We start from the raw sequence: 72,089 nt of genomic DNA on the forward strand, positions 1-72,089 counted from the left end.
GATTTCAATTACATTTCTGGAGCTATTTTTTTAATTAAATAAGTAACCAAAACTAACAAAGGAACAAATATGAATGTACAACCTCCCAAGACTGGTAGTACTGAGTCACGAACTCTAACTGAATGCATAGAATGATCACGAGGACCGAATATATAATACTGTTTGATTAAAATTAACAGTACAATGAAATGAAAAGACTCCAAGGGACTGCGACGACCAAGCAGCTCTATCTTGAATCCTTACGATCCCGCTTTAACTCTTCTCAAGTCCGATGTCTCCAATACCTGGCTCTGCACAAAAATGTGCAGAAGTGTAGTATGAGTACACCACGGTCGGTACCTAGTAAGTATCAAGACTAACCTCAATGGAGTAGAGACGAGGTACAGTCAAGACACTCACTAGTCTAATAATATGTGCAATATAATATACAAAATAATAGGAGACAAATAATAATAAGGGCAGGATAAAACAACCAGTGATATGCACAACAGACAACAAGAACATCATTAATATTACTCAACAATTAATAAACACAATTACACCCAATTAAATCAAGTCCTTCAAATAAATGTCTTTTACATATAATTCTTCCAGATAAATCTCTTTCAAATATAATTTTCTCAAATAATTATTTTTTCAAATATAATTCTTTCAATAAATCTTTTCAAATATAATTTCCTCAAATAAATATCTTTCAAATACAATTCTCACTTTCTAAGTAAAAATCCTTCCAAATAAATATTTTGAATATAATTCTTTCAATTAAAAAGTCACCATGTGACACCTCATTTCATAATCATAAAAATACGGGTCTCGCCCCTTTTTCATATTTCCACGGCACCTCGTGCCCATAATTAAATTATCATATTTCCCCGGCACCTCATGCCCTCATTTCATATCTCAACTGCACGGATAATTCACATGCCAATTATCATTATCATTTCATCACAGCACCTCGTGCCCACATTTCATATCACAACTGCACGGACAATTCACGTGCCAAATATCCTCATTATTTACTCACGGCATCTCGTGCCCACATTTCATTTTATAAACCGCCTGGCAATAGCCTGGGGGTCTCAATTTCAACATAAATCAGATTGTTATCAATTTACTAACAAGAAGACAAATTGCACAAGGTATAAAAGTAAACACAAGAAAATCACAACATCACATGAAGATTATCAACATCACAACCCCACATCATCACATATCGTCCCTGACAATAGCCACCCTTATCGCTCCTATTGACACCCTTATCACTCCTATAGCCACCCTTATCGCTCCGCCCAGACAATATTCCAACAAACACAACAGTGAAATGTCACCCTTATAACCACATAATATCAACGGTGAAATGCCACCCTTATCTCCCCAAAATAACAACTCACACAACACAATAATTTACATGGGAAATTATCACAGTAACATAACAAAATCAATTCATATCACAATTTGCCCAATGACCACAACCAAATTCCAAAGCTACAACCAAGTCAATTAATTTCACAACAAATAGCGAAAAGCTCCACACAATGTGCACAACACCCAAAAACAATCAATAGAGATAGAAATTACTCAACATAAAGCAAAGTCTTTATTAAATTCAAATTTTCAATAGTTATATAAACACCTCTTCTTAAGCTCATTTAATTAATTATTTGCAGAGGGAAAATCCATAATGAAATTAAATTCCAATAATTATCAAACCAACAAATTCACGAAATTACATAAATAATCAAGTAACAATCGCATCAAATTGTCATATAACAACAGATTCAACAACAACAAGAATTTAGGCACGACAATTAGATGATTAAATATATACCAACAATTATCCAATTTACCATACAATATGCTCAAGATGTTAACTCAATAAAATTTACACATATAAGCCGAGTACGTACTCGTCACCTCGCGTACACGGCTTTTCACATTTCACAAATAGCACATAAGACTCGATGCCTAAGGGGTAATTCCCCCACTCGAGGTTAAGCAAGACACTTACCTTTTTTAAGTTAGGCCGATATTCCAAAATAGCCTTCTTGCTTGAATTGACCTTCGGACAGCTCAAATCTATCCAAATTAATTGTATAACTTCATTAAAATTCATCGAAAATAATTCCGGATAATAATACGTCGACTTAAAAATTTATTCCAAAAAGTCAACGCGGGGCCCGCCCTTCGGAACCCGACATAATTTTCATGAAATCCGAATACCCATTCCGATACGAGTTCAACCATACCAATTTTATCGAATTTTTATAACAAATCGACCTCCAAATCTTAAATTTAAACCAAGAGGATTTTCTAAAATTTTCAACCCAATTCACTAATATAGTGATAAAAACAACAATAGATTCATGTAATTTAACCAAAATGAAGTTAGGAATTCTTACCTCAATGTTTTCCTTGAAAAACTCTCGAAACATCGCCTCACCCGAGCTTCCTTGGTCCAAAAATGGAAGAATGACACGAATTTGGACTTTATTCTACTGCCCAGGGGTTTGTTCTTCGCATTCGCGAGACTCCCCTTGCATTCGCGATGAATAAATTCTTCAAAAGTCATTTTCAAACTCTTCTTAGATAGCCTCTAGTATAATGGTCATAACATTTTTTACAGAACTCCAAATAATGAATGGTTTGACTTTTTAAAAACTAGACTCCAAGGACTATAACTTTCATTTGTTATTCATCTCCTAATTCCTTATAGATTACGAGATATAAGCTTTCAAAATCAACTATGTGCAATAGAGATTTCCAAACTCTTCCCGGATAGACAATAGTGTATCCACCATAACCTTTTGTACATAACTCCAAATAACAAATGGTTTACCTTTCTGAAAACTAAACACAAAGGGCTACAATTTTTATTTTTGGATCATCTTCAAATTCCTTATAAATTGCGAGATATGAGCCTCTAAAGTGAGACGACGAACAATAAATTTTCCTTATTCGCGAACGCGAGAACCTCTTCGCGAACGCGAAGAACAAAGTCCTAACAACAAAATCCTTCTTCGCGAACGCGAGAGGCTCCTCGCGAACGCGAAGAACAACACCAGAACCAGCAACCAGCAACATCAAAACACCCAAGCTTGGTCTGGAACCACCCCAAATCAAACCCGAGGCCCCCGGGACCCAGTCCAATCGTACCAACCAGTCTCAATACATAACACGAACCTGCTCGAGGCCTCAAATCACATCAAACAACATCAAAACCACGAATCATACCCCAATTCACGCTTAATGAACTTTGAATTTTCAAATTCTATATCTTGTGCAGAAACACATCAAACCAATCTAGAATGACTTCAAATTTTGCAAACAAGTCATAATTGACATAACAAAGCTATTCTAATTTCCATAATCGGATTCCGGCCCCGATATCAAAAAGTCAACCCCCGGTCAAACTCTCCAAAAATTTATCTTTCGCCATTTCAAGCCAAAATACTTTACGGACCTCCAAATAATTTTTCGGACACGCTCCTAAGTCCATAATCACCATACAGAACTATTGACATCATCAAAATTCTATTCCTGAGTCGTCTTCACACAGTTTCGACTACGGTAAAAATCCTAAGACTTAAGCTTCCGTTTTAGGGACCAAGTATCCCAAATCACTCTAAATAATCCGGTAACTGAATTCAACCATGCACGCAAATCAATACACATAATAAGAAGCTGCTTAGGGCCTTATGCCGCCAGGCGAGGTTTAAATTCTTAAAACGACAAGTCGGGTCGTTACACTAAGTCCCCAACCCTGAAGTGGCGAAGGTTGGTTCTTCTATTATAATACCTTTCGATTCGTTGCTTTTGTGCAGCCATTCGTATGAGTGCCGCTTCTCATTTTTCATCTAATAATTCGAGGCTAGTATTCATAGCCTCATGGTTCGATTCCTCCGTTGCATGTCGAAACCTAGCGCTGGGTTCTCCGACTTCGACTGGAATTAAAGTTTTGGAGCCATATACTAAGGAAAATGTAATTGCCCCTGTATTGGACTTCGATGTTATTCGATATGCCCAAAGGACCTCGGGTAGAATTTCTCTCCACTTCCCTTTAGCTTCGTTCAACCTTTTCTTCAAGTTTTGGATGATAGTCTTTGTCGTCGATTCGGCCTGTCCGTTCCCACTAGGGTGATATGGAGTTGACAATATCCTTTTTATTTTATGGTCTTCGAGAAATTTCGTCACTTTACTGCCGATAAATTGTTTACCATTGTCGCATACTATTTCTGCGGGTATCCCAAATCGACACACGATGTGATCCAGATGAAGTCTATAACCTCTTTTTCTCTCACTTTGTCGAACGCCTGTGCTTCAACCTATTTAGAGAAATAGTCAGTCATAAATAAAATGAACTTAGCTTTACCTGGGGCCGATGGAAGAGGGCCGACGATATCCATCCCCCATTTCATGAATGGCCATGAGGATAGGACTGAATGAAGTTGTTCTCCGGGCTGATGGATCATTGGTGCAAACCTTTGGCATTTATCACATTTCCGAACAAACTCCTTACTATCTTTTTCCATGTTGTCCCAGTAGTATTCTGCTCTAATGATTTTGTGAATCAGTGATTCGGCGCCGGAGTGGTTCCCACAAGTGCCTTCATGGACCTCTCGTAAAACATAATCGGTGCCTCCGGCTCCTAAGCACACTGCCAATGGTCCATCAAATGTTCTTCTGTATAATGTTCCATCTTCAGCCAATGTGAATCGAGCAGCTTTGGTTCGTAGGGTTCTCGACTCTTTAGGGTCCGATGGGAGCTTTCCATACTTCAAGTATTCAATATATTTATTCATCCAATCCCAGGTTAAGCTTGTAGAGTTTATCTCGGCACGACCTTCCTGGATCACAGATTTTGAGAGTTGAACGACAATCCCTGAGCTGATCTCATCTTCCTCTACCGATGACCCCAAGTTTGCATGTTCATCGGCCTTACCGTTTTGTTCTCGAGGTACATGTTGTAAAGTCCATTCCTTGAAATGGTGCAAAGTTACATGCAGCTTGTCCAAATAACTTTGCATTCTATCCTCTCGAACTTCGAAGGTTTTGTTTACTTGGTTCACCACCACTAAAGAGTCACACTTGGCTTCAATGACTTCTGCCCCCAAGCTTTTAGCTAGCTCGAGACCTGCAATAATGGCCTCGTACTCGGCCTCATTGTTAGTCAACCTAGAAGTTTTTATATATTGCCTAACAGTGCTACCCATGGGCGGCTTCAAAACGATACCTAGCCCGGACCCCTTCACATTTGAAGCACCGTCTGTGAAAAGGGTCCATACCCCGATGACGTACTCGATTTTAACAAGAGTTCCTTTTCAACTTCGGGTTCGAAGGTTCGCGTGAAATCGGTCACAAAGTCTGCTAAAATTTGAGACTTGATGGTCGTCCAAGGTTGATATTCGATGTCGTACCCACTGAGTTCTACGGCCCATTTAGCCAATCGACCCGACAGTTCGGGCTTGTGCAAAATATTACGAAGTGGATAAGTGGTTAATACGCATATAGGGTGACATTGAAAGTATGGTCTTAACTTTCTAGAGGCGCTTATTAGTGCAAGTGCTAATTTTTCTAAGTGTGGATATCTAGTTTTTGCTTCTCCTAAGGTCCGACTTACATAATAAACGGAAAATTGTGTACCTCGCTCTTCTCGAACTAGGACACCACTTACCGCAATTTCCGACACTGCCAAGTACAAGTAAAGCTTCTCATCTACCTTTGGAGTGTGAAGAAGTAGTGGGCTTGATAAGTATCGCTTCAACTCTTCCAATGCTTGTTGGCATTCCGGGGTCCAGGCGAAATCGTTCTTCTTTTTGAGTAAAGAGAAAAATATGTGGCTTCGATTTGATGACCTCGAAATGAATCGGCCTAAGGCAACTATCCGCCCAGTTAGCCTCTGTATGGCTTTTACACTATCCATGATGGCGATGTCTTCGATGGCCTTGATTTTATCAGGGTTGATCTCGATTCCCCGATTCGATACCATGAATCCAAAGAACTTTCCTGAACCAACCCCGAAAGCACATTTCTTGGGGTTGAACTTCATGTTGTATTTACTTAAAATCTCGAACGTTTCCTGCAAATGAGCCAAATGGTCCTCTACGCGTAGGGACTTAACTAGCATGTCATCAATATAAACCTCCATTGATTTACCTATTTGTTCTTCGAACATTTTATTCACTAGGCGTTGGTAAGTAGCTCCTGCATTTTTTAGCCCGAAGGGCATTATATTATAACAATATATTCCATACTTGGTGATAAATGAAGTCTTTTCTTGGTCTTCCGGGTTTATTTGAATTTGATTGTACCCGAAATAGGCATCGAGAAAAGTAAGGATCTCGTGGTCGGCCGTGGCATCGATCATGCGATCGATGTTAGGTAGTGGAAAAGAATCTTTGGGGCACGCCTTGTTTAAATCCTTATAATCTACACACATTCTAAGTTTATCCCTTTTTTTAGGGACTACAACTACATTGGTTAACCATTCGGGATATTTCATCTCCCGAATGGATCCTATTTTGAGAAGTTTAGTTACCTCGTCCTTTATGAATGCGTGCTTTACATCGGACTGGGATCTTCTCTTTTGCTTCACCGGTTTGAATCTAGGGTCCAGGCTCAGCCGATGTGTCACTATCTCCGGTGGAATCCCTATCATGTCTAAATGAGACCATGTAAAATAATCTATGTTATCAACAAGAAATTGAATAAGTTTTTTTCCTGAGTTCGGGGGTTAATCCCGTTCCCAGGTATACTTTTCGCTTGGGCAGGTACTCGATCAATACAACCTGTTCCAGCTCTTCGACCGATGATTTGGTGGCCTCACTATCTTTGGGAACAACAAAAGTTCGAAGGGTTAGAAAATCCTCCTCTTCTTCTTATATCTCCCGCTTCCCTTATTCGGTCGAGGCTGGTGGCTGTGATTGCTATTTGACTTCCTGTTTATCTTTGATGTTCGACTTTTTCGAGGCTGATAGTGTCGATATCGGTGTTACCTCATCGACCGCAAACATTTCCTTTGCAGCATGCTGCTCCTCATATACTGTTTTTATACCGTCTGATGTCGGAAATTTTATCATTTGGTGGAGTGTCGAAGGGATTGCTCTCACATTGTGAATCCAAGGCCTTCCGAGTAGGGCATTGTACCTCGTGTCATCCTCGATCACGTGGAACTTAGTATCTTGAATGGTTCCATCCATGTTTACTGGTAGAATAATCTCCTCTTTAGTTGTTTCACTGGCCATATTAAAGCCGTTTAGGACCCGAACTGCGGGCACGATTTGATTTTGTAGGCCGAGATGCTCCACGACCCTTGATCGGATGATATTCGCCGAGCTACCTGGATCTACTAAAATACACTTAACTTGAACTTTATTTAATAAGATAGAAATTACCAGAGCGTCATTGTGGGGCTGAAAAACGCCTTCTGCTTCTTCGTCGTTGAATGATAAAGTGCTTTCGGGCACATAATCCCGGTTTCATTTTTCCCTAGTGATTGATACCTTAGTGCGTTTGAATATCGGTCCATGTGGAATGTCGACCCCATAGACCATCATATGAATGACATGTTGGGGTTCCTCCTGTTTATTTTTCTTGTTGGCATCACTTTCTCTTAAATAATTCTTGGCTCGATCGCTGAGGAACTCTCAAAGGTAGCCCTCATTGAATAGACGGTCTACCTCCTCCCTTAATTGCCTGCAATCCTCATTTTTGTGACCATGCATGCCATGATACTTGCATATCAAATTTGGGTTTCTTTGAGAAAGATCAGTTTGTATGGGTCTGGGCCACCCAGTATCTTTGATCTTTCCGATTGTCGATACAATGCCTGATGCATCAATGCTAAAGTTATATTCTGATAACCGAGGTGCTTATGTAGGATCATCATACTTGTCAAAACCACTCTTGCTTATAAGTCCCCGAGAATTCTGTCTTCGATCACTTCTCTGATCGTTCTGGGAGGAATTGCGTCCTGAACCATTATCCTTATTGTTCCTTCGATTTGCGGTATATGGTTGATATCGATATCTGTTCGACATTGGCTCCCTGTAGATGTCCCTTTGATTTTTAATTGCTGACTTATTTGGATGTGCTAAACCGGAAGGAGCTCCCAATTGATCGTCCTCGACCCTGTTCTTAGATTGGTATCGATTGTACACATCTGACCAAGTTACAACTGGATATTCGATCAAATTTTGTTTCAACTGACGTGATGCTACCGAACTCCGCTCGTTCAACCCTTAGGTGAAAGCTTGAACGGCCCAATCATTTGTGACCGGTGGCAACTCCATGTGCTCAATTTGAAATCGGGACACGAACTCCCTCAGCATTTCATTATCCTTTTGTCTTACCTTGAAAAGGTCTGATTTCCTCGTTACGACCTTTATGGCCCCGACATGTGCCTTTACAAAAGAATCTGCTAACATGGCAAATGAGTCGATGGAATTTGGTGGTAGGATGTGATACCAAATCATTGCTCCCTTCAAAAGGGTCTCTTCGAATTTTTTCAGCAGCACAGATTCAATTTCATCATCCTCTAAATCGTTACCCTTGATGGCGCATGTATATGAAGTAACATGCTCGTTGGGATCGGTAGTACCATTATATTTGGGTATGTATGGCATATGGAACTTCTTTGGAATAGGCTTCGGAGCCGCACTTGGAGGAAAGGGTTTTTGTACAAACTTCTTTGAATCCATCCTTTCAAGATTGGCGGTGCCCCCGGTATCTGATCAACTCGAGAGTTGTATGTCTCCACTTTTTTATCGTTGGCTTCGATTCTCTTCTCCCCTGATTCAATTCTTTTGGTGAGCTCCTCCAGCATTTTAATTATCGCAGGATCAGTCCCCGATTCGTTACCACTCGACCTCTCCGGTAATGGCTCGGTACGACAAGTAATTTTCGACTCGATCCTATTCAAAGCTCTATGTTGATTTTTTAATTGAGCAATAACGACTTTTGAGCCTGAAGCATCTCGAATATTACTTGGAGACTGACTCCCTCGTCTCCTCTGCCCTGTGTTCCTTGGCCATTAGACCGACCTTCTCTGTGTACACTCCCATCGAGATCTGTGCCTAGATCCGCATTTAGAGCAACATGCAAACTGACATCGGTGGGGTTGGCGACCGGTGCTCCCCCGTGAGTAGCCTGTGGCACTTCGATTCCTGGAGCAATCATATTTTTATTTTTCCCATAGAATCCGACGCCATTGTCACCGTGTGTGGATGCGTTTTGTGAGTTTGACATGTTTTAACCTGAAAGCAAAGATACTTGACAAGAACAAGCGTAAAATAGTGCGTTTCACCAGAATCAGTACTGAAAAATCACTATTATCCTTAGCCCCACGGTGGGCGCCAAACCGTTTACCCTAAAATTCGAGTAACAATTAAACTTATTTAGTGATTTTAAGGATACATGATTTAATTCAATACCAATTGATAAACAAGGAATTGAAAAGATAATTTGAATAATAAAATAAATCAAACTAGTGTTCTAGCAGAGCTTTCGATCTCGATTCGAGATGGTCTCGAGGTTGGATAAGGAGAACAATAAAGAACAGAAAAATAAACAATGATGAATAATAATAGATAGTAAGTGAAATAGAGAGCAACGTTTTTTCTATATGTTTCTCAGTGAATCTTCTCCTACAAATGAATGGGGTCCCTCTTTATATAATAGAGAAATCTTAAATAAGGTACAATTCTTATAACGGAAACAAATCCCATGATTGGCATCAATAACCGCTTGATTCGATCTGTTCCGAAATTTCTGCCGAGATCTTAGGTCGGTTGCTAATTTTTTGCCATTCCGTTATTACGCCTTACTCGAAGTCGGTCACGCCCGGTCTCGATTTTCAGCGAGCACTTCGATCTTCATGCTTCATACTCTGCCATTGAGCTCGAGCCTGGTCTATAACGAGCTTACTCTCGAGGCAGCTTCTCGTGCCTATGAAATCGGACATGCCCGATTTCGACCGTATACAAGTATATATAAGACAAAAACTCAATTTTTTAAAGTATAAACCTGAAATTTTATGTAACTACAAAAAAAGTGAAAAGGCAATTACGATCGGGAATGTTTCTTCACCAAATCACTTTTTTCACGTTGATTCAAATTGTTGCTTTGGGGCGGTTTATCAGTTTTCGATGTACACCCTAGATTTAATACTCAAACTCAAAAGGAGATGTTAGGATCGGGAACTCGGGTAGTGCGTAATATAGCCAAACAACGGTATAATGGCAATAACAAAGACAATGAAAGTTGATAACAACGACAATTAAAGTAGATAAAGAAGACACAAATTTAACGTGGTTTGGTCAAAGTGACCTACGCCCACAAGCGGAGAGGGGCAGTTTACTATAACAATAAGAGTACAAAAGAGAGTATAAAATTAGAGTAAATACACTAATTAATCCTAAATACCCTAAGGGAATAACCTCACAAGATCACTCCAAAGAAAGGGTTCACACAAGTGCTTCCCAACACTAACTCTCATACAAAACACTCTTAATAAAGGAAGAAATAAGAAATGAAGACTCAAGTCTTGTTGGTGTGTTTTCAAATGAGTAGAGAGTCCTCATTATATAGGAAGAGAAGAAAGAAATGCTTGACCAACAATTGGCCACATTCTCTCAAAATACAAGGCCATTTATTTGGCCAACAAGGCCTTAAATAAAAGACTCCAAATATGCCAACAAGGCTCACAAATAAAAAAGCCTAAAAATAAGGCAATCTTTTACGGGAGAGACGACGATGAATTTAACAAAGATTTGACTATAGATTAGCTGAAGAAAAAATAAAAGTTCCAGCCTAGCGAAGTTGAAGTTCAAATTTATGCTCCTATAACAATTAAACCAAAACGTTACAGCCTACATATAGGAGTAAATCGACTTTAATTCCTAGTGAAGGAATATAAATGAGACCATAATGTTGTATTGTTTTTTTCCAAATAATGTTGTGATTACGCACAAAAGAAAAAGTAAACGCATGCTTGATTGGTGAAAGAAAAAATAACGCATGCTTGATTACATAATCACTGCCACGACACCTCCTCAATCATTTAAAGATTGATCATAATTCATAAGTACCATTAGCTAGTAATTTCTCTTCCGATTTTATGTGATACTGACATTTTGTTTTGTTGTTATTAACATGATTTGTTGGTAATTGTACCAATTTAATATAGTTAACTTATATGTTAAAATATTTTTAAAGTTTTTTAAATTACATATTCAATCAAACTATATTAATGGAATTTTGGTTAGTATGCAAATAACTATTTGGTACTTTGTATATAGTTAACTTATTAGTTAACATATTTTAAAAGTTTTTAAAATTACATATTCAATCAAACTGTTCAAATGGAATTTTGGTTAGTATGCAAATAGCTATTCCAATATTCCATGAATCTTAATTAGTGCAATACCAGATGATTAATAATTTTTTTTAAAAATATATATAGTAGTTGTTGAGAATATGAGCATATGATAGCCTCTCCTAGGAAATGGAGAAGGTGCCACCGGTTTGCCTGCTAATGTTTTGATTCGGTGAATTAATTCAGTAAATTAAAGGAATAGTTTAACTTAAACATTCCCATTCCAGCCTGCCACTGTCAGTGCCAACCCAGTTCCTTTCGTCAAATGTTAGCTTCCCTAAAACGACACCGCTTCAAACATTTGTTTACTTTTATTTATAAATATGTAATTATTATTATTATTATTATTAATAATAATAATAATAACAATAGCAATAATAATGGAGTAATAGAATCGTTCTTTTTTGGGCGGAGTATTTATTGGGAAAAAATGAACGGAGCAAAGGGTAGTAGTGCGCACATTGGCCGTTTCAAAACGCCAAATACTTCCCCGTTGTTATCTCTGCTCATTCATCCATTTTCTTCCTCAATCGCCTCCGGTTTCTTCTCAGAACGACGCCGTTCCGATCACTCCTTTTCGGTAAGTTTTTCATTTGCATACTTATAAACATTTGAAGATTAGCATATGCTTATAAATATTTGAAAATAGCCTCTGTTTATGTCTTATATTGCAGTTAGGGTTTACATCGGATCCGATTAGATCGGGAGTGTTGTTGCCGATCTGAAAAAAATTGTTCGTTTTGTCTAGGTTTTGGGAGAGAAGATATCATAAATCATAAGTGATGGCGAATAGAGTGGATCACGAGTACGATTATTTGTTTAAGATCGTGTTGATTGGGGATTCTGGAGTAGGAAAATCAAATATTTTATCCAGGTTCACGAGAAATGAATTCTGTTTGGAGTCGAAGTCCACTATCGGAGTTGAGTTCGCTACCAGAACACTTCAGGTATGTATCAATCTCATGAGTCATGATGTATTTTTATTTTACTCATTCCTTTTGAGCTTTACGTACAGTAATTTTCTAGTTTCTATTGGTCAACCTTTAAGTTTTGGATTTAAGTTATATACACTGACAATGTAATGAATCTTTTACAACATCTGTGTGATTTAACCTGTTATGTTATTTACAATTTATTGTAGATTACCAAGCAATACTATTAAATAGAGTTGTTTGCAGTTAATCTTTTTTAAGTGACTTGATTGGGTAAATATTTTTTACACAAAATCGTAAGTTTTGGGTTTTGTAATTGCTCTTGTGAAACATGAACGCTAAAATAAACTGCTGAATGATTGACTGTATGCCTGTTGGAATTGTGTGTTTTATGATGTGGATGCCATAGAGATTATTGAATCATGGGAGCTGTTGATTTTGAGCATTTATTCATCTCAAGCTGAGCATTTAATGCGACTGTCCTTCACATGTATGTGCTGATGATTGCTTTCTGTTTCATATGTTGAATTCCGCTTCCATGGTCATAGTTATTTTTACTAAATGACTCATCATCATAATTCGTTTATCTCGTTATACTTTGTAAACAAAAACAAACACCTCAAACATGATCATCATCTACTGAATGAAAGCCAAGAAATTTGATTCTTTAATAGTCTACAGAGTACAGATTCAGTCATATCTTCACGTATGCACAAGATAAAGTGCATAGACGCAGTTAGACCTTTTGTATAGACATATTCTTGTTAGGAGTGAAGAAATTTTGGTACTTGTGATTTATGTCTAATTGCCTTGGTTATGGATTCATCTGTCTGAAGCTCAACTGATGTGCTTCCCAGGAAAAAGTAGGAATGCTTATGACTAGGCATGACACCTTTAACAATTATGTGTGGCCTTACACAATACTACTCTCTGTTAAAATGAAAATGTTCAACAACAAAAGGGAATTGGAGTTTTTAATGGCGTTTATCATGTCCTTTTGGACAAAAAGATCTGAACACTATGAAATTATCGACTTTGTAATCCCTATAGTGTAACTGATGCAAATTGTTTTTTCTGCCAGCAACAAGATCCATTTCTTCTCACTATTACGTCATGGAAATGCGGGGATGGTACAAAGTTACTTGTCTTTTGGCATCTCTCACGGAGTAATATATTTACTAAATGATGCAGGTGGAGGGAAAAACAGTGAAGGCCCAGATATGGGACACTGCAGGACAAGAAAGGTACAGAGCCATTACCAGTGCTTACTATCGAGGAGCAGTGGGTGCACTCCTTGTCTATGACATAACAAAGAGGCAAACATTTGACAATGTTCAGAGGTGGCTACGAGAATTGAGAGACCATGCAGACTCTAACATTGTAATCATACTGGCAGGAAACAAGTCTGACCTTAGACATCTTAGAGCAGTCTCTGAGCAGGATGGTCAAGCTTTAGCTGAGAAGGAAGGACTTTCATTTCTTGAGACATCAGCATTGGAAGCTCTTAATGTTGACAAGGCTTTCCAGACTATATTGACAGATATTTATCATATCATAAGCAAGAAGGCATTGGCAGCTCAGGAAGCAGCCGCGAGCACTGCACTTCCTGGTCAGGGTACAACCATCAATGTCAGTGATAACTCGGCAAATGTGAAGAGAGGCTGCTGTTCAACTTGAGTTGGTGTTAAAGAAATAGAATTTGTAGCAAGACATAAACTTTTGTTTTTTTCCCCTTGTTTCTTTTCTTCTCTTCTTTTTTCTTCTCCTTTTTCAGGCTTGTAGATTACTGTCTTGATTCATATAAGAGAAGAGCTTGTGCATTGTTAATTATCTATTGGTTTAGGACGATCTGTAGTACTTCACATGATACAGTTTAACTGTTTACTTGGGGGGAAAAAAGGCGGATACTGTTACTATTGGCATGACCAAATCAACTCTGATCTTTCAGGACTTGGAACACAGAAACTTGTTAATTTCAATTGCAGCATTTTATTTTGTGGCCAGTTTCCATGTGTTCTGTTAATAAAGTACACTCTGCGGTTCTGTTAGTGTTTCTTATGAATTTATCTTCTTTTCACAAACAAATGGTTTTCCGGGACTAAGTTGAATATGAATAGCATTAGAGATATACTTAAAAGGGGATAATGTGAAGTCCAGATTTACAAACGGAAGAGAAAAAAGAGAAGTGCTGGGGAAGATATGTTTAGTTAGAGTGTCAGACTACATGTACTTACAAGTTTTTCATACACAATGTGCTCGAACCTTTCTATCGCTTCTCATTATTTTGTTGGTTTGACCTATTTCATCTCCAAGGCATTTCTTAATAGATTTGAGGCTCTCTTTTTTTTCTCTCCAGAGTTTTGAATGATTTTGATAGACAGAAGGTTCCTAATTAGGGAAACGAGAAAAATAGAAGCACCCCCTTAACCTGTATAAGATATTAATGGAATGCATATGACAACAAGAATGACAAAGTTGTCGAGAAAGGATAACTTGGAAAAAGCCTAATCACTTGAAAGTTGATATAAATTAACCCTTTGATGCAAACATATCACGCAATCCGCTAATAAACAACGTTTGAATTCAGTGATTATTCCGATTCATTTTTTTTTTCCATTTTGTCTTGATTAGGAGACAGGCATGCTTTGCAGTTTGCACTTCGATTCTTGTGGCTGTCTTCATCTGTTTCTTTAGTTGTTTTCTTGCAACTTGGAAATGAACAAAAATATCCCTTTTCCGTATAATGGAGTGCACGAAGTCACGTTGTAGATGGTTGACAGCTTCGTTAAAGGCGGCCTAACGGGATAAACACAAAACTAGCCAAAGAAGAACATGGGCATTTTCAGAGATCTTCCTTGTCATTTTCACAGTTTTTCTTTTTGATAACCATGGTATCAGAGCCAGCTTGTACCTCGATTAATTTCATAGGATACCTACTATCTCCCACCAATACAAGTCCGGGGTAACTCTATCTGCCAAAACTTGGACAAATAGGAAAAAATCACCTAGTGTTTCTACCTCCGCTAGAATTTGAACCTTAAGACCTCATTGTTCTTAACCCACTTCATCGATGCTATCATTTTCAAAGATCTTCCTTAAAATAGAAGACAGAAGGAAAAAATAAACTTCTTGCAGTTGTCAGTGTCTCGGCCCATCATATCATTTGTATATTAGTAGTAGATAATGAGTTTAACTTTATGTACGAACTGTTTAAAAGTTTCATACACTATCGTATCATTAAAAGGCCATTGCATATAATTAACCATAATAAGTCAATTTAGGATCATTAAATAAACAGACAAGTAACCTTCTATAGTTGGTGAAATTACACTATAGAGTAAAAATATCATCACAGTGTGACAGTGTCAATGGGCATATGGTAAATCCGTAGAAAATTGTGTAACTGAGTGTCTAAATTCTCAGTTTGTGTTGACAATTATCTCCCTAGCCAAAGATAGACTAAATCAATTATGCTATCAATGAAACAGTAACAGTATAGTAAAGACAGATCAATGCGATAAACTTATACTCAACAAGAGAGATAGAGAAAGAAAGAGATGAAGCAAGCAATATATACATCTACTATGAACATGGTTCAACCTGTATGGTTACATGATGAATTCTGTATGTCCTGTTACAATATTCCCTAACCTTCTGAATAATTTCATATTGGTCAACTCCAGGCTCAAGTACAACATGACAGGACAAAACAATTTTCCCTACAGTGATGGCCCAAACATGCAGGTCATGAACTTCCTGAAGTCCTGCTAAAGTTTTTAGGCCATTCTCGAGTTGAACAATATCAACTTCCTTTGGTGTCCTCTCCATCAATAAGGAGAAGATAGTTCTAAGCATGGGTATGGTAGTACTAAGAGCAAAGATCGAGAAAAATATAGTACAGAGAAGATCAACCACCAACCATTCTGGTTTGAACCACATAATAGCTCCAGCAATCATTACCCCAACGGATTGTATCAAATCAGATATAACATGCAGGTAAGCCCCTTCGATATTTATGTTCGTTGGTTTGCTGCAACTAGAAGCTGCTGATACCAGTTTTGAGCTCTCTTCATTTCTTGGATGCAATTCTTGCATTTCGTGATCATGATCATGATCCTTGCAAGGATTATATGAATGGCAATGGAGAAAATGATCATGGCCAAGCCACACAACTGAGACGAAGTTAATTATGAGACCAAATGCAGCAATAGCAAACATAAGCTTCCCATTCACTTTGGCTTGTGGATGAAACATTCTCTGAATTGCTTCATAAATCAGCAAACCGGAGACAAGCCATATTAGCTGTACAGATAGAAGGGCTCCTAAAACTTCAAGACGGTGGTACCCAAAAGAGTGTTCTTTTGTCACATCCCAGCCAGACACCCAAACAGCAAAAAGAGAAATAGAAAATCCAACAACATCACTGAGCAAGTGCGCTGCATCAGTTAGAACCGCGAGGCTGTGGGCTTTCACCCCTCCTATGGTCTCCACTGCCATCACCATTACATAAAAGATTATGAGCCCACAAAGTTTCATACTCGACTTTGACCTTTGTCTTGAATCCAACATACTATGCTCTTGCTCTGAGAATGAGCAAATTGGATTGCAACAAGGCTGAGCTCGCTTACTGTTGCCATTACATTTTGCTCCCAGCAATTGCTTTATTTCAGACTTGGAATCCTCCTGTTGCTCCATCTGTTTCAACATGTATTATAGTTAGCTAACTGTTTGAATGAAATACTAACAAGTATAACTGCAGCATTCGAGTTGAGAGTGAATTATCGGGAACTCTCAAGACTGCCATATATCAAAGTGATGGGTAAAGATTCACTAGCATTGCACACAGTAGTGCATAATTGAAGCCTCGTTATTACACTGTTTGAGATGTCAACAACGAGAATAAGGAAAGAAATCAGTAGATAGAAATCCCTAGTTATTTTGTATGCCAAACGATCATCCGTAAATTTGAACAGTAAGTTGTAGATTGGACGTACTCAAGAAAAGTTAATGCAGCATTATGGACTAGATACTTTTTAAAAGTCATATGGAATAGATACATGTTTCAGCATTATTTTTGAAGTGTATATACATCATTATTAAGCTTATAATATCAAACAAGCATATTAATTAAGCACTTTTTGCCCATCAATAGCAGACTCACATCCCTTTCCATTTGCACAAGTATAACAACCAATAGATTTTTTCTTCTGCCGTCAGAAAAGGAGTCAAATGCTGTCAACTCTAAAAAGTAAATTGCTTGAAAGTCCTTTAAGCAGGTTATCAATTAATCTTGAGAACTCAGCATTTGAACTCCAATTTTTCTTCGTCAAGTTTTATTATTGCAACTGCCACTATACATCAATTTCAGAGCAGGGGCATCAAAATAAAAAACAATTCTCACCCACAATAAAAAGAGACATCTTCCGAGATAAAACCCAGAAAAAAGAAACATTCTTTTAATCAGGAGTAAATCAGAAAGAAGTAGATGAACGATGATTAAAATTCCACATACCCAATAATTAAGATTACAGAAAATAGAAACAAACTAGCAAAAAGATCGAAAGCACGATATTTACCTGGATTCAGGACAAAAGAGAGAGAGGCCGGCAGGGGAAGCTAGGGCTTATAGCTGAAAATGAATAGATTGGGGACAAATTGGATTGAACAAACATTCTTTAATATGAAGCGAAGAACCGGTGGAGTCAGAGTCCAATCATTCTGCTGAATGGGCACGCCAAAATTGATTCTTCTTATTGGTAATTGGTAATGGTAATGAGCGTGGCCGGACAGGAGAAGTATGTTGCATTTGCCAATTATGCCGAATGCTTTACATTTAACTATGGCGATTTATAGATTTATAAGTCACATTTGACAACAACAATTCATAATGTCGCACTTGACAATTGCATTCACAAGTCGCAAATGTTTCATTGCATTTCGCAAATTATGATTTATAAATTTCTGTATTTTAATGTGATTGAAGCTAATGATAACTATCCATCTGTTTGGCCAATCCGGACAAATTAGCTTAGCACTCTCAAAAAGTATTTTTGAGCAATAATTTGTGTTTGATAAACTTTTCAGAAAGTGCATTTAAGTATCAAATTACGAATAAAGACATGAATAGATTTACTTAATAGTTAATATTATAATTAAATAAATAATCTTAAAAATTTGTTATTACAAGCAATAATTAATTCTTTTTATTTTATTTAAGTAAAATATGAAAATAAAATTTAAAAGTACTGAATTCTTTTAATATAAGTTAAATATATTAAAAATCATTCAACAAATATAAAAGTACTCACCCCTAAAGTCACTATATATTAGAAAGATATCCTAAAAATAATAAGAAATATTTATACATTAATATCATAAGTATTAGGTTTAACGGTTATTTTGGTATATACTATATTTTGTTAAGGGTATTTTTGGTAAGAAGAAAAGTCAAAATTGTTTCTGCTTTTAGGAAGAAGCTACTTTTTTCTGCTTCTTAAAAACTACTTCTGTTTCTTTCCAAAATTACTTTTTTTCTCAAAAAAGCTTGGTCAAACACCTCAAGTTAGGGAAAAAAAAGTACTTTTGAGAAAGAAAAAAAAATACTTTTGACTTCTTGAGAAGCTTAGCCAGACAGACTAATAGAAAGTATACAAATCACATTTCACATATGCATGTTGTATATTTTTAAACTCTCGTAAAGATTACACGTTAGTGAAATTTTTTGACCAAAAAGGCACATTTTGGGGGGAAATTTCTAATAATTTTGTAGTATTTTTAAAAAATGTAAAATGCATGTGTCACAACAGAAGATGAGTATGCTTCACACTATTTGTAAAATTCACAAAATGTAATAATAAATTGTCAATTTTTAGGTTTCTACTTTTTGGTAGACAAAAGTACCCTAAAAAAAAAAGTAGAGAGATATTTCTAGCTTTACCCGTTAATTTAGCTGATTTATGTTTTCATTGTTAGCATTAAAATGTACTATTCTAACATAAATAATTTGAGATTTATGTTGGCAATTTATAAATTGCATTTATAAAAGCAATTTAACAAATGACATTTACGAAATGCAAATGAAATTTGTATGTTGCGTTTCATAAATGCAATTTATGCATTTTAAGTGATGAAGATGGTTTTGTAACGTTTTAGCAACATATGTTGATTAGCAAATGATAGTAAAATTATACACCCGTAAAAAACTATAATCCTAACCTTATGAATCGATTACCCTTTTATGGCACACTGCCTCCCATAAATTTGAGTGGCTAAAAGAAATAATTATCATTGAATATTGTCCAATTGACTTATTTTCCCTTTGCACTTTGCCCCTCATATTTTGAACCTAGTAGCATTTAACAACCTATACTCTAAACATGTGTAAATGTTACTTTTTGTGTGAAAAAGAATTGGGAATTTTCTTAGGGGAGAGATTAATTCATGTGTTTTTCTGTGTTTTTTAAGCACTAGCCACGAAAGACAGTAACCTTATATTTATTTATTGTTTTGAGAACTTGTTTTTGAATTATCTTGCAATCTCCGTCGACAACGGATTTAATTATTTCTTTCTCTTTTTCTTTAATTTTTCACACACTTAAATCATATTGGTTCCGTTTACGATCTATAATATTTCAATAGCTGCAAATATCAATGTTTGCATTAGTATTATACTAGTTTGGCCAACAATTTTTACAAATACAAAATTTCGATACTTAAAATATCAATAGAATATTAAAAAACTTGTTCACACAGTATCTTAAATGACATAATGATTTACTCATAAATTTTAAACTTTAAAAAAAAAATTTCCCTTCAATTTGTAACTTCAATTTTTTTACATTTTTCTAGTACTAAAAATATTAGTCTTTCTGACAATTTTCTTTTCCTTTTCCCCTGCGTAAGGGGAAGGGGCAAGAAGAATAAAAAAAATAAAAATGATTAGTATTACTTTCTACGATATGTATCAAAAAGCAGTCACAAAAACAGAGTCAACGATGGGTGAGCAGGTGGTCAAGTGGCTTCAACGGTGACTTTTTAAAGGAAACCCTAGATTCTGATTGAACCTTAGAATATCAGATTTATAGCAATTACACTTATCATTTAGCAAAGAGCCACAAAAGAGGGTCTCAAGGGCTGCACAGAATTCATCTGACTCCGACATCGGAGTTTGCAGCCCCCCAAACCCAAACCCCTCACCCCCAAAAATATCTCACACATCAGCCTCATTTTCTCTTATCCCACCAATAATATAAGCCATCAAAATCAAACCTTTACTCTTTCTTGTTTGTTTCTCCACGAGAAAAATGGGTTCTTGCGAAAAGCTGTAAACCCCATTTTCTTGTGATTCTTTGCTTTTTATTGGGTTTTTAGGTTTTGTTTACGGGGAGGGTGATGGCTCAAAATGGGCAGGGGATAGAACCTGCAGTTCTTGATGACATAATCAACAGGCTTTTGGAGTTTAGGAATGCAAGAACTGTTAGGCAGGTTCAGCTCTCAGAAGCTGAGATTCGATCCCTTTGTACTGCTTCTAAAGAAATCTTCCTTCACCAGCCCAATCTTTTGGAGCTTGAAGCCCCTATCAAGATCTGTGGTAAATCCCTGTTCTACCCCTCTTATTTCACTTACTTTGCATAGGCCTATCATTATGACATGTATGTTGGCCATCTCCCACCATTACAGAAATCGCCTACTCTTTTTTGCCTCTGCTGGGCATACTACTTCTATATGTAATTAATCTTAACTGCTAAGGGGGATAATAGTTGCATTTGATTTTGTCAAACTCCTTGTAGTTGTAATGCTTGAGGACCTTAAGTTTGTCTTTTAGGTGCTTATTCTACCTTGTTAAATGCAATAGATTATTGATGAATTTGAAAGTTGAGTTTCCTTGCGTTGAAACGTGCATGTCTGAGTCAGGATAAGATGAAAAGCTGCTTCCTTAAGTTTAATAAATTGTGATTTTTTTGAGTTTTTAAAGGTTGGTTGCCAGTTTTCCCACTCATCTTTTATATTGGCTTACTAGCAGGCATGTGGCTTGTATTTTTAGTGTAAAAACAGAACTATTGATATACTTATGGGAGATAGTTGAATGGTAATATCTGCTTTTGGATGGCGTTGCCTTTGATATACTGCATATCCTTTTCGTAGTTCTCATTTTGTCTTTAGTAAGTAGCATGGCTCTTTCTATGTTTTCTGATAGGATTACCAGGTTCTTGATTAATCTATTTTGCTGTAGTTTGATAGGATATGGGAGAAGGGTTTAGAGTCCTTGTGTTTATCATTGAGATTGGTCTTCTAGTTCCTGAGAGATTGAGAATTACAGTATCTAGATTTCCTAACTTGTCGTGCCGTGTAAATTGATTGTACTATGCTTCCTTTGTGATCCTGCTGTCATTATTCTAATATCTTATTATATAGTATATATTGTATCTATATAATATGTCTTATATCATGAAGTCTTTTTATTTCCTTATAGGATTATTTTTTGGCTAACTTTTTCCATCCTCTCCATTAAATTCATCTCACGTCTCTGTTTCTTTGTTGAGGCATAGGTGGGTTGGTTGGGTCAGACAGTCATAATCAATCCTTTTTGTATTTGGTCAAACTTATTAATCTGTCGCCTTTTTTTTCTGGATTCTAGGTGACATTCATGGACAGTATGGTGATCTTCTGAGGCTTTTTGAATATGGTGGGTTCCCTCCGGAGGCTAATTATTTGTTTTTAGGGGACTATGTTGACCGTGGCAAACAGAGTTTGGAAACTATATGCCTTCTACTTGCTTACAAAATTAAATACCCGGAGAACTTCTTTCTGTTAAGAGGGAATCATGAATGTGCTTCTATTAACCGGATATATGGATTTTATGATGAATGCAAGCGCCGATTCAATGTGAGGCTGTGGAAAACCTTCACTGATTGTTTTAACTGTCTTCCTGTGGCAGCTCTCATAGATGATAAAATACTTTGCATGCATGGTGGTCTTTCTCCTGATCTGACAGACTTAGATGAGATAAGAAATTTACCTCGTCCAACAGATATTCCAGACTCCGGTTTGCTTTGTGATTTACTTTGGTCAGATCCTAGTAGGGAAGTTAAAGGTTGGGGTATGAATGACAGGGGTGTCTCATACACCTTTGGTTCTGATAAAGTGGCAGAATTCTTGATGCAACATGATATGGACCTTGTTTGTCGTGCCCATCAGGTATTTCCTTTTTAACTTTTGGTCTCCTCTTTTTAATTCCTTGTGTTGACTAAGACATTCTCTTACCTAGGTTGTGGAGGATGGCTATGAATTTTTTGCTGAAAGGCAGCTAGTCACTATATTTTCTGCACCAAACTACTGTGGCGAATTTGATAATGCTGGTGCTATGATGAGTGTGGATGAAAATTTGATGTGCTCTTTTCAGATTCTGAAGCCAACAGATAGAAAACCTCGGTTCTTATGAAGCAAAAGGTGATAGCTTATATCTGTGTCTCCCAGGGGCATCTAAGGTCAGTGTATTTGACGCATAGGTCAATCACTCTATGTAATGATCATATCAAGAAACCTCTGTCGTTGATTGATCTTGTTTCTGTGCCATAAATAAAAAATGCCTGTGCTGATCTCATGTTATGCATATACACCAGAGCTGGAAAATGCCTCCAGCTATCCCTTCTTTAAAAAAAGATGTGGTTATGGGTCGTGCTTGTCATTTCCCTTCCCTGCTAGAAAAAATGAATGTTATTTGTTGATATTCTTTCCTTGGCATTTCATTCATATTGACCATTCTTTAACTGGAAAAGTTAACCTGCTTCAAGACCTAAAAGTTTAGCCGCGCGTAATGTTACTATTTTATATGGTTAAGTTTACCATCTTTAAATCCTAAAAGCTTAACTACACGTAATGCTACTATTGTATATCATATTGATGTTTTACATTTTACTCTATTCATATTGTCCAACAACTGTTTTAGAGATGGCAATAGGGCAGGGCGGGTGAAGCATTGCCCTGCCACAAATTCAACCCGCCCTGCCCCCATTTAACAGTTTTTTTCTTTTTCAACTTAGCCCTGCCCCGCCCCGCCCTACTTAGCCCTGCCCCGCCCCGCCCTGTATAGCTCCTTTTTTCTTTCTTGCTTTTCTTTTTAAGTTTAGAACTGTAAATTACTAGTTGGCTCATCTCAAAATTACGCTACTGTCATTTTTACTTAGAATGAGAAATGACAGTAGTCTTAATTACTCCTTTTTTGTTTTCAAACAAACACCACTGGACTGTCATTTTTACTAATGAAAGGGTTAATTTATGTCTGGACTTTGCTTTAGTCTTTCTTCTCAAAATTATGCTACTGTCATTTGTATTTAGAATAAGAAGCACATCAGATTTTTTTCCAGCTTCGAATTCTTTCTCATTTACTATTTGTTATTTAATCTCTCATGATGAATTAACTAGATATTACGCTTTTGTAACATGTCATCTTGATTATGATACAGTAGGAAAGAAAGAATAATTTTTAAAACTAATTAAATGGGAAGACCAGTATGATTAACCCTTTCAGTTAATACTCATAAGTAAACACATTTCGGCAACTAATTAATTATATGCTTTGCTAAAATGATTTGAAGCCTTTGTACAGAAATATGCGCACCCAAGTGAAGAATACTCCAGTTTGTTTGCTTGTGCTTGCAGCAAAAATCCTGCCCCTACACCTGCCCTGCCCCATTTATTATTTTCTGAAAATGTGTTTTGACCCGCCCTGCCCTGCCCCGTTATGACTTTGCCCTGCCCTGCTCCGTTAAGGTTTTGCCCTGCCCTGCCCTGCCCCATTTGCCATCCCTAAGACCCTAACTGTTTTTAACATATCTCTATCAAAACCAACACTTCTTTCTCTTTATCTCTCTGCAAGTCAAGGTAGACTCAATGAATGTGGGACGGAGGGAGTACTACTCCCTCAAGATCAACAAAGGTTACTGAATAGCTTTCTAGTTGTATGGTGTACTCTCTCATTGGTTCATGGGATACTAACAATTTTTAAAGATAGAATATCCATATTTCTTCACCCTAATCCCACAGCCAACTTTCATTGGATAAACGTGCGCCCGTATTGTGCATTTGAACTCCTTCTTTGGTCCTCTTCTTAGGGTCTGTGTTCCAAAGAAAAATGCTCATGTGAAAATTCTATCTTTTCCCTATTCTTTCTTCTTCAAAGTAGTAAGGTGCTGTATAAGCCCATTATTGATTCAGCACAGAACAAATTCCTTTTCTTCTGAAGCTGCTTTCCGCCTTTTCTGCTTTAATGTTTGCTGAAACCAGTGTTATCAAAGGCGAAAAGCGCAAAAAAGCTCCAAGGTCTGTTGGGGCTTTAAGCGCAAATAAAGCGTGGGCTTTAATGAAGAAAGGCTCAAATGGAGAAAAACTACAAATATGTATGTGTAGTCCAAGACTAATATCTATAAGCATATGGACAAAGAAATTAAAGAAAATTTACGATAAAGTGAAATATCAATTGTTTAGTGTCACGTCTTTTGGGTTACGCTCGTTAACAAGGAAAAGTATGCCTTAGAGCCTTGATGACAACACTGAAGCGCCCGTTAAGCAAGGTGAAGCGCTCAACATGTTTTGAGCCTCGCTTTAGGGCTTAAAGCGCGCCTTTGATAACACTGGCTAAAACTAGATGCGATTAAGTTTCTAGGGATCATTATGATCAACTATATATGTTAGCTACTCATATGTATATTGGGCCAAGACAATGCTTAACTATTAGGGATTAGGGATTGTCTTTTGGAGGGAAGATAAAGAATGGCGACAAATTTGATCAACTATATATGTTAGCTTTGTTTGTGTAGTAATATTCAATGTGCATATGAAGAGATTAAGAAGGGATGACACTTGCCTTTTGGGGATGTAAGTATCATGTCACCATCTTAGCGCAGCTTCCTTTAATAATTTGTTTCTTTACTGATAAAAAATATTTGATGGAAAAGGGCCTTATGCACTAGCTTACTGCTGGCTCTTTTTGTTTGTTTGTTTTTTTATTTGTTTGTTTGTTTTAGTTTCTCCTTTTCTTATACATTGGCTGCATGTGTTATTTTAAGTGTGGGGAAAGGGTATGACAAAAGCCTATATGTACACTGAGGCAGAAGCTTTACTGGTTAACTTCCCTTTGCTACAAAAACATTGGTGATTCAAGGTTTTTTCTTAACCACCTATTGGGTTCAAATTTTCAACATATATCTATCTTATTTATTCTTCCGTATTTATTCCTTGCTCACAAAAGAAGTGAGTGAAGACAAAACCTGTCAAAACCTTACAATGGGTGATTGAAAGAAAAGTGGACTATGGTACTTAAAACAAGACTTTTCAATCTTCAAAGGAAAGAGAAGAGGAAAGAGAAGGGATAAGGTGCATTATATTCCTTATCATGCTTGTAAGGGCGTTTGGGCAACTTTTTGGCAAGTGTGTGCAGAGATTTTCATGAGGAAAATTTTGTGCAAAACAAAAAATGTAGTTTAATTTTTCTTTTTTGAAGTTTTTGGGTGTTCCCAGTAAGTTTCTTTAGGAGGCTCTTTTCAACAAAAAAGAAACTACTACAAAAGCTTGAGCAGACAAACAGATGGGCAATATAGTGTTGTGTCTGGATTAGTAAAGAAAGTAAAGGAATGGTGTTATTATGTATTCCAGTAGTATCTAACAAATACTTAGTTATAGAGTCTTGTATCTGAATTTGTAAAAAGTAAAGGAAGGATGTTTTTAAGTATTCCAGTAATATGTAACAAATATGAATTATTATAAGAAATGCGTTGAGCATTCGTCATAAACAAAAATGCGTTGAGCGTTAGGAAAGGTAAAGGTATGCGTCAAAGTTATCCTTCCATTTCTCATTTCTCATTTCTCATACTCATACTTCATCCTTCTTTCTTACTTCCACAATTAAAATAAATTGTTAGGTACCAACCATCGTTTTCTATAAGATTTTAAGTGACACTGTGATGTGTCAAGGTTGTAGAACTGAGTTATCAAGCCTCTCTACGAATGAGAACTTCCATGTCTTTTTCCCAAAATTGCATTTGATTAGTTGATTTTGTTTAGAAGCAAAACCTATACGCATGCACATCCACAGATCTTCATTTCATGAATTGTTGTCGATTTGAATGTATTGTAATGAAGGAAGACATAGATTAAGAGTATATGAACATATGCAATGCAAGAATTTTTTTTTTAAACCAGAAACAGCAATTGTATGGAACTTGCTCTCTGAAAAAACAAAGGAAAAAACAATTGTATGGAACAAAGGTTTGAAATCGACAATCAAGTAACTAAAGTAAAATTTCTGTCAACTAAGTTCAAAAATCATTTTAGATAACTGATTTAGACACAAAGATGCGGTTTAATTTTCTAGTTCAATTTATGACTGGCTTTTATACTAAATTTGTAATTTCCTATTGTTGATGCACTAACTTATTCGTCCATAAAGTTCCTAACTTAATGCATTACTTTATTAGCAATATTTATTGTTTAGTAATGCTCTCTTAAGATAGAATCATGTATAGGCTCACGCCATAGTTCCTTGCTGGCTTCACCTAAGTACAGACTAAGTAAGGTGAAATGCCCTACCTGTGTACTCCAAATTTCAGGGTGTAAGCATGTTCCAATCGTCCTTTATCAACTCTACCTTTCGTGAAATACAAAGTCTTGACTTGAAAAATCAATCTGTCGGACATAATTATACTACAGCAAGGGAAGTTTCAAATTTGAAACCCTCTTCAAGAACTGAAAGCTCTGCTTTCTCATGATTTTACAAGTAAATGATTTTAACATCAAATGGGGTCCATGTGAAAGCTCATACTCTAGAAAACCTTCTTTTTACTCTTTGATTAAGAAGTCTTGCATAATCATTTCATGAGACTGAATGTACAGTACATGGAAGTAGCGATAAAAAAAAAAAGAAAAATAAGATTGTACGATACATGGAATATGAAATGTCAGCTATACAAGTTTTGTCAAACTTCGGCTACTTAACCTCTCTAGAAGTGATACTTCATATTGCCAGTGAAACCATGGATTAAAACGATGGATTATTCCTTAGAGGTGCATACCAAGTGTACTTTGTAATGTTGATTATTCCCTGGGGATATCTATTCCTTTTTTTGCTTCCATGATTCACGTTTTTTGTTTTTTCGTTAGTGTGAATATTGTAGCTGAATATATTACATGTTTAACAGTTGTGCTACTATTTGATTTGTACGAGCAAAAAATGCCTAAGTTTCATCTAAATGTAATCTCTTATTTTGAATATAAGCTTGTCTCTTGATCAAAACAATCTTTCAGCTTTTGTATAGTTATGTATGATGTATACTTTTGTATAGTTATGCATGATGTAAACTTGAAATGATTTGTAATTTGTATTCTGAGAATGGTTGGTTTATGCAGAAATGCTTATGTGCTGGGAAAGAGCAGTAGAAGATGCTGGCGTTCGTGATGTTCATCATCCAAGCATGTTTTCCGATGAAGGAAGCTGGCGGTCTGTTAAGGGCCATGTATTATGAGATGAAGATTTACCTAACTGTAGTTTGTGTCGGTGGTCTCAAGGCCAGAATAATTTTCCTCTGTATTTTCTTGGTGGGTCATTTATCTTATTTAAATTTGCTCGTGCAATCTATGATTTAACGTGTAAATACACTCCGTTTGTAATTGCAGTGCAATCTTATTTAAGTGGTTGATGCTAAAAGGTTTGCCACCTTTCTAATTTATCTCAAGAAATTATAAAACCTTTGTGTTACTGATTTCTTCTAATTATACGTGGCATTATGTGGTGATTGCTCAGTTCTATCTTGCTGGTCTTTTTTGCTCAGTGTGGATGTCGAAAGCTAATATAACTTGTTCAAGATTCAAGAATTAGGGCTCCAGAACTTAGGATTCCGTTATATCAGGTTCACTGTTGTAAAACTAGACAAATAGTTTAGCTGTCCATTGAATTTTTGAACAAACAAACAATATTGGGAATGTGAGAAGGTGATCTCACTCTACTTATCAGAAACATTCGGTCATTTAAGTGCCTTAGAAACACTACTGTAGTAGTTATAGTTTAGTTAATAAATAAAGTAAAAACAAAACCTCTTCCACTTTTTCATCCAGGCTTTGTGGATTGTCTGGGTTTGGACTTGTAAACGCTGCATGCGACATTCACTGATTATGTGGTGGATCTGGCAAGTGTCTTCTCTACTCAGCTATTTCAGTCTTGTTGAATGTCAACTACTACTATATATATATGCCATCAATATTGTATCGAGTTCTTACAACTGGGGCTAGCCATTACCCATGAAGCTAAGCACTTTATTTGCCTTGGTTTTATTGCTTCAGAGCACCACTATTCTTTCTTTAGTTGCTGCAGAATATTCTGCAGCAGCAACTCAATATGGTGGTTACCTTCCTCCGCCTGTTGCCAGCCAACCACCACCAAGTTCTATTGGCTATCAACCGCCTAGTGCTCCGACAACACAACCACCGGGTCGTGGACATGTACCGTCACCAAGGCACGCTCCACCTCGCCATGCCTACCCACCACCTTCTCGTGGCCATTTACCACCATCTGTTGGTGGTCCTCCACCGCATAGAGGACACTTGCCGCCCTCTCGTGGGTTCAATCCCCCGCCGTCTCCTGTGATTTCTCCAAGTCATCCACCACCTTCCTATGGTGCACCTCCACCCTCTCGTGGTGGCGGCCATCCACCATCGCATGGACACACGCCACCATCTAGAGGACACACGCCACCTAGAGGACAACACCCGCCAAGCCATCGTCAACCTTCACCTCCGAGTCGACATGGACATACTCCACCACCTACATATGCACAACCACCACCGGAACCAATCTACTCGCTTCCTCCTCAAGTGCAACCACCACCGACTTACTCACCTCCTCCACCTACACACGTACAACCAACACCGTCGCCACCTTCACGTGGACATCAACCACAACCACCCACTCATCGACATGTACCACCTACTCATCAGCCTACACCCCCAAGACATCTACCACCTTCTCCCCATAGGCAACCACCAACTTACTCACCTCCTCTACCTGCATATGCACAACCACCTCCGCCCTCACCAACATACTCACCTCCTCCACCGACATACTCTCCACCGCCACCATCACCAATTTACTCGCCTCCTCCGCCTGCATACTCACCACCACCAACGTACTTCCCTCCTCCGCCTACATATTCGCCACCGCCACCATCACCAATTTACTCACCTCCTCCGCCTGCAAACTCACCACCACCACCAACGTATTCCCCACCTCCACCTACATATTCGTCTCCTCCGCCTGCATACTCACCACCACCACCAACGTATTCCCCACCTCCACCTACATATTCGCCTTCACCACCGCCTCCATCACCAATTTACTCACCTCCTCCACCACCACCATCCCTCTCGCCACCTCCACCCGCATATGGACAATCACCTCCACCTACCCCAGCGTATTCCCCTCCTCTGCCTGCATACTCACCACCACCACCGCCAACGTATTCTCCTCCTCCACCTACATACTCGCCTCCACCCCTTGCATATGTACAACCACCACCGCCTCCACCAACATACTCGCCTCCTCCACCTGCATACTCACCACCACCACCGCCAACGTATTCTCCTCCTCCACCTACATACTCGCCTCCTCCCCCTGCATATGCACAACCACCACCGCCTCTACCAACATACTCGCCTCCTCCACCTGCATACTCACCACCTCCACCATCACCAATTTACTCGCCTCCGCCTCGCCAAGTGCAGTCACCACCACCGACTTTCTCTCCTCCTCCGCCAAGACGAATTCACTCGCCTCCTCCTCCTCATAGGCAGCTACGACCACCTACACCTACACCTACTTATGGCCAACCACCACCGACTATCTCTCCTCCTCCGCCAAGACGAATTCACTCACCGCCTCCTCCTCATAGGCAGCCACGACCACCTACACCTACACCTACACCTACGTATGGCCAACCACCACCACCACCAACTACATATTCGCCCCCTTCTCCTCCTCCATATGGGCTTCTGCTCACTCCATAAACTAGACCATCCACCCCACCAACAAACCTGCCACCTTCTACGTACCATGGCCCATTGCCACCACGTACCTCCTGTACACCGTAGGAGCTGCATTTAGTTGCTAGTTTTTCCTTAAATCAATAAAGGTCTGGTGTGTTTCTTACTGTTGTCTCACCAGAACAGCTATAAAGATTAATAGTTCTTTCTGTTCTTTTACTATGAGTAGACAGCTATGAAGATCCTGTAATAAATGTCAAGTGTTGTTTAAGCTTGATTAAGTACTATTATCCAGTGCTTTTTGGCGACATTCTAACTTTGTAAAAAACTAAATGACATGCAGGATCGTCTTTACTTCCAAAACGGAATTCAACCTGGTAATTTACTATAGACGATTCAAAACCTGATAGGATTAAATCATTAGTGTGCCCAAATTTAAAAGTTCAATGCTAAGAAGTCTCAAATTTTTACTCCAAAACGTAGCTTAGCAAAATTTACGTTATTTTATAGTCAATAATAGTTTTGACCATCTGTTCTCTCTTTACTATGCGACAAGAAGCTTATTGGATGTAATATTATACTGCCAAGCTATTATGGATAACTTAATATCTCCAATACAAACAGTCCAAGAAACTGCAGCAGCAGTAGTAGACAAGTAGTTAACGAAAACTTTTTGGACATGCGAAAGAGAGTCAAAATAACGTGAGAGCTTTGCAACATACCTATTTCACTGTTTTAGTTCGCGACCCAACAAAAGTAGAAAAAGAAAAGAGGAACCAATTTATCCTTCTAGTCCAAGCATGCAGTCTGTAAGCTTGCGCGAGCTAATTACCGTGTGTCTGTGACAAATCCAGTAGGTTCTGAGTTGAGAGGGTGAGTTTTGCCGAATCTGGAAACTCATGGTTGGATACAGAACTGGATAATTACTTCAAGTAAAGATAAATTAGAACAAAATAATTCAAAATATATACCTGTCCAATAATGGGACAAGTTTGAGCTTAAGAGGTTTTGGGCTATATGGGATTTGATTATGTATTAGTTCTTTTTTTTTTTTGACAAAATCTCAATTTATACCTATTAAGTCCAAACTATTTACCCTTTAATATCTAGGCCCAAACTATTTACTTTTTCTACCCATGCGGCTCAGATTATTTACGCGGCCCACCCATTAGCGGATTCTCATACCCGGCCCAAGCTATTTTCCCCAGCAGCCTACGCAATTAGCGGATTCCCATACCATCGTCATTTAATGCCCCATTTAATTTATCTTCTTCCTTTAACGCTACAGAGTTAGTTTCAAAACCTCCATAGCCAAACCATGAGAAATCACATTTCACCCAGCATTTAGTGATTCGAGTTTTGAATTTTTTTCCAGATTTCGTTCTATCTCTTCGTCTAATACTCCCTTCGTTCCAATTTATGTGAATCTGTTTGATTGGGCACGAAGTTTAAGAAAAAATGAAGACTTTTGAAATTTGTGGTCCTAAACAAGTCAAAAAGGAGTCTAGAGTATTTGTGTAGTTATAAAAGGTTCTCATTAAGGGTAGAATTGGAAGTTTAAGCTAATTTGTTTCTAAATTTAGAAAGGGGTCATTCTTTTGGAACGGACCAAAAAGAAAATAGGTTCACATAAGTTGGAACGGAGGAAGTAGTAATTTCTAGACGAAATTTTTGGATGTGAAAGTGCATTTTAGTGAAAGTGAATTTTCAAAATCATAGAATTTTTGTATTTTTTTTTGTACTTTTGTGAATCAATATCTGCGGGTTTTTTTTCTATGGATCGGAAGCATTGTGCGCGTAGATGGTGGCACCGTGCACAACATCATTCTTCAACCCAAGTAGGTGTTGAATCAGTTGCCTCAGCTATGTCCGGTCCTAGTTTATTTTTTGATTCTCCGTCTATGTTTAGTCCTAACCCTAGCAGTAGTCGTGTTGAAAATACAACTGAAAATGTAGAATTAGAGGGTGGAAAAAGCAACAATATTGATGCTTCGTCAGTCGATAGAACTCCTTACCAGGCATTACCCAAAATAAATTCTGAACTAGTCATAGCAGGTGTTGCGTTGAATGATAAGGGAAAAGCTAAAGTTGTTGAGGATTCTGAGTTAGGGGGAAGCCGGCGTGAATCCGTGCCTGAAACAGAGACTCAACCAATCAATGTTGATTGTAGTGATGGTTCTCAAGTAAAGAAGAAAAAAATTGGTGTGGCACCCAAGAAGGTAATTTTCTTTAAATTAGTATATGTGCTTTGAACATATAGTACATTGTTATTTTTTGATTTTCTGGTATGATTTTGTATTATATTATAATTATAGTTAGTTGTGTGAACTGGGAACGACCCCGTACAACTGTATACCCTGTTGGTATAGCTATATAATATATTGGTATCATATGTTTGTTGGAACCTCAGATGCGGGAACGACCCCATACAACTATATACCTTGTTAGTATAGTTATATACTATATTTGTATCATACCTTTTTACTGTATTAACTTCCTTTTATTGGTACGTTATGTGCTTTTTCTTTAATAATAGTAGTATAGTACAGTATCTTAAAATACTTTATTATATTAATATATGGTACACTATTTTTTTATTTTTTTCTTTATGCATGTATGTTATATAATAGTAGAATAGTCATATATAGTTGGCGGGTATTAACCAATAGAACTGTATAACTTGTTGGTATAATTATATGTCATATTGGTATCATATGGTAGTTGTAATATTTTTTGGTTGTTTTAGCTGCATTTTTAAGTGAATTCTATTTCTGAAATTATTTATATGATCATGTTTTGCATTGTTGGGATTCCCTTGTGCCTATGGACATAGAGTATGTGTTATGTAATAGTTTTTATAGTTATAGGTAGTTGTTGGAACAACTCCGTACAACTATATATCTTGTTAGTATAGCTATATACTATATTGGTATGTTGGTGTCATATGCTTTTGGATCCTTTTTTGGTTGTATTGGTTGCATTTAATTGGTACACTATTTGTTTTTGCTTTAATAATAGTAGTATCGTATAATATCTTGAAAGTACTTTATAACTACATACCTTTTTTATTTTTCTCTTTATGCATGCCTGTTCTGTAATAGTAGTATAGTCGTTTATAGTTGCCGGGAATTAGCCAGTAGAACTGTATACCCTATTGGTATAGTTATATGTCATGTTGGTATCATATGGTAGTTGTAACATTTTTGGTTGTTTTAGTTGCAATTTTAAGTGAATTATATTTCTGAAATTATTATATGAACATGTTTTACAGTGTTGGGATTTTCTTGTGCCTATGGACATAGATTATAAACCAAAGGTCGATTGAGATACCAACTGCAATGTCATTCATCTGTTGAAAGAGAATTTAATAAAGAAGCAACTTCGGATGTTTAAGAAAACACGCTTTGGATATCTTTTGGATCTGCTACCAGTTATTGTGCAGATTCGGGTTATGCACCATTTACTTATTAGAGAAGTACATCATGAGGTGAAAAATGAGATGCGGTTTGTAGTGAATGATTCTAGGTTGCGCTTTGGTTTGGGTGAATTTGCACTCGTTACTGGGCTGAAATGTAAGAGTAATACAAGTATAGAGAGCGTACCAGAAAATAGGTTGATTTCAAAATATTTTGGGACTGCATCTGTGACATTGGCCCAACTAGTAGACTGTTTTACGAAGAAGAAATGGGAGACAGATGATGATGCGTTGAAGATAGCAGTTCTTTATTTTGTGAACAACTTCTTACTTTCTCTGCTCAAACCAAAGGTTATTTCATGGTCTTACATTGACTTGGTTGAGTGCGGTAATTTTAATAATTATCCCTGGGGTATCGATGTTTATAATGCTACAACTGACTCGTGTTCCAACAAGTTTCAAGATAAGCCTTCTTTTTATAGACTCGGTGGCTTCCCGTTGGCTTTACAGATTTGGTTGTATGAATGCTGCCCAAGTTTGGATGGTCGCTTTGTTGATCATATTGGAAAAAAACTTCCACGAATTCTGAATTGGGTAGTCAAAGGTCAAATACAGAATGAGCGAGTTGCTTTGCGAATGTTTAGCTTGCAACGCGAACAGGTAATTTTCTCATATTTTTATTGCATCTTTTAATGTCTTGGTATAATAGTTTAGTCACAGGTAGTTGTAGCAATATCCCAGAGCAATGATATACTCTGTTGGTATACATATATACCATATTGGCATCATATTGTAATAGGGATCTTTTCTACTACTTATACTTTTATTGCTACTTATACTTTTAATTTTCTCATACTTTTATTGCATCTTTTAATGTTTTGGTACAATTGTTTAGTCACAGGTAGTTGTAGAAATATCCCAGCGCAATGATATACTCTCTTGGTATACATGTATACCATGTTGGTATCATATGGTTATAGGGATCTTTTATCTTTCCATGTTTTGTTATCATTTCTATTTCTATCTAGTGTCATTAATAATTGCAGCTAAAGAACATCACCCCAACTGATGCTAAGAAGCAACTATTTGATGTGCGTGATCTAAACTTTGAAATTGAAGTTTATTGCACTGACAGTCAACCTGATAGCTTTCAGGTTTATGGCACTCAATTGCCAAAGACACAAAGTATGCATCAAAGTACTGGAGGTGATTCCGAACCTACCAATGCTGAGGTAATGAAGGAGTTACAAGGTTTGAAACTTTTTGTAGAGACCAAGTTTGAGGAGTTGCTTGCAGCTATTCGCAGGCAATCAATGAAACCAAAGGGAAATTTAGTGGTATTGTTCTTTTATATAATATAATGCTATAGTATATTCTTCAAAGATGCAATATATGCTTATAAGATACTATTCCATTCTTTAATTTTAGTGCACATAGTATTCTTATAATATACATAATAATAAAATTATTATTTTCTCATTTTCAGCATAAGCAACATGATATTGATCCTTACTTTGGTGAGATGCACAATGATTATGACCAGTTTGAAAGGGGCGGCAGTGAGAATGATGTTGTCGTTATTGGAGATAGTACGCCCAAAGTGCCTTCTAGTATGTAAATCACAGATTTGGTTGTTTTATTTTTGCTGTTATTTTTTGAAAATAGTACTCTTGATTATACTTTTATATGGTTAGTATCTGATTTTTGTGGGGTTGGTCGAGAGGGTGGTTCCAGTGGTGTCAATGTGAAGAACGTCACAGCAAGGCATGGCGTAGTTATTGATGATTTGCATTCTGGTAAAATATTATATATGTAAAAAAATTATTCTTTTTAAATTTATTTAACTTTATGTATTTGTGCGTTCACTAACCTTTTTTAACTTTTTTCAGCCCCCTTTGTAAATAAGCATGATCTTGGCTTGGATTCTAACTTTGAACTATCTGCATATGCAATTGATCAAATCATCGCCATTACACAACAAGCAAAATATAAGCAGCCATCTCATGATGTTAAAAAGTCTGGACCTACTCCGTTGCCATAAGGAATTGCAGCACAGACACGACCAGATGCTGTTATTAAGTCTAAAGCTCCTCATTTACTACAAAATACTACTCCACAGGGTACGATTGTTGATGTTACTAATTCTGAAGTTGGTATGTAAATGAGATATTTTTGAGAGTTTTTTATTTAAATAATGATGTTAATAATGCTTTTATGTGTTCAGCATCTCGGGTTGATGGTGTTGGTCAAGCGAATGTAGGTGGCGATAATGTGAATTTGCCTTCTGGTAACGTCTTCTATAAATAACTTTTTATTTTAAAAAAAAAAAAATTCTTAACTTGTATATTTGTTGATTCACTAGCTTTTTGTAATTTCAACTCCCTGTCGACACGAGGGTGATCTTGACTTAGATTCTGATTTTGAATATACTGATTCTCAACTTGATTTAATTGTTGTCATTACACAAGGAGGGAGACGTAATGTAAATCAGTCTGGAAATAAACTGACAACTCGTGATGTAAATAAGTCTAAACCTGATCAGTCGGTATCAAGAGCTGTTGTTTAGACACAAACAGATGTTGAAATAACTCCTACAGTTTTCACACGGAGAAGGCGCCCTGCAGTTGTAAAATAGTCGCCGTATAGGAATGACTAGCAATCTGGTGTTAGTACAGTTGGGGGATCCTCGAAGATTATCAAAGGAAGATTTTTATTTGTAAATGACATTTCAGTGGTTGTTGATTATAAGCTTACGACTGCATTCTTAAACTTTGTTGAAGCAGACATGCAATTGGGAGAGTGCGTATTCGTTTCCATGTACTTTTGTTTTCATGTTTTCTTAATTTTTGTTGATGTATTTCTTATCCATATCTTCTTTTATAGGAAATAGGGAAGTGTATTTACTTCGTGATCGAAAGTTGGTGTCACGACCCAAAATTCACGTGACTGTCACCCGACACACTACCCGACCCGAGCAAACCAAACCATGTGATGCACCCAAATCATATGCATAAAAATCAATTTAACTACGGAAGCTCTTTGAAAATCATATGCATTTTCAAGTTAAGTGATAAAATATTTTTCAATTCAAAATCACACATGATGTCTTTCATGTTAATAACAATGAGACTAAGTAAAATAAATATACTTTCATGTATTTCATGTACAACCCCGTTATTACAACCTTTCACAACTATCTATGGAGCCTTTATACTAAAGAATAGAACCAACGGTTGGAGTAGTTCCAACAAAATAAAATAAGGAAGAATATGATAGCTACCACGAAATGAAAGTGGTGCTTCATAATACCTTAGAAAGAGAGCCATCCTGGCCTGATCACATGCCATGTGTCATACATCATCCTGAAACATATAAAGTAAGCAGGGCCCTGGAGAGGGGCCCCTAAGGGCTGAGTACACCACAACGGTACTCAATAAGTGTCATAGACTCTCTCTACTTAAGTTGTTGGGACAAACTTTATAAAAATAATGCACCAATATTTGATATAAAATGATAAGAAATTTTATCAATTCACGACCCTTGTTATTTTAAATAACAACCAAGTGAAATATAACCCACAATATAAACTTTTAAAGTATTCACATCAATCCAAGATTTTGGATAAAATTATACAAAATCATTCCATTTGCTTTAAGTCATCGGAATCACTTTCGGCTCCTTAGGCCTAAACATAAGAAAATCATCCTTACCTTTCACTGGGAGTACTATACCATCACCGACATAAGAAGTTCAACTAGGTTATGTACCTAGCGGCAAGTATCATATACCCTACTTGCTCAGGTCGTCTCATCGTAGTGCCGTAAGAATCGACTCAGCCATGCTAATAATAGCACAAAATAGTACTCTCTCGAGGGAGAGCACTCTGTCATAGTCTATACCACAAAGTGACCATCTACGCCTACACCGGCACATGTAGTTTCATGACAACGCACACGATATATCCGAAGTCAATCTCGGTGAACACAAGTAACTCCCAAAATATTTGATACTTCAAAAATAGATTCATAGCATAGTAGCTTCAAATGATCTATTTTTATCAAATCGTAGCATTTATAGTAAATCCAAATCATTTGAACAAAATTTAAATAAATAACCTTTTACATGCTACAACCTTTAGCAATTTAACATCAATTTTTAAAAGATACCACAAGTGCTATTCTATTCATCAATTTTCAAAAAAAATACTTTCCATGAAAACTTATCTTTAGCTATCAAATATGTATACTCTTGTCAATACGTAAGTTTTGATAAAAACTTATAACATTTACCCTGAGTGTCATTCTGCCAACAAGGTTTAAAATAAAATTTCATAAAATGGCATGACACTACATATGCAACATAATGTTCTAGTACATGGAGACATCCGTACTTGTTTGTCCCCACACACACGAAAGCACATTTGCAAATAACTTAAGTATTAACTTGAAACATGCTTTTAGAGAAAGTCCCTCAAGAAGAGTAAGTTCTAATCAACCTACCTCGCTTTCGCTTTATTAACATTCACAATCTTTCAATCCTCCTCCATCATTCCAATATTGATTAAAATGCTCAACATCACTAACAAGTCGATATCTACAATTAGATTTCCTAATTACATCAAAATATAACCTAAGATATTGATCAACATCCATATATGGCTCACAAGTTGGCTACAAGCTTCCAACAACTCAAATCGCCAAATAGTTTTACATGCTAGACCATTCAACTTCATTCTTATGTTTTAATACCCATTCAAAGTCATTAATGATACTACATCAATTGTCCATTGCCATCAAGTTACTATTCATTATCTTCCATAATCAACACTTGCAAAATATATAATTTGGGTGATTACTTAGTTGATCACTTTCATCTTTTGCTAACAAATAGTTCCATAGATTCATTGTATTCATAAATTTCATCGCCAAGATTACCATTCATCTTCTCTCTTATTTTCTCAAAAGTACTATTCATGCCATGAACTAGAGTTTTATAATCCAATATTTCAACCATTAAAACTTGTAACAAATGCTTCAAATATTGCTAACTACTCATAATAAACGAGTTTGAAGCATTGAAATTACCTCTAGTAGATCAATCTTGAAAAATCACAAATTTGGTGATTTTTGTGTTCTTGAGGATTTGATGAAGAAATCTAGTATTTGGATGCAAGAATGATGTTAGAACTCATGTATATTGAGTAATAATCAACCCAAAACATTATTAACAACTTACTTTGGTTGATTGGACTTGATTTGAGCTCAAAATCGCCCCTTCACTTCAAGAACTCTAACCCCCAAAAACACAAAATACCCTCTTCCCCCGATTTTGTATTTATAAGCCCAGAATTTTGGGTTTCGGATGCGGCCCTGGATGCTTCGCATCCCCACTTCGCTCCTCTTTGAAGTTCGGATGCGGACTTGGACGCTATGGCAGCACTTCATTGCCAGCCTCTCTTTCGGACGCGGCCTCGGATACTTCGCATCCACAGGCTCCTCTGCCAGCCTTTGGTAATTTGGTCATAACTTCTTGTAGGAATGTCCAAATGACAAACGGTTTGAAGCGTTAGAAACTAGACTCGAAGATATTTCATTTTATAGGTTTTACATCACATAACCATTTATATATATATATATATATATATATATATATATATATACTCGTCCAAAGTTTGGTCTTGTGCGTACTCATTTGGAACTTTAGTCTATCATGTAATTTCCAACTTGACTTAGACTTAGGGCTCTCCTTAGACCCCACATCACCTATAATATACCTCGTACACTTATTATCATATCCAATTTATATCCATCATATTAATAGTCCTCGTCTACACACAAAATAATATAATTAGCGCACATTAACTTTTTTAATAGCGCTTAAGTATTTTAAAATTTTTTGGGGTGCTACAGTTGGACCCTTGTTTTGACTTTGAAGTTGAACAGATTGATGATAAGATGTTTTTTCACACATTAAACTATTCTGGCAGGCCACTGTCTAGTTCGGTATGTGTACGACTTTTTGTTTTTGTTTTTGTATTAGTTCATGCATATTGTTAGTGTTAGTCATGTTTTTTTCCTCTCTTTTTTGCAGCACTTGAATATTATATTCTACTATCTTAGGAAGAAGGCGAAATATGAAATTAATATACCAATCAAAGTCATAACTACAAATACTCTTTTTAATAACACCATTCAAAGGGTTTACATAGAATTTGTAAAAGGTGGGAAACAAGATCATTTGATTGATAGATCAGACGATATCATGGAGTACATTAAAGAATTTTGGATGTATTGCAACACTTCATGGCACCAGGTTGATCATGTCCTCTTTCCAATTAATTTGGCAGAAAAGTGGCATTGGATATTGGGTGTGTATCATTCCATAAGAGATGTTTTTATGTATATGACACTCTCTACGTAGTCGAAATCACAAAAAAGCTATTCAAAAGGTGGCAGAGGCATATGCTGTGTTGATACCACTGTTTCTAGTTAGCACTGAATTTTATAACCAAAGAAGTGACATTGTAGTAGAAAATGGGTTGCACTTGGGAAAGGACTTGACTGATCCATTTGAGATTGAACTGATTACAAATCTTCCAACACATCAAAATACGTAAGAATAGTTACCTTTTTTACTTTGTTTTCCTCATTCATATTAACATTTTTCACTACTAATTAATTTTTATATTCTATTCATTTGTTTTATTTCAGAGATTATGGAGTATATGTTGCATCCTTTGCTGAGTACATTATTGAAGGTCTTCCAATCCTTGTTGCCAATTTTGATGTGGATGGTCTTCGAGCTAGGTTTGGTATACTGCTGTGGCACTATGAGAGGAACAAGCAGTTGTATGGTGAATCAAGTGAATCTGAGGCTCCAGTAGTAACAAAAAACACTCGTGAAAAGAAGCGCAAGAAGTAGTATAGGTCTCTTTTTGCTTTTAGTTAATCGTAGCATGAAAACTTTGTAGGATTTTAATAGTTTTTAGGGAAGTATGGTATTTTGCATTATTAGATTGTAAAAACGCTAGCTTTTAAAAGTGTTTTCTAGGAATACAATTGTAATAGTACAATATGTTGCTATAACTATTTTAATGTTAGAATCTATCTTCAATTTGTTTTATTAGGCTTTTCTTAGGCTTCTTCAATAATGTTGTTGGTTTATTAGCAATGCCTTTCGGAGATAATTTTCTCAGCACTTGAAGTCAAGCCATTAGTGTAATTTAGGGCTGTTACAACAGCACTGTTAGTTCCTACTACTACTTTATAGTAGGAGGAGCACTGTTAGTTCGTTGTAATACAATAACATAAGTTATTTTTGTAGGTGTATTTTTTTTAAAGGGAGTTACGATGTTAAAAAAGAAGAACTATGTTGCTATTTAGTTGAAGAACAGGGCGACTATTGATTTGAATGAGAAGAAATATTTTTAGAAAGCGAATTGGTTTTGAATTTGTATTAAGAGCAGTTTTTAGTTGTAGTTGAATCTAAAAAACTTTGTGCAGCTTTTGCATTGCTGCACCGGTTGTATTCTGCAAAGACTTTGGTTCAGGTATATTAGTGCAGTAGAACTATATACCAATCAGGTATATAGATATACCATTAGGGTATCACATTGTTTGAGTACGTTTTTTTTCTGTAGCAACTAGGCAAAGTGTGCCAATTTTGTTGAGGAAGTATGTACAAATATTGTATTTTTTGGTGCACCACCTGTATTTCTGCACATATTTTGGTTTAGCTATATTAGTGCAATACAACTATATACCAATAAGGTATACAATATACCATTCGGGTATCATATTGTATTTGAGTACCTTTTTGTTATACTTCAATATTGACATGAGTTGCAAAGTGTGCCCATTTTGTTGAGGAAGTATGTACAAATGTTGCATTTGTTTGGTGGACCACTTGTATTTCTGCACATATTTTGGTTTAACCATATTAGTGCAATACAACTATATACCAATAAGGTATAAAAATATACCATTCGAGTATCACATTGTATTTGAGTACCTTTTTGTTATACTTCAATATTGACATGAGTTGCAAAGTGTGCCCATTTTATTAAGGAAGTATGTACAGATGTTGTATTTTTTTGGTGCACCACTTGTATTTCTACACATATTTTGGTTTAACCATATTAGTGCAATACAACTATATACCAATAAGGTATACAAATATACCATTCGGGTATCACATTGTATTTGAGTACCTTTTTCCCATGCAGTAACTGCAAGTAAATAGCTTCCAATTTGTTATACTTCAGTACTCACATGACCTGCAAAGCGTACCCATTTTGTTAACGATGTATGTACAGATGTTGCCTTTGGGGCACCGGTTCTATTTCTGCACATATTTTGATACCAATAAGGTATACAGATATACCAATAAGATATACAGATATATCACTTGGGTATCACATTATATTTTAGCGCCTTTTTTCCTGCAGTAACCAGATATAAATGCATCCCACTTTTATATTATCAAAAGCATTTAGATTAGTTAGTTAGTCTTAGGTTGAGTAACTAATTGAGGGACCTAAGTGTAGATAAAAGAACCTTAGGGTCCACATTAGTAGATGGGTGTGAAGGGCATGTGATTCTGGTATATAACAGTGCCCTTCTCCAATTCAGTTGTAACTTTTCATTTCAGAAGCTAAGAAATGCTCTCACTTCTCTCTAACCTTGCTCTTCATTTCTCTCTCTAGATTGTTGTAGATGCAGCCGTAGATTCTTTTGCATGTTGTGAAACTTAGTTCATAGAGTGTAGATTCAATAAATTGACATGGTATCAGAGCAACGATTGCTGTAATTGCATAGATCGGAACACTATAATTGCATAAATTCAAGCTCAATCATGGCGACGGATGAAATTGGACAATTACCTCACAATCACCCATTATTTCTTCGAGATTCAGATGCACCTGGAATAACATTGATCTCGTTAAAGCTCACAGGGCTAGAAAACTATGCTCTGTGGAGCAGAGCAATGAGGGTTGCACTATTAGTGAATAACAAGCTAGGGTTTATGGACGGTACATGTCTGAAAGGATCGTACAAAGGTGAATTGGCGACACGGTGGGAAAGATGCAATGCTGTTGTGGTTTTGTGGCTGAGTAGCACCATAGCAAGTGAATTGGTACCTAGCATCATGTATACTTCTAGTGCGAAGAAGGTATGAGATGAGTTTAAAGAGAGATTTGATAAGGATAATTTGACCAGGATCTATCAACTATGGGCTGAAATTGCAAGTCTAAAGCAATGAACTGAGTCTATTACCTCATATTTCTCAAAGATGAAAGATCTATGGGATGAATTCGACATTTTGGCACCATTGCCTTCTTGTGACTGTGAAGAATCGAGGCCCTATATCGAACATCTAGTGAGACAAGATTGCTGAAGTTCCTTATGGGACTCAATGAGAGCTATAGTCAAGTGAGAAGCAATGTATTGCAGAGAAGGTCAGTTTTATCAGTAAATCAAGCCTATGCAATAGTTATGCAAGAGGAGAGTCAAAGAGCACTAGGTGTTGTGGAACCAAATAAGGAACCACTGACAATGCTTGCTGGAAGGGGTCAAATGTTCAAAGGAAAGAAACCAGGGCTGATTTGCGAGCACTGTGGTTATAAAGGTCACCTGAAAGAGAATTGCTACAAAATAATAGGCTACCCTCCAGATTTCAAAAGCAAGAAGAAAGGGCAACTAGGTACATATAAACTTTTTGCTAATAATGCTAGCACATATGCATGTATTGAGACCAGAAATCAACCATAAGGAAATTATCTCACGGAAGAACAGTAAAAACATTTGATAAATTTGTTGGAGAAAACTTCACTAGGAGAAAAGAGTGCAGGGCCTTCAGAGTTAACAAGATCCTCGAACATGGCAGATATTATGTCATTGATGTCCAGTGTATCCAGTGTATATGTATATGACTGGATAATAGACTCGAGAGCATCACATCACATAACTTTCTGCAAAAATGTTTTCGATTCCATTAGACCTATAGAGGGACAAAGTAGTTATAGAGTGAAAACACCTACAAGAGATAAGTCTGAAATCACACATGCTGGAGAGGCTACAATTCTAGAAAATCAAAAAATTAAGAATGTCTTACATGTGCCAGACTTTAAGTTCAACTCGCTCCCAGTGTCCAAGTTGACTAGGGACCTATGTTGTTCTGCATATTTTTTTCCTGATTTTTGTGTCTTTCAGGGACTATTCAGTGGCAAGGTGCTAGGGATTGGTAAAGATGATAGTGGTATTTACATACTTAGTAGAGGAGATGTTGTTGCTGCTGGTTCATTTCACAGAGAAGGGGTGACCACCACATTGTGGCATCAAAGGCTAGGACATGCTTCTACAAATGCCATGCAACATTTGCCAGAGTTCAAGAATAAAGTGAAGCTAGAGATGCAAATACACTGTCAAATTTGCCCTTTAGCTAAATAAAATATACTGAGATTTCCTATTAGTAATAGTAGTTCAAGATGTGTGTTTCAATTAGTGCATGCTGATGTATGGGGCTCTTACAAAGTAGCAACCTATGATAGAAAATAATATTTCGTCACTCTGGTAGATGACTATAGTAGATATATTTGGACTTGTTTGCTGAAATCAAAATGTGAAGTCTTTATTGTGTTGAAATATTTCCTTTCTTTGATAAAAAAAATCAGTGTGGTACAATGGTTAAGACATTGAGAACAGACAATGGAACAGAATTTTTCAACAATCAGTGTAATGAGTTGTTCAATTCACTTGGGATTGTTCATCAAAGCAGTTGCCCATATACTCCACAACAGAATGGAGTTATAGAAAGGAAGCATAGGCACATCCTTGATGTGGCTAGAGCACTTAAGATTCAAAGTAACATGCCAATCAGATTCCGGGGAGAATGTATTAGGACAGCAGTGTACCTAATCAATAAGATACCTACAAAGGTCTTAAACAAAAGATCTCCTTATGAATTGCTATATGGTAAACAACCAAGGATAGATCATTTAAGAGTGTTTGGTTGTTTGTGTTATACCAGTACCCTATCTAGAGGAGATAAATTTGCCCTTAGAGCAAGAAGGGCAGTAATGATAAGGTACTGAGAGACACAAAAATGATACAAACTATTTGATTTAGAATCTAACATTTTCTTTGTCAACAGGGATGTAAACTTTAGAGAAGATGTCTTTCCTTTTCAAAGTGAAGAAGCTTGTCAGGAGGATTTGTTCACTCTTGATACAGTAGACATGACCATTAGTCAACCAAGAGAAGATGCTGATAATGCCCCTGCTACAACCTAGGAAGACTTCAGCAATACCAGTATGGATGAAGAGGCAGTTCCTGCTATCCTACCTCAACATAGTCACACAACAACATACTCATCAGATGCAGACTTGGATGAGTCAACATGAGCAAATGTAGATATGCCAAATGCATTAGAAGATGTTATAGCTGAATTTCAAGCAGCTGTGGATGAAACTGGAGCAGGTTTGCAAGAGCAACAAGCAGCAGATCAACATTTGCAGCCATTTGAACCCGTTGACAATGTAGAATCCTCCATAGTTAGGAAATCCACCAGAGGCACAAAACCTGCAATTTGGCTCAAAGACTATGTTACTAGATGGAAACCATCATGACACAATGCCTATCTAATCTCTCATTATGTCAATTACACACATTTGCCACAGCACTACCAATCATATCTCACTAATTTTTCTGCACTTACATAACCAAAGACTTTCTATGAAGCCTCTACAGATAAGAGATGGATTAAAGCTATGCAGGAATAAATCAGGCACTTGAAGCTAATAAAACTTGGGAGATAGTAGAGTTGTCACCAGGGAAGAAAGCAATTGGCTCAAAGTGGGTATACAAAATCAAATATAAAGCAAATGGTGAGATTGAAAGGCTCAAGGCACATTTAGTGGCCAAGGGTTATACACAATAGGAAGGTCTTAACTACCATGAAACATTTTCACTTGTTGCAAAAATGGTCACAATGAGGACTGTGATCAGCGTTGCAGCCTCTAAGGGTTAGAAGCTATTCCAAATGGATGTGAACAATGCATTTCTACAGGATGATCTTTATGAGGAGGTGTATATGACTTTGCCACAAAGATTCCATGGGCAGGGGGAGTCTCAGGTTTGCAAGTTACTCAAATCTCTTTATGGACTCAAGCAGGCATCAAGGCATTGGAATATAAAGTTGACTACTGCTCTTACTAAGGCAGGATACCTACAAAGTGCCTATGATCATTCCTTGTTCACAAAGAAGTCAGGAATGGACATAGTAATCATCTTAGTATATGTGGATGACTTGATGATTACTGGAAGCAACAATGATATGATAGATGAAGCTAAAAGGACTTTACATAAGTCTTTCAAGCTAAAAAACTTAGGAGAGTTGAGATATTTTTTGGGGATTGAAATCATGAGGTCACACAAAGGCATATTGCTAAATCAAAGAAAGTATGCATTAGAGCTTATATCAGAGTTGGGAGTCAGTGGTGCAAAACCTGCAAGTTCACCTCTTGAGCAAAATCAAAAGCTTACTACTGTTGACTATAATTAGCATGTAGGACTCAAATGAGATGAAAAGCTAACAGATATTGGAGGCTATCAGAAACTAATTAGAAAGTTGATTTACCTGACCATAACCAGGCCTAATATCTGCTTTGCAGTTCAGGTCCTGAGTCAATTTATGCAACATCCAAAGTAATATAAAAAGGTCATAAGGAAAAGGAATACTATTGAAAAGGGGATCACTATAAGAGATTTCAGCCTATTGTGATTCTGACTGGGCAGCCTGCCCAAACACCAGAAGACCAGTAATAGGTTATGTAATTAATCTTGGTGAGTTACTGATTTCCTGAAAGTCTAAGAAACAATAGACAATAACTAGAAGTTCTGTAGAAGTAGAGTACAGAAGCATGGTTGTTGTTAGTGCAGAATTAGTATGGCTAGTAGGATTGCTGAGAGAATTTGGTGTGTCCTTACAGGTGCCAGTAAATATCTTTTGTGATAGTAAAGCAGCTTTAAAAATAGCTGCAAATCCAATCTATCATGAGCGGACAAAACATATAGAAATTGATTGCAATTTTGTGAGAGAGAAGATAAAAAATAGACTGATATCCACTCACTATATTTCTACAAAAGAACATGTAGCAGACATGATGACCAAAGGCCTTGGAGTCGTTCAGCATCAGATGTTAATGTCCAAACTGGGAGTGTTCGATGCTTTCCATTCTCTATTTTGAGGGGGAGTATCAAGAGCATTTAGATTGGTTAGTTAGTCTTAGGTTGAGTAAGTAATTGAGGGATCTAAGTGTAGATAAAAGAACCTTAGGGGCCATATTAGTAGATGGGTGTGAAGGGCACGTGATTCTGTAATATAACAGTGCCCTTCCCCAATTCAGTTGTAACTTTTCATTTAAGAGGCTAAGAAATGCTCACTTCTCTCTAACCTTTCTCTTCATTTCTCTCTCTAGATTTTTGTAGATGCAACCGTAGTTCTTTTGCATGTTGTGAAACTCAGTTCATATAGTGTAGATTCAATAAATTGACATATATACTAAAATAGCAAATAAAAAGATTCTTATTAAAACGCAAGTAGCCATATAATTTTTTTGTCAAACAGTAATTTGGCAAAGAATCATCATACCAAATATATGTCTAGTGCAAGACATGTATTTTATTCTTTGCAAATCAAATGATATGATTCTTTGATATATGATTTCTATAAAAACATTGAAGCATTACATCAATCTCTCTTTGGAATATTTCGGTACGTTCTCCGCTTGTGTCCTTTTTTCCCGCATAGTGCACATGTAACTGTATTTCCTTCCCAACCTCTTATGCCTCTCTTCTTTTTAGGTCTTCCTGGTTTGATTTTTTTTTTTGGTGTAAGTACCCCCTGCGAAGAGCTATGTTCAGGAATTTACCACGTTGTTTCATCCGACAGAGGGTTTACTGGTATCTCATATGTTTTCAGCAAGTAGTCTATGTTGTAGTAATCCGAGCAATACTTATATGAATCCATATGGAATTTTTGTATAACTTCCATTGCATGTGGACATGGAATATCGTCTAGCTAAAACCTTCCACAAGTGCAGTTTTTTTCATGTAGGCGCACCACATTTCCTGTTTGGCCATCAATTACTAAATATAAGAATTGAGTTGAAGGCAATACCTAATATAATTTTAATTAAGAAAAGTCATTAGATGTATGAAGTAATAGTATTTTTAATAACAATATGCAGTTGTTTAGTGAAATCTCTAAAGTGCAGAAGTAAAACTATAGTACATGCAGTGTTTTTATGATTCTGAAAATGCATATCGTCATAGTCTATGATAAGATAGTATTATCTGTCAATATTTTTTCATACTTTACACCGATCTTCATAAATGATTCCACAACATCCTTCCGATTGGTGTAATTCCATTTTTGAATTAACGTCATCATAAAGTCAAGCAAATTCACAACTGAGAGGTCTCTTGCGTGCTTGTTTGCTGCATTTACTGATTCTGCGATATTCGATGTCATGTTCATGGTTCTATTTGCCTTGGAATGTGCCAGGGACCATTTGTCATATTCAATATCCATTAGGTATGTTTTCACTCTACTATCAATAGCTTCTAACTCTACCATATGCCTGTTGAATTCTTCAACTATGTATGCTCTTGCTAACGCAAAGTATACTTCTTTGATTTGTTTTTGGCTCGTCCTGAAGTTCATTTTTATGTTGTTCCACATATGGAACATATATGCACAATGAGGGACTTCTGGATAAACAATTAAAGTTGCTCTCCATATACCATCATGCATGTCTGATACAATACACATTCCCTCTCTTTGTCCATAAGTTTCTCTGATTTGCACAAAGACCCACTCCCACGATGCATCGTTTTCCGAATCAACAATTGCATATGCAAGGGGTAGAATTTGTCCTGTAAAACCAAAGAAAAAAATATTAGTTACAACACACAATATTAATATATTATTTTATATAGTAGTATAGTCATAGGTAGGTGCAGGTATGTAGCAAAATAATTATATACTCTATTGGTATACTTGTATACCATATTGGTATCATATGATATTTGAATATCTTTTTTGCTGCTTTAACTGAATATAATTGTATTGCATTTTTAAAATAGTAAAGCACATCAATTATTAAATACTGATTCTGAGACAACTTTCTTTTTACCCCCTGCGTCTAGCGTGGAAGCCGTGAGTATGGTCCCTCTATATGTTGACTTTAAAAAACTTCCATCAACTACAACTGTTGGCCTACAATAGATCCAGCTTCTAATCGATGCATGTATAAATATGAATGCATACAAGAAGCTCCCATTTTCTTTAATGTGTAGTCATGTCATTGATCCTGGGTTAGTGTTCTCTAACATGTAAAGATATATTGGTATTTTCTTGTATGACTCACTTGATGTTCCTCTCAACAATTGCATTGCTTTTTCTTTTGATCTCCATGCTTGCATGTAGCTTAAGTCCATACCATATGATTTTTGGATGTCTCTCTGGATATCTGTTGGTGTATATATAATTTTCGGGTCAACAAGTTTATCTTGTACCACAGCTGCAACAAAAGTTGAGATAGTTTGCTTTTGTGAACAAAATCTCTTATCATTTAAACAACTGTAGACAGAATTGAAATCTATCACTTTGAAAAGATTGGATGCTCGTAGGCTTGATGCTTTAAGTTTTCAAGTGTACCTTTCATCCACCCAATCAAGGGTATACCTATTTATAATATAAATATAGTTATGTATCATGTTTTACTGATAAAAAAACACACACAAATCAATACAATTCTATACTCACATAGCATACGTATATAGAATACTTATATACTACATCAATATTATCTTTTACTGATAAAAAATATAGATAAATCAGTACAATTCTATACTCACATAGTATACTGATTTAGCATACATATATACTATATCGGTATCATGTTTTACTGATAAATAAAATACACACTCAAACCAGTACAATTCTATACTCGCATAGTATACTCATATAGCATACTTATATACTATATCAGTATCATCTTTTATTGATAAAAAATACAGTCAAACTAGTACAATTCTATACTCACATAGTATACTGATTTAGCATACATATATACTATATAGGTATCGTATTTTACTAATAAAAAACAAACACACACAAACCAATACAATTCTATACTCACATAGTATACTCATATAGCATACTTATATACTATATCAGTATCATCTTTTACTGATAAAAAATACATACAAACTAGTACAATTCTATACTCACATAGTATACTAATTTAGCATACATATATACTATATAGGTATCATGTTTTACCGATAAAAAACACACACAGAGACCAATACAATTCTATACTCACATAGTATACTCATATAGAATCCTGATACTATATCAGTATCATCTTTTACCGATAAAAAATATAGACAAACCAGTATAATTCTATACTCACATAATATACTAATTTAGCACACATATATACTATATCGGTATCATATTTTACTGATAAAAAATACACAGAAACCAGTACAATTCTATACGCACATAGTATACTCATATAGAATCCTGATATACTATATAGGTATCACATAGTTTTTTATTACTTGAAAAAATGCAGACGAACCTTCTTGGGCATGATTTATTAACCCGATATTGACATTTTTCTCTAACGACATATTATTTCATAACGAGAGCCGGCAGGTTCTTGTCTTTGTAAATTTGTCATTTTTTAACTTTTTGATGAAATTGATCAGTTATGATGTTTGCATCATCAAGTTCTATACCAGTGTCATCTCCTTCTTGCACATCAAAAGTACTAATCATATCACTGCTTTCAAATTGTGCAATTTCTAATGAAATTGTAGTAACGTCGAAACTGGAGGTGCTTGCAGCTATAGTATTTTTAGCAAACGGTACACATAGTGGGAGTGTTGTCATCCTTGCACTTAATCTTTTCAATTCAATATAAACACTAACACTCATATCGCTGCAAATTATAATTGGTGGATATCCTAGAGCAATAGCATACTGAATAACTATTGTGCTACTGTCCTTTTGCAGTTGCTTTGCAATCTCTCTGAGAAGTTATTCAAATTTCCAACAGGTTTTTATTAGAATTGCATCAACATGAAAGTTTATGAAATTATAGTTATCATCCCATTCTCCACTATGCTGCAACAGAATTGGTATATTTTCCATAATTATACAGATCTGAAGTTATAACTACTTTTATGTACAAAATCAAATCTCTATAGTGCAAATTTCAACAGTGTTGACGTTAATTACTGAATTTCAACAGAATATTTTTCGAACTCAAATCAGCTGTTATGATTCAAACCTCCCGATCTCCAAGTCTTCAAACTGAGAACAGAATTTTTAGTTAAAAATTCAGAAGTTTGAGCGCTAAGTTTCTGTAATCTGCGAAATCAAAATCGGAACAATACGATGCGAATTTGAGCATCAAAAGTTTCAGCATCTTCGAAAGTCAAATTAGCTACTAAAATTCTAACAGATTGATACTACTGCAAAATTTAAGCAGAAAAAGTCGAATTTGAAAGAGAAATCAGTATCTTAGCTTTGTTTTTCACGCTTGCGATCTTCACGATTCTGTGATGCTGGTGGAAATCAACATTTTCACGATTCTGTGATGCTGGCTAATTTTTGTGAAATTCTGCCAAATTTGAGCAGCTTTTTCGTTTTTATAGGTAGGATATTAGCGTAGGTAGTTATTTTGAGATACTTTATTTGTTTATTAAATGGGTAGGGGATTGTAATTATTTAATGGGTAGAATTCTTTTATGGGTAGAGCAGGATAAATATTTTTATTTTTATGGGTAGTCCTATCTTTTTTCCCCTCGAGAAATAGAATATGTATTAATCAAACCCAGTAGTCAACGACTTAGCGGTACATAGTCCAATGAAGCCTCATTGATAATCCACACAGGAAACTTGTCAAACCAAGAAATTTCATTATGTAGTGACAAAAAAAAACTTAGCTAACTTATAACTACAAGTAATAAACCGCCTACTGATCCATACAACATTATTCACCTCCCATGAAGGACCTATATATGCTTCCATTTAACATTTGAACCATTGTTGAAAGATCTATTATTACACATGCAACTGACACAATTCTTAATTCGCCCTTGTTAAAAGAAATTTTAAGTTTATCCATTGATGTGTAAAAGGTTTTTAATTAATGCTCACTGTGATTTGGTGAATTCAAACAGGTTTTATCATTTTTTCTAAATTATCAATCTTTGTTTAGTGTAAATATTTGCGTGCAATCGCCTTTTATTTAACTGATTTGTTTTTAGTCACATGGCCTAGTTGACCAAAAGAAAGGAGCACACGAGAAGTGTAAAATTTTTCATGAAAATTGTTTTCCTTCGTACCAAACACACCCACAGTCTTTCTTTGCCATTTTACATGTAACATGAACCACCTTACTTAGTTGCCCACCTTACTGAGAAATATCTTTAATATATTATACATGAATAATTTCCTTACACTAGAATAGTCATACAACCACTAAATTCCATGCAAGTATATCATGAATATGTATACATGCTATTAGAAAAAAGAGGATAAGAGGAAAAAAAAGAAAGTCAAAACTGCTATAAATATTTTAGAAGTATATACAAAAATAAATTCATAAGATGGTCATACATTATCGGATTGGTTTTATTTTTAATTTTTAATACCAAATCAATGAAATCCAATTAATTCATATTTTATGATGAATCACCGTATAGATGAAGACTATAAATTACGACTTTATAAAATTGAATAAAACCAAAGTACATACTCGTTGATTAGGTATTAATTTTTAGATTTTTGCTGAACGCCCCCAACAAATGACACATTATCTATGTAAGTTGGGCAACAACCCAGGTTGATTTAAATGGGGTTTTCATAATTAGTCATTTTTAAAATTCGCCCCTTAAAAAATTACATTATGTACGTTATACACTTTCGAGGTATATAATTCACATTTTGTATACCTTAATGGCATCCAACTGTAAGAATAATTAAATCACGCTATTATACCATTAAGTTATACAACATGTGAATTGCATACTTTATAAATATTTTTTCCTAAATAGTTATGGTGTTATAAAACAATAAAAGAAGAAGAAGAGTATTGCAGAGAAAAGTAGAGAAACGTCATTTTTATTGATTTGGAATGAATTACAATGGAATAGAACCCCTCTATTTATAGGGAAAAAGTGACTTAGCTAGTCACCAAGTAATAAACCTTAAAATCTCTCTAAAATATAGGCATTCACCTTAAATACAATTCTATTTATAATACTCCCCCTTGAATGTCTATTCAATAGATAATGTGCCTCGTTAATGTCACGACCCAAGCCGATGGGCCGCGACGGGCACCCGGTACCTTACTCAACCGAGTACCAACGTAACGTATCTTTCTTATTACATCATCATATACACGTGATATACTGTGATGACCCAAAAGGTCATCTTACGTTTTAGAACTCGAATCTGCGCTTTAAGCCTTAAAAATCTCATTTTTACCCTTCTCGATTTACGTGCGCAGTCCGGACATGTTTCCAGAAAGCTTTTATGTTGAAAACTAATGAAAATAAGAATTTTTGCCTTAAAAGTTAATTTTAGTTGATTTCGGTCAATATTTTTGGTAAACAGGCCCGGATCCATATTTTGACGGTCCCAGTGGGTCTGTATCGAATTATGGGACCTGGGCGTATGCCCGGAATCAAATTCAGAGGTCCCTAGCTTGAGTTATGAATTTTTGATGAAAATTAAAAGTCTGAAAATTAATTATTTTTAAGAATTGATTGATGTTTGGCATTATGAGTACCGGGTCCGTATTTTAATTCCGGAGCCCGATACATATTCATTATGATATTTAAGACTTGTATGTAAAATTTGGTGAGAAACGGAGTTGATTTGACATGATTCGGACCTTCGGTTGAGAAAATAGTAACTTTAAAGTGTTCTCGAGAATTTCATTTGATTTGGTGCTAAATTTAGAGTTCTAAGTGTTATTTTAGCGATTTGATCGCGCGAGCAGGTCTGTATGATATTTTTAGACTTATGTGCATGTTTGGTTTGGAGCCCCGAGGGCTCGGGTGAGTTTCAGATAGGCCACGGGATGTTTTGGACTTGGGAAAAATCTGATTTTTTGCAGATTCTGGTGTCTGGCATATCCTTCTTCGCGTTCGCGAAGAGTAAACTGATGAGGCCGGGATTTCTTCTTCGTGAACGCGAAGCGATGGGGGCGTTACCCTTCGCGAACACGACAAGCCCATCGCGAACGCGTAGTGTTAGGCACTGGGGAGGGGGAGTCAGCCTTTTCTTCATCGCGAACGCGAACACTGTCTCGCGAACGCGAAGACCAAGGAAGGGTAGCTGACACGAACACGATCACTGTCTCGCGAACGCGAAGGCTTGGCAGCCTATACTCTTCGCGAATGCGACAGTGCTCTCGCGAACGCGATGAACACTATCGCCCAGCAATTAATAGAATCCAAACACGATATTTAGCCAAAAATTCATTTTTCTCAAAAACCAAACGGTGTGAGGCGATTTTTCAAGAGTCATTTCTTCCCTAAAGTATTGATAAGTGATTCTAAACTATTTTTTTTCAATTACCCATTACATTTCTTGAATTATCAACCTAAAATCTAGAGTTTTCATGGTAGAATTAGGGGTTAGGTTAAAAACTAGGGGTTTCGGGAATTTAGAGATTTAGACCTCGATTTGAGGTCGGATTCCAAAATAAAATATATATTCGGGCTCGGGGGTGAATGGGTAAATAGATTTTAGTCCGAACCTCGGGTTTTAACCAAGCGGGCCTGGGGTCAATTTTTGACTTTTTGGAGGAAAATTTGAAAAATTTAATTTTTGCAATATAATTAATTCCTTTAGCAATATTTGATATTATTGAGTCATTTTTGAATAGATACGAGTGGTTTGGAGATGAATTCTAAAGGAAAAGCTGTGATTGAAAATTACGTGGCTTTCGGAGCGAGGTAAGTGTCGTGTCTAACTTTGGCTTGAGGAAATAGGTATTATGTGTTCATTTGCTACGTGTTTGGTTGTTAAATACGATATATAGGTGAGGTGACGAGCATCTATGCGTCGTTGTCGAGTCATAACATGCGAGTAAAATTTTATTCTTATCTATTTTGTAGCCTTAAATTCTACTATCCATGCTTAGCGGGTTATTTGAAATGTTGGGTTATATCTGGTTTCACTGAGATTTGGTAACTTTCAAATATTGATTCAAGGTTGAGGTTACATTGTGCTATTGATTATGGGTAAAATACTGATTTCTTTGTGATACTCCTATCTATCCGTTGTTATTGATTCTGTGATTTGTGAGGAGGAGTGTAAAGCACGAAGGGTGATATCGTGAATGCATTATTTATATTGTGAGAAAAAGTGTAAAAGCACGAAGGGTGATACCGTGTATATTATGAGAGGTTTAATGCACGAAGGGTAATGTCGTGTCGTTCTATTTATTTATTCGGTGAGGTTGAGAGTAAACGCACGAAGGGTAATGTCGTGCAGTTTTCCTTTGCTATTTTATTTGCTCAATTCGTTTAAGGATTTTCGGTTTAATTCTGTCTTTTTATTATTCTCACTCTTTATATTGTATTCCCCCACTGTATGTCCCCTTCCCATTATTTCTGCGTTATTTCTTTATTTACTGTTATTGCCACTAGCATGATTATACTGTTCTGGTTATATGTGGGTGTCTTGTCCTAGCCTCGTCACTGCTTTACCGAGGTTAGACTCGATACTTACCAGTACATGGGGTCGGTTGTACTGATGCTGCACTCTGCACTTTTTGTGCAGATTTTGGTACCGGCTCAGGTTGATTGAGATTTTGCTATTGGTCCGCTGTCCGGAGACTCAAGGTAGATCTTTCGGTGTTCACAGACCTTGAAGTCCCAGTCTATCTTTTATGTCCTATTGTTTTCTTTATTCAGACAGTTGTATTTCTTTCAGACTATTACTTGTAGTAAATTCTAGAATGCTCGTGAATTGTGACTCCATATCCAGGTGGTAGTAATTAATACAGTTTTATAATATTCATCACTTATTATATTTTATCTTAGTTAATTATTGTTATTTACTGAATGGAAATAAGGAATTGGTTTAATGATTCTCTAACATTGGCTTGCCTAGCAAGTAAAATGTTAGGCGCCATCACGGTCCCGTCGGTGGTAAATTTTGGGTCGTGACAGTTGGTATTAGAGCACTAGGTTGCCTAAGTCTCACGGTTCACGAGCAAGCTTAGTAGAGTCTGGAGGATCGGTGCGTAGACGTCCGTGCTTATCTTCCAAAGGCTATGAAGTTAAGGAACAAGTTTCACTTCTATTCTTCTCTGTCGTGCAATTTTGCTTTCTCAATACTGATTGAAATCTTCTACTCTTATTCTCTCACAGATGGAGAGAACATGTACCGCTTCCTCAGCTGAGCAGCAGCCAGAACCTCCAGTGGCAGCTCCTACGCGGGGCAGAAGTCGAGGTCGAGGCCGTGCCAGAGGCCGAGGCAGGAGCAGGAGCAGCCCCAGCAGTGGAGCCTCAGATAGAGCTTGACGAGGAGGTTCCAGCCCAGACTGTTCCTGCCGGACCAGCTCAGGTTCCGGAGGGGTTCATTGCTACCCCAGTACTTCAAGACGCTTTGGTCCGTTTGGCGGGCCTTATGGAGAGTGTGGCCCAGACTGGCGCATTTCTCATGGCACCAGCAGTCTCTCAGGCTGGAAGAGGAGCCTAGACTCCCACCACTCCTGCTCCTGAGCAGATAGCTCCCCAGTATCAGGCTCCAGCAGCTCAGCCAGTCGGATTAGTTCAGCCGGTTATTACGGCACAGGTTGGAGATGGGCGAGCTATGTCTTCTGAGGATTTATGGAGATTGGATAGGTTTATCAAGCTCTTTCCTATTCACTTCAGTGGTGCTCCTTCAGAGGATCCCCAAGAGTATCTTGACAGCTGTCGCGAGGTTTTACGGAACATGGGTATAGTGGAGACCAATGGGGTCGATTTTGCTGCATTTCAGATGACTGGTTCCGCCAAGAAATGATGGAGAGATTACTTGTTGACCAGACCAGTTGGGTCGCCTGCTCTTACTTGGGACCAGTTCTCTCAGCTCTTCATAGAGAAGTTTCTGCCTATCACATTGAGAGAGGAGCATCACCGTCAGTTTGAGCGTCTTCAGCAGGGCAGTATGACTATTACTCAGTATGAGGCCCGTTTTGTGGATTTGGCCTGTTATGCTATTCTTTTGCTTCCCACTGAGAGAGAGAGGGTGAGGAGGTTTATTGATGGACTTGCTCAGCCTATCAGATTGCAGATGGCTAAGGAGACTGAGAGTGAGATTTCTTTTCAGGCGGCTGCTAATGTCACCAGAAGAGTCGAAATAGTTCTTACTCAGGGAGGTCAGGGGTCTGACAAGAGACCTCGTCATTCCGGTGAGTTCAGCGTTGCCTCATCTAGAGGCAGGAGTACTTTTGGTAGAGGCCATCCTCCCAGGCCGTTTCATTCAGCGCTCCAGGCATCCCACGGTGCCTCAGGTGGTCGTGGCCCTCAGATGCATTATTTCGACCAGTTAGCCTACAGTGCACCACCAGCCCCTATTAGTGCACCTCCACTCCAGAGTCATCAGGGTGGTTATTCAGGTCGACAGGGTTAGTTTTAGGGTCAGCAATCACAACAGCCGAGGTTATTTATACTTATGGTGATCCGAGGCACGTTGCTAGATTTTGCCCTCGGGTAACGGGCAATTCACAGCATCAGAGTTCTCGTGCCATGGTTCCGGCACCAGTTGCTGCACCACCTACTCAGCCAGCCAGAGGCAGGGGTAAGGCAGCCAGAGGTAGAGGCCTGACTGTTAGAGGTGGAGGTCAGGCCGTTAGAGGTGGAGACCATCCAGTTAGAGGCCATCCCAGGGACGTAGATCAGGGTGGTAGGCCCCAGCCCCGGTGTTATGCTTTCCCAGCCAGGCCTGAGGCTGAGTCATCTGATGCTGTTATCATAGGTACTGTTTCAGTTTGCAGTAGAGATGCTTCAATTCTATTTGATCCGGGATCTACTTACTCCTATGTGTCATCCTATTTTACTTCCTATTTAGTTGTGCCCCGTGATTCTTTGAGTGCTCCTATGTATGTGTCTACACCGGTGGGAGATGCTATTATTGTAGATCGTGTTTATCGTTCGTGTGTGGTCACTATTGGGAGTCTTGAGACTCGTGTAGATCTTTTACTTCTCGACATGGTTGATTTTGATGTCATACTGGGTATGGTTGGCTGTCACCTTATCATGCTATATTAGATTGTCACACCAAGACGGTGACCTTAGCCTTGCAGGGGTTGCCTCGATTAGAGTGGAGAGGGAATCTTGGCCATTCTGCCAGCAGGGTTATCTCTTATGTGAAGGCTCGGCATATGGTCGAGAAGGGGTGTCTAGCTTATTTGGCTTATGTCCACGATTCTAGTGCGGGGGTTCCTTCCATGGATTCAGTGCCGGTTGTTCGTGAGTTTCCAGAGGTGTTTCCTGCAGACCTACCGGGGATACCACCCGACAGGGATATTGATCTCTGCATTGATTTGGCTCCGGGCACTCAACCCATTTCCATTCCTCCATACCGCATGGCCCCGTCGGAGTTGAAAGAATTAAAGGAGCAGTTGCAAGATTTGCTTGATAAGGGCTTCATTAGACCTAGTGTCTTGCCCTGGGGTGCACCTCTATTGTTTGTGAAGAAGAAAGATGGATCGATAAGGATGTGTATAGATTATCCGCAGTTGAATAAAGTCACTATCAAAAACAAGTATCTAATGCCGAGGATTGGTGATTTATTTGATCAGCTTCAGGGTGCCCAGGTGTTTTCGAAGATTGATTTGAGATCTGACTACCATCAGTTGAGGATTAGGGCATCCGATGTCCCTAAGACAGCTTTTGGGACTCGGTACGGGCATTTCAAGTTTCTAGTGATGTCATTTGGGCTGAGAAATGCCCCAGCAGCATTCATGGATTTGATGAACCGGGTGTTCAAGCCCTACTTGGATTCCTTTGTGGTTGTGTTTATTGATGATATCTTGATCTATCTCACAGTCGAGAGGAGCATGAGCAGCACCTTCAGATCATTCTTCAGACTCTGAGAGACAACCAGTTATATGCTAAGTTCTCAAAATGCAAGTTTTGGTTGAGTTCAGTTGCTTTCTTGGGTCACGTTGTATCAATAGAGGGTATTCAGGTGGATCCTAAGAAGATTGAGGAAGTTCAGAACTGGCCTAGACCCACATCAGCTACAGAGATCCGTACTTTCCTGGGTTTGGCGGGCTATTACCCTCGATTTGTTGAGGGGTTTTCATCTATAGCAGCCCCGTTGACCAGATTAACCCAGAAGGGTGCCCCGTTCAGGTGGTTAGACGAGTGTGAAGTGAGCTTTCAGAAGCTCAAGACAGCTTTGACTAAGGCACCGGTATTGGTGTTACCCACAGGTTCAGGATCTTATACAGTATATTATGACGCATCTCGTATTGGTCTGGGTGCGGTGTTGATGCAGGGTGTCAAGGTTATTGCATATGCTTCGCGGCAGCTGAAGGTTCACGAGAAGAATTACCCTGTTCATGATCTAGAGCTGGAAGCCATTGTTCACGCACTGAAGATTTGGAGGCACTATCTTTACGGCGTGCCATATGAGGTATTCACTGATTATCGGAGCTTGCAGTATTTGTTCAAGCAGAAGGAACTCAATTTGAGGCAGAGGAGGTGGCTGGAGCTATTGAAAGACTATGATATCACTATATTGTTCCATCCGGGAAAGGACAATGTGGTGGTCGATGTATTGAGTAGAAAAGCAGTGAGTATGGGCAGCCTTGCTTATATTCCAGTTGGGGAGAGACCACTAGCATTGGATGTTCAGGCCCTGGCCAACCAGTTCGTGAGGTTAGATATTTCTGAGCCTATCTGTTCCTAGCTTGTACAGTTGCTCGGTCTTCTTTGTTTGAGCGCATCAGAGATCGGCAGGATGACGATCCTCATTTACTTGTCCTTAGAGACACAGTGTGGCACGGTGGTGCCAAGCAGGTTACTTGTAACACCTCGAAAAATTTTGAAGTACTTAAGTATAAAGCCTGATAAAATTTGCAAAGAAAATAATATTTCGTGGTGCCGGACTAGGCTTACTTGTTGAGGATTATAGCTTACTGCGGCTCAGACTTTTTGGGTTGAACAATGCATAGGCAAGTAAAGAAAAAAAAATTCCGAAAAAGTGCGTTTATACGGTCCATTATGCGACCGCATAATCACTCTACGGGCCGCATAATGGTCGCAGAAGTGAGCAAGAAAGGGGCCATTCTGGAAGCAGCTATGCGATCGACTATGCGATCGCATAACTGTTATGCGGTGCATTATGCGACCGCATAATAGTTATGCGGACCGCATAGTGACCGCATACACAGACAGTTCTTTTGGCTATTTTGTAACCAATTATACGACCACTATACGGTCCGCATATCCATTATGCGGTCGAATATGCGACCACAGAACCGTTCCGGAGCTTCATTTTTGGGTTTTTAAAACCCGACCTTATTTCATTAAATACACCCTTTGGGCTATTTTTGAGACATAATTTGATATTTTAGAGTGTGAGAGAGTACCCTAGAGTGAGAAGGTATTCTTCAATAATTGTTCTTCAACTCTTGCTCAAGGTTTGGAAGATTAAGAAGGGAAACTCACTAGGTCTTCATCCTAGAGGTAAGATTCTACACCCTAAACCCTAATTTCAAAATTTTCTGAAAATGGGTAATTAGCAAGATAATTTTTGGGCATAAGAGTTGATTGTTTTACATGCATGTGATATCAAGGGATATAGAAAGATTGTTGGACTAAGCATGGTAAAGATTGGGTTGTGGGATGATGGAATCCTTCATAAAAAGGACATTGAAATCTTATGCACACCTACTGTTTGATAAAATGCCCAAGTGAGCTAAAACCATGATCATCTTCCTAATTTTGATTAAATTTGTTATATTTCTACAATAGATTAAAGTTGCTAAGAATTCCAAAATATTTTAGAGTTTAAGGAAGCTCAATTGAGGTATGTTGGCTAAACTCTTCTCTTAGAATTGAATCACATGATATTCATGAAAAATATGTAAGTCCTGAGAGGCTCATTATAAAATTGGTTGTTCCGAGTAAGATTGGGTTGAACGATATATATATATATATATATATATATATATATATATATATATATATATATATATATATATATATATATACATATATTCGACAAGTATCTCAAATGCTTTATTCATGTTATGTTATCAATTGGGGATGTGTTAAAATATGGTTGTGCATTAATAATGTTTCGACTTCAAGTCAAGTTCAAACGAAGGCTATTATGCCAAATTTTGTGAAATATCTCTATGTGCCTTAGACTCTAAATTGCTCACATGTGTACTACATACCTTGATTTGAATTGTATTTGTTGTTGTTGTTGATGATGATGATATTTGAAATTGAAAAGGTGAGAAGGAAATACTGAATATGGCCAACGTGCCAAGATTGATCTTATAATTATGGCCATTATTGCTACTGAAATGAAAAGATATGAAAGTAATATGAAATGCGATGATTGATATAAAAAGGTTGATGTCTCGATTAAGACAACCTAGCCGATCGGGTCGTGATCGGACACCATGCCGCACACATGGTGGTGATTGTGCTGGAAATTATAATTGAAATGGTAATTGTGGTTGATGTCTTAGATGAGATAGCCTAGCCGATCGGGTCGTGATTGGACTCCATGTTAAGAGTACGGTGGTACTGGTTTTTATGAATATTGGTTTGTGAATAATGGTATTATGGACAATGGTATATCGATACTAAAAATCTCCCAATGTGAGATATGGAAATTTATTTGAACAGTGTCTTGATCCTAAATTGAGGTTTGATGTTGATTAAATCTTCCTTTGATATTATGATAATCTTGTTTGTATTATTTATCATTCTATTGAAAGGATGTTTAGTTATATATATTAGTGCTATTCGACAGTACTAACGTTCCTTTTGCCGGGGGCGCTACATCTTTCAATGGATGCAGGTGGTTCCACAGCAAGAGATATTGGTCAGTGATAACAGTGCACCTTCTTCCCAGTTGACTTGGTGAGCCCTACTTCATTTCGGGGTCATGAATCTTTTGTACTTTGTGTATTCTGTTTGAGGTATAGCCGGGGTCTTATTGCCGGCATTATCATTGTACTCTTCTTTATCTATAGAGGCTCCGTGGACATAGTATGGATTGTGTATTGGTGCTGGGAAAGTCAAATATATTATGTTATGGTTGTATTACTTATCCCATTTGAGACTTTAAAATGATGGAAACTATTGGTAATGAATTGGTATTGTGGACATGATCACGTTTTGTTTAATTAATGAAAATATGTATTATCTTCATTCGTGGATGAGTTTAGGTAGAAGAAAATCTAACAGGCTTGCTCGGTCGGGTTCACTCAGTTGAGCGTCGGTCGCGCTCCTCGATTTTGGGGCGTGATATTACTGTTGGAGATGACGGAGTTTTGAGGATGCATGGTCGTATTTGTGTGCCTAATGTGGATGGGCTTCGTGAGTTAATCCTTGAGGAGGCTCACAGTTCTCGGTATTCTATTCACCCGGGCACTGCCAAGATGTATCAGGACTTGCGGTAGCATCATTGGTGGGGGAGGATGAAGAAAGATATAGTTGCTTACGTGGCTCGGTGCTTGAATTGTCAGCAGGTGAAATATGAGCATCAGAAACCCGGTGGTTTGCTTCAGCAGATGGAGATTCCTGAGTGGAAGTGGGAGCGTATCACTATGGACATTGTTGTTGGACTCCCACAGACTCAGAGGAAGTTCGACGCCGTGTGGGTTATTGTGGACAGACTGACTAAGTCAGCGCATTTCATTCTTGTGGCAGTTACCTATTCCTCGGAGCAGTTGGCATAGATTTACATTCGTGAGATCGTTCGTCTTCACGGTGTGCCCGTGTCTATTATTTTTGATCGAGGTACGCAGTTTACCTTGCACTTTTGGAGGGCAGTTCAGCGTGAGTTGGGTACGCGAGTTGAGTTGATCACAACATTTCATCCTCAGACGGACGGGCAATCCGAGCGTACTATTCAGATCTTGGAGGATATGCTCTGCGCTTGCGTTATAGACTTCGGGGGATCGTGGGATCAATTCTTGCCCCTTGCAGAGTTCGCCTACAACAACAGCTATCATTCGAGCATTCAGATGGCTCCCTATGAGGCATTATATAGTAGGCAGTGTCGGTCGCCAATTGGGTGGTTCGAGCCGGGAGAGGCTCGGTTGTTGGGCAAATACTTAGTACAGGATGCGTTGGATAAGGTCAAGATTATTCAAGATCGACTTCGCACAGCTCAGTCCAGGCAGAAGAATTATACCGACCGTAGAGTTCGTGATGTTTTATTCACGGTCGGAGAGAGAGTGTTACTTCGGGTATCACCCATGAAGGGTATAATGAGGTTCGGGAAGAAGGGCAAGTTGAATCCTAGGTATATCGGACCTTTTGAGATTCTGGAGAGAGTGGGAGAGGTGGCTTACAGGCTTGTGTTGCCACCTAGTTTAGCAACTGTTCATCTGGTATTCCATGTGTCCATGCTTCGAAAGTATCACGGTGATCCGTCCCATGTGTTAGATTTCAGCTCTGTCCAGTTGGACAAGGATTTGACTTACGAGGAGGAGCTGGTGGCAATTCTAGCCCGGCAAGTTCGCCAGTTGAGATCAAAGAGTTACCCTTCAGTTCGATTGTAGTGGAGAGGTCAGCCTATTGAGGAAGCTACTTGGGAGTCCGAGTCCGATATGTGGAGTAGATATCCCCACCTTTTCACCAGCTCAGGTACTTTTCTATGTCTGTTCGAGGACGAACGGTTGTTTTAGAGGTGGAGAATGTGATGACCTAAAAGGTCATCTTATGTTTTAGAACTCGAATCTGCGCTCTTAAGCCTTAAAAATCTGATTTTTACCCTCCTCGGTTTACGTGTGCAGTCCGGGCATGTTTTCAGAAAGCTTTTATGTTGAAAACTAACGAAAATAAGAATTTTTGCCTTAAAAATTGATTTTAGTTAACTTCGATCAACATTTTTGGTAAACAGGCTCGGATCCATGTTTTGACGATCCCGGTGGGTCCGTATCGAATTATAGGACCTGGGCATATGCCCGGAATCGAATTCGGAGGTCCCTAACTTGAGTTATGAATTTTTGATGAAAATTAAAAGTCTAAAAATTAATTGTTTTTAAGAATTGATTGATGTTTGGAATTGTGAGTACCGGATCCGTATTTTGGTTCCGGAGCCCGGTACAGGTTCATTATGATATTTAAGACTTGTCTGTAAAATTTGGTGAGAAACGGAGTTGATTTGACGTGATTCGGACCTTCTGTTGAGAAAAAAATAACTTTAAAGTGTTCTCGAGAATTTCATTTGATTTGGTGCTAAATTTAGAGTTCTAGGTGTTATTTTGGTGATTTGATCGTGTGAGCAGGTCCGTATGATATTTTTAGACTTGTGGGCATGTTTGGTTTGGAGCCCCGAGGGCTCGGGAGAGTTTCGGATAAGCCATAAGATGTTTTGGACTTGGGAAAAAACTGGTTTTCTGTAGATTCTGGTGCCTGGCATATCCTTCTTCGCGTTCGCAAAGAGTAAATTGATGAGGCCGGGATTTCTTCTTCGCGAACGCGAAGGCTTGGTCGCGAACACAAAGCGATGGGGGCGTTACCCTTCGCGAACGCGTAGTGTTAGGCACTGGGGAGGGGGAGTCAACCTTTTCTTCATCGCGAACGCGAAGACCAGGGAAGGGTAGCCTACGCGAACGTGATCACTGTCTCGCGAACGCGAAGTCTTGGCAGCCTATACTCTTCGCGAACGCGACAGTGCTCTCGCGAACGCGATGAACACTGTCGCCCAGCACTTAACAGAATCCAAACACGGGATTTAGCCAAAAATTCATTTTTCTCAAAAACCAAATGGTGTGAGGTGATTTTTCAAGAGTCATTTCTTCCCCAAAGTATTGGTAAGTGATTCTAAACCATTTTCTTTCAATTACCTATTACATTTCTTGAATTATCAACCTAAAATCTAGAGTTTTCATGGTAGAATTAGGGGTTAGGGTAAAAACTGGGGATTTCGGGAATTTGGAGATTTAGACCTCGATTTGAGGTCGGATTCCAAAACAAAATACATATTCGAGCTCGGGGGTGAATGGGTAAATGGATTTTAGTCCAAACTTCGGGTTTTGACCAAGCAGGCCCGAGGTCAATTTTTGACTTTTTGGAGGAAAATTTGGGAAATTTAATTTATGCAATATAATTGATTCCTTTAGCAATATTTGATATTATTGAGTCATTTTTGAATAGATACGAGTAATTTGGAGGTGAATTCCAAAGAAAAAGCTGTGATTGAGCATTAAGTGGCATTCAGAGCGAGGTAAGTGTCGTGTCTAACTTTGGCTTGAGGGAATAGGTATTATGTGTTCATTTGCTACGTGTTTGTTTGTTAAATACGATGTATAGGTGAGGTGACGAGCATCTATGCGTCGTTATCGGGTCATACCATGCGAGTGAAATTCTATTCTTATCTATTTTGTAGCCTTAAATTCTACTATCCATGCTTAGTGGGTTATTTGAAATGTTGGGTGACTTATATCTGGTTTCACTGAGATTTGGTAACTTTCGAATATTGATTCAAGGTTAAGGTTACATTGTGCTATTGATTATGGGTAAAATACTGGTTTCTTTGTGATACTCATATCTATCTGTTGTTATTGATTATGTGATTTGTGAGGAGTGTAAAGCACGAAGGGTGATGCCGTGTATGCATTATTTATATTGTGAGGAAGGGTGTAAAAGCACGAATGGTGATGCCGTGTATATTATGAGAGGTTTAATGCATGAAGGGTGATGTCGTGCCGTTCTATTTATTTATTTGGTGAGGCTGAGAGTAAAAGCAAGAAGGGTGATGCCGTGCCGTTGTAATTATTTATTTGGTAAGGCTGAGAGTAAAAGCACGAAGGGTGATGCTGTGCCGTTCTATTTATTTATTCGGTGAGGTTGAGAGTAAAAGCATGAAGGGTGATGCCGTACAGTTTTCCTTTGCTGTTTTATTTGCTCAATTCGTTTAAGGATTTTCAGTTTAATTCTGTCTTTTCATTATTTTCACTCTTTATATTGTATTCCCCCACTGTATGTCCCATTCCCATTATTTCTGCGCTATTTCTTTATTTACTGTTATTGCCACTAGCATGATTATACTGTTCAGGTTATATGTGGGTGTCTTGTCCTAGCCTCATCACTACTTCGCCGAGGTTAGGCTCGACACTTACCAGTACATGGGGTCAGTTGTACTGATGCTGCACTCTGCACTTTCTGTGTAGATTTTGTTACCGGCTCAGGTTGATCGATATTTTTCTATTGGTCCGCTGTCCGGAGACTCAAGGTAGATCTGTCGGCGTTCACATACATTGAAGTCCCTGTCTATCTTTTATGTCCTACTATTTTATTTCATTCAGACAGTTATATTTCTTTCAGACTATTACTTGTAGTAAATTCTAGAATGCTCGTGAATTGTGACTCCAGATCCGGGTGGTAGTAATTAATACAGTTTTATAATATTCCGCACTTATTATATTTCATCATAGTTAATTATTGTTATGTACTGAATAGAAATAAGAAATTGGTTTAATGATTCACTAACGTTGGGTAGCCTAGCAAATGAAATGTTAGGCGCTATCACGGCCCCGTCGGTGGGAAATTTCGGGTCGTGACACATACGGGCCTAATAGTCCAACATTATCATTTATAAACTCAAAACATAGGCCGACAAGGCCGTACAATCTTTCACGTACACGACATATGTCTACAAGCCTCTAAGAGTATATAAATGTCATAAAGGTCGGAACAGAGCCCCGCCATACTAATTATTACATGTCCTAATCATACTAACCACATCAGCAATTCCGGAACAAATGGAGTGCATCAACATCTTCCGATGAGCTGATCGCCTACTTAGAGGACTCCCGACCTGTCTATCGAGACCTGCGGGCATGAAACGCAGTGTCCCCAAGCAAAAGGGATGTCAGTACAAATAATGTACCGAGTATGTAAGGCACATAAATAAGTACATAACAGACCTGGAAGAAATATAGAGTAAATAACTCAACCTGTAAGTCTGGATAACTCTGTAAATCATGAAATACTCATAGTGTCATGCATATGCGTGTGAATGCCATGTCGTGCATAGGTACATATTTCATAACATCATCAAGCCTTTGAGGGCATCCCAATATATCATCTCGGCCACTGTGGGCAAAATCATCAATGTATACCAGCTGATCAGGTGGTGGTGCGTATATAACGCTGTAACCTTTTCCCATATCCCATATAGATAAAATAATTATATATGCATATATAACGCCATCTGGTCATGGGCCAATGTACATATATAAATGCATGAAATGCATAAGAAATATGTTAATAAGATTTCTCAGAATGTCATAAAAATCAATATGCCTTTCGGATAAACTTTATCAAATATGTATTTTTCTGAGACTCATGAACAGACGATAGAACAATGAGACATATGGGAATTCAAGAACATAGGCATCTCTAATACTTTTATGAATAGAGTCATTTATGATAATTGTGCATTTGCTCATTTCGTTTGTGTCGTATAGATCATGCCAAAAAGAAAGAAGGGATAGCCTTAACATACCTGGAGTAGGAAAAATCTGTATAATATTCTTGGAAAAGGTTTCACCATACTCTTTTAGAACCACAAAATTTTTACGATGTTAAGCTTCTAATAATTCTCGTTAGAATTATTTGGTGTAGGAATTTGTTGAAGAATCAAAATCACGTTGCTAATGTTTTGTAGGAATTTCCACAAAATTGGTAACAATTTCTAACAAAGTCACTTTGCTAATCTCCAAACCTCACGTCTGATGTGTGTTTGAGAATGAAAAGTGTTGCTTTTTATTTAAGATCCTAGAATTTAGGTGTCTTGAAATTGATAAGTTAGGTTGCCACCTAATGTAATGACTTAAAGAGCCATACATATGATTTAAGGGGTGCTGCCACGTGAATCCCCCCTTACTTATCCAATTATCCACCTCTTTTTATTAATTAGTTCATTAATTCCCCCACTAGTCCAATAATTAACCAATTACCGACATAATTAAGAATTATCCCAAATTACATAAAATACTACTCACTTTTAATATACTTTATAAACCTTACTATCATAGCCATATGATACCTTGTATGGAAGTCCATAAATACCAGGTATTTTAGCTCGTACCGTATTTTATCGCAAGATGTCAAACTTCGACGAAATTCATTTCCTTCGATTCTCTTGCCCTCTTACCTTTACGAATTTATTTATCACTTGTTTGAAATAGCGTAATACTTATAATCTCGAAACAATCTCATTCCCCAGCTTACGTCGATTAACTTACGACGAAACTTTAACGTACGAAGATACGGGATGTAATATCTCATTTTCGAGCTTATATAAACTTACTTATGGTGTACTTCCATGTACGAAAATATGGGGTGTAACATCATTCCCCCTTTTGGAACATTCGTCCTCGAATGTTGACTGATGCACTTATCATTCTCATAACCCATAGCTCTTGCGAATACTTTAATACTCTTCTTGCCATTTAGGCAACTGTTCTTTGAATAAATCCAAAGGCCAACGCATTCCCCCCTTTAGGCCCCAGGCCTCTTTCTTGTACCACGGTCTGTGGTCGAAATTCTTCCAATCTCGTAATTCTTGCTAGCTTCTGTCATGCAGCCTGTACGACTTTTTCCTTGTATGTGTGCCTATGTGACTCTTCTCTCCTCTTTCCTCCAGCTTTTAGCCAATCTCTAGGCCTCATTTCGCAAACATATACAGAGCTTGATAAAATGTCCCTCTGGGCATCTGTAGGTATACTGAAGTTCTTCGCTCGGTACTTTGTCGAACTTACGAATATTGTTATACCTTATTTCATAGATCCGTTTATCCATTCGTATGACTTTACTGCATCTAGATAGGTCATACTATACCATAACTCTTACTTTGATTTATCGTTACTGAGGTCTGCTACCGAACTCCAGGTTACTTTCGTTACTTATCCCAATATGACTCATCTTACATGGGTATTTTAATCCCGTACAATTCATGAAATCCTCTTCAAGTCATTACTCCATCGAAGGCCCATTCTCATCTCAATATTCCGCGTAATCTTTCTTGGGTTATTTCCTTTGCCTTAACTTACGTCTCGCACTGGCTCCTTATTTATTAATAACAGCTCGGGCAAGAATCCTTACTTCCTCTCCTTGACGTCGTGCTTGCACAATATTCTGGAATCATAGCATATCTATAGGATTTGGATAAGTGCCATCTCATTCCTTTTTTTATTTTTATCGCATTCTTCCTTTACCATTCCATAGTCACTAGAACCACTTAATTCCGACTTAATGTCACATCACTCTATATTTCCCCCTTTAGGGGAGTACTAAGAGCTGAAGCCCCGAGGATCTACCTATAGATGTTTTACCTCTTCATCTTTGGCATCGTTTCACAACATCAATGTCCCTTACTCGCCGTGTGGCAATCCTTCTGTACCAAGGATAACAAATTCTCTTACTCGTAATGGTGACACTTAGTGCATCTGGCATATACAATCCCTTAAGCTTAACTTTGTTCATATTGCTTGTTTTTAGGGAAGCGTCTTCCTGAATGACCATTCTCTGAATTTCTCATGAATCGTCTTCTGTTGTCCATACTATTATCGCCGCAACGCAAATCTGAAATTTTCATGATGCTGACTATTATCAAGTCACTCAGTCCCTAATTCATGTTTAGTTTATCTTGTTCACCAGCCCATACTGATTTCTATTATTCTGGGGTCTAACTTTTCCTTCTGGTAGTTACGTCGGAGTCACGAACTTATTTTTCCAAGTGAGGATATGACTTTATGGCCTATACTCTTTTGTTGTCCCAAGACCTGTCATCTCTCGTTTTTCCCTTCACTTGACTATAGACTCTGTAATACTATCATTTTTTTGATCTACCATTGTCATCCATGTACCACATTTTACTGATACTGCTCCATTAACCCTCTTCTTATTTTCCTGCTAACATTTCTGTCTATCACTTTATTCTAAAAACTCGAACAAAATATTCTTTTGCTTTTAGCCCCTCTTGCTCCATCTATTGGCTTCTCGAATTGCCTAACATTCTCTTTCTTTCAGAGATGGGAGCCACACTAAGGTAATGTTTATCCCTTTTAGGCTTCCAGTGCTTATCTTTGTAGTACTCATATCTAGCTGTACTATTTTAGGGTGCACCATCGAGGTGTCTCACAAGGAGATCCATTACCACGTTTGCACTATCCTTCGGAAATATCAACTAACTTTACCAATCCATCCACTATTTTGGGTTACTCTATCTCCAGTCGTATCCTGATAACTCGTCCTTCTCTTAAACTATGTCTGTTAGCTCCCATATGACATAACTGAGATCAGTGTGGCCGAATGTACATACATCTGTCACTGTTGAAAGTAACTCAAAATGCTTATATCTCCCTCCATGAATGGTAGATAATGATAATCTTTATTAACTGGGTACCTCGTACCCTTCTTCATCTTGCTTCTTTTACTTCTTGAAACTTGTATTTATCTTCTCAATCTCTTATTGTCTTTCACCATAAAGGTGGATAAATATTCTTGCCTTAAAGTTCCTTATCAAGAGGCTTACACGTCTTAGTATACATATGATCTGCTGAATACCTCATATTTATCCATCATAAGCATGATGCAAAAATTGAGTTCCTCTGACTCAACTCTTCCATAGCTATATCTCTTACCAACCGTTTTTCTGGATGTGGGCATCGTTGTATTACGAATAAGATAGAGTTTAGGAAATTGAGTTCTTATAAATGAGCTCTACCACACGATCTAGAGTAAGAAGAAAGAGTGACAGTCTTAAATGCCCTGTAGCCTCCTGCTTATAAGTGTGGTGCACGACACACCCATAAATAAGACTCTACTAGACACGGCTTATAGACTCCCTAGGACAGAACTGCTCTGATACCACTTTTGTCACTACCCAAGCCGATGGGCCGCGACGGGCACCCGGTTCCTTACTCAACCGAGTACCAACGTAACGTATCTTTCTTATTACATCATCATATACACGTGACATACGGGCCTAATAGGCCAACATCATCATTTATAAACTCAAAACATAGGCCGACAAGGCCGTACAATCTTTCACATACACGACATATATCTACAAGCCTCTAAGAGTACATAAATGTCATAAAGGTCGGTACAGGGGGCCGCCATACTAATCAGTACATGTCCTAATCATACTGACCACATAAGCAATTCCGGAACAAATGGAGTGCACCAACATCTTCCGCTGAGCTGATCGCCTACTTAGAGGACTCTCGACCTGTCTATCGAGATCTACGGGCATGAAACGTAGCGTCCCCAGAAAATAGGGACGTCAGTACGAATAGTGTACCGAGTATGTAAGGCACATAAATAAGTACATAACAGACCTGGAAGAAATATAGAGTAAATGAATCAACCTGTAAGTCTGGATAACTCTGTAAATCATGAAATACTCATAGTGTCATGCATATGCGTATGAATATCATGTCGTGCATAGTTACATATTTCATAACATCATCAGGCCTCTGAGGGCATCACATCATATCATCTCGGCCACTGTGGGCAAAATCATCAACGTATACCAGCTGATCAGGTGGTGGTGCGTATATAACGCCGTAACCTTTTCCCATATCCCATATACATATCATATATATATATATATATATATATATATATATATATATATATATATACACGCATATATAACGCCATCTGCTCATGGGTCAATGTACATGTATAAATGCATGAAATACATAAGAAAAACGTTAATAAGATTTCTCGGAATGTCATAAAAATCAATATGCCTTTCGGATAAACTTTATCAAATACGTATTTTTCTGAGACCCATGAACAGACGATAGAACAATGAGACATATGGGAATTCAAGAACATAGGCATCTCTAATACTTTTATGAATAGAGTCATATATGAGAATTGTGCATTTGCTCGTTTCGTTTGTGTCATATAGATCATGCCAAAAAGAAAGAAGGGATAGCCTTAACATACCTGGAGTAGGAAAAAATTTGTATGATATTCTTGAAAAAGGTTGCACCGTACTCTTTTAGAAACGCAATTTTTTACGTTGTTAAGCTTCT

At 37.5% G+C, this 72,089-nt stretch overlaps 5 protein-coding genes across 7 annotated transcripts; 4 read left to right on the forward strand and 1 right to left on the reverse strand.

Annotated features, from left to right (window-relative positions):
* Positions 1–11,753: 11,753 nt before the first annotated feature.
* On the forward strand, positions 11,754–14,233 carry LOC104098536 (ras-related protein Rab11A). Of its 2 annotated transcripts, none has more exons than XM_009605293.4 (3): positions 11,754–11,951; positions 12,120–12,318; positions 13,495–14,233. In XM_009605293.4, the coding sequence occupies exons 2-3, from the start codon at positions 12,154–12,156 to the stop codon at positions 13,978–13,980; spliced, it is 651 nt and encodes a 216-aa protein (XP_009603588.1). In that variant the 5' UTR covers positions 11,754–11,951; positions 12,120–12,153; the 3' UTR covers positions 13,981–14,233. The 2 variants fall into 2 exon arrangements, with proteins under 2 accessions (XP_009603588.1, XP_009603594.1); XM_009605299.4 differs by having other exon boundaries at positions 11,768–11,951; positions 12,046–12,318.
* Positions 14,234–15,845: 1,612 nt separating this feature from the next.
* On the reverse strand, positions 15,846–18,123 carry LOC104098527 (metal tolerance protein B). Its single transcript, XM_009605284.4, has 2 exons — positions 17,880–18,123; positions 15,846–16,998 (listed from the first exon to the last, which is right to left on the reverse strand). Exon 2 carries the CDS (start codon positions 16,996–16,998, stop codon positions 15,886–15,888), a length of 1,113 nt encoding a protein of 370 aa, XP_009603579.1. The 5' UTR covers positions 17,880–18,123; the 3' UTR covers positions 15,846–15,885.
* A 2,246-nt stretch (positions 18,124–20,369) lies between these two features.
* LOC104098517 (serine/threonine-protein phosphatase PP1 isozyme 2) lies at positions 20,370–28,003 on the forward strand. 2 transcript variants are annotated; one of them, XM_009605267.4, is made up of 4 exons: positions 20,370–20,893; positions 21,941–22,500; positions 22,571–22,790; positions 27,706–28,003. In XM_009605267.4, exons 1-3 carry the CDS (start codon positions 20,695–20,697, stop codon positions 22,742–22,744), a joined length of 933 nt encoding a protein of 310 aa, XP_009603562.1. In that variant the 5' UTR covers positions 20,370–20,694; the 3' UTR covers positions 22,745–22,790; positions 27,706–28,003. The 2 variants fall into 2 exon arrangements, with proteins under 2 accessions (XP_009603562.1, XP_009603568.1); XM_009605273.4 differs by having other exon boundaries at positions 20,415–20,893; positions 22,571–22,752.
* Positions 28,004–28,559: 556 nt separating this feature from the next.
* LOC104098497 (extensin-like) lies at positions 28,560–30,638 on the forward strand. Its single transcript, XM_009605250.4, has one exon. The coding sequence runs from the start codon at positions 28,594–28,596 to the stop codon at positions 30,352–30,354; it is 1,761 nt and encodes a 586-aa protein (XP_009603545.1). The 5' UTR covers positions 28,560–28,593; the 3' UTR covers positions 30,355–30,638.
* Positions 30,639–32,105: 1,467 nt separating this feature from the next.
* Positions 32,106–40,666, forward strand: LOC138894292 (uncharacterized). The gene is made up of 13 exons (XM_070178980.1): positions 32,106–32,549; positions 33,773–34,405; positions 34,792–35,082; positions 35,232–35,355; positions 35,440–35,541; positions 35,635–35,753; positions 35,865–35,898; positions 35,970–36,037; positions 36,108–36,290; positions 39,655–39,747; positions 39,836–40,032; positions 40,166–40,357; positions 40,456–40,666. The coding sequence occupies exons 1-13, from the start codon at positions 32,106–32,108 to the stop codon at positions 40,664–40,666; spliced, it is 2,691 nt and encodes an 896-aa protein (XP_070035081.1).
* Positions 40,667–72,089: the final 31,423 nt, after the last annotated feature.

Source organism: Nicotiana tomentosiformis, chromosome 6, assembly GCF_000390325.3.
Source record: "Nicotiana tomentosiformis chromosome 6, ASM39032v3, whole genome shotgun sequence".
Taxonomy (NCBI): Eukaryota; Viridiplantae; Streptophyta; class Magnoliopsida; order Solanales; family Solanaceae; genus Nicotiana; species Nicotiana tomentosiformis.

Excerpts from the sequence above, each read along its gene's own strand:
- LOC138894292 (XM_070178980.1), top strand. The coding sequence starts at position 32,106 with ATGGATCGGAAGCATTGTGCGCGTAGATGGTGGCACCGTGCACAACAT. Across the intron at positions 32,550-33,772 it reads TTGGTGTGGCACCCAAGAAG|ATTCGGGTTATGCACCATTT; the intron begins GTAATTTTCTTT and ends GTTATTGTGCAG. Across the intron at positions 35,542-35,634 it reads TATTGATGATTTGCATTCTG|CCCCCTTTGTAAATAAGCAT; the intron begins GTAAAATATTAT and ends AACTTTTTTCAG.
- LOC104098517 (XM_009605267.4), top strand. The coding sequence starts at position 20,695 with ATGGCTCAAAATGGGCAGGGGATAGAACCTGCAGTTCTTGATGACATA. Across the intron at positions 20,894-21,940 it reads AGCCCCTATCAAGATCTGTG|GTGACATTCATGGACAGTAT; the intron begins GTAAATCCCTGT and ends TCTGGATTCTAG. Across the intron at positions 22,501-22,570 it reads TTGTTTGTCGTGCCCATCAG|GTTGTGGAGGATGGCTATGA; the intron begins GTATTTCCTTTT and ends TCTCTTACCTAG.
- LOC104098497 (XM_009605250.4), top strand. The coding sequence starts at position 28,594 with ATGAAGCTAAGCACTTTATTTGCCTTGGTTTTATTGCTTCAGAGCACC.
- LOC104098536 (XM_009605293.4), top strand. The coding sequence starts at position 12,154 with ATGGCGAATAGAGTGGATCACGAGTACGATTATTTGTTTAAGATCGTG. Across the intron at positions 12,319-13,494 it reads TCGCTACCAGAACACTTCAG|GTGGAGGGAAAAACAGTGAA; the intron begins GTATGTATCAAT and ends TAAATGATGCAG.
- LOC104098527 (XM_009605284.4), bottom strand. The coding sequence starts at position 16,998 with ATGGAGCAACAGGAGGATTCCAAGTCTGAAATAAAGCAATTGCTGGGA.